Below are 72089 nucleotides of genomic sequence, written 5' to 3'. Positions count from 1 at the left end.
AGATTTGAGGGATTTTTTTTTTAAAGACATAAAATGTTCGCGAACAGCGCGCCTGTTCGAGCTATTCGCAAGCAATAGAGCATGGATGTAGAGCAAGGGCAATACACCTACCCGTAGCAATGGCAACCAAGATGGAACTGATCTTAGAACGCACCATCTGTGCAAGTTGTGCATAAATAAACAGAATAGGGCCTCCTAAGGACATTATAGCTCTCCGTACTGCTCATAAATGAGATAAAACATGTTCTTAGAACACACCAGGTGTCCGGGATGTTGGTAAATGAGCAAAATGGGAGTGTCTTAAGGACACTATACCTGTCCGTATCGTCCGCATCCAAGATGGAAACGTCCGTAGAAAAGGGGCGGTGGCCGGCATGTTCGTAGTCAAAGAAAATGGAGGTGTCCTAAGAACACTGGAACTGTCTGTACAGTCATGAGATAATGCTTGCACATGTGCAGTACACTCATAAGTACAGTGAACATTGCGCCTGTCCCTAACTGTCCGTCTAACTTGTGTTGCACTTTTAATTAGTTGCAGGACCCGAAGACTGTCCGTAGGACATTTGCGCCCATGCGCACGTTTGTAACTCTGTATTTGCTGTCCAGCGGGCACTCATTTCTCTCGTGGATGTGTTCAGGACGTCATCATGTGACCGCACCCACGCTGAGCGTGTGGATTCATTTGCACAGTTTGTGTGCTTCTGCAACATTACAAAAGAAGTTATATACAGAAAGGGAAATTATTTCACAGTATAAAATCATCATTTCACATTCGCCATACAATAGCTGTACCTGTGCACGTATTGTTCAGTTTTGGAACGCTTTTGAGTAATGAAGATGGTTGTGAGCCACACCCCTCCACAACTATAAATGGCCACATCCCCGAGTGCATCTTCATTGTGCCTCTGGCTATAGCACATTGAGTTGTGTGGCCTTTACTGCTGTAGTGACCAATAGGAAAGTAATCGTTATGGCATCCATGGGTACTTTTGCTTCATTAGCCTCAGCACCAACCCCAAACCCTCCACCGCCACCACCTCCCCATGGGCCTGCAGAGGGATATACGGGTGAGGATGTAGAGATCGAGGAGGAAGAGGAAGAAGAGAATGAGGTGGAGGAACTCCGCACTACAAGAGTGGTGTGGCGGTTGTTTTCCGTTTATGGGAATGTACCAAAACCATGCACGAACTTGGTGAGGTGTAACCAGTGCCAGTTGGTACTGAGTCGCAGGAGACCTGGTGCGTACAGCTTTGGTACGACAACCATGAAGCGACATCTAACTTCGTTCCACAGTGCGGACATTCGCAAGGTGGTGCCATGTGAAGAACTTAGTAGGTTGAGTTCCGCCACAGCATCCTCTGTGTCCAATCCTCTCTCCACAAGAGACACTCCTGTGGGGGAGCACATCCCTCTAGCTGCCTCACAAGCCATTTGCGATGCTGTTGACCCTTACCTTTCGAAGGTGACAATATTGTGTGTGTATTGCGATGCAGTACTCTCCAGGGGGGAGAGTTTTCGAAGTGCTTTTAAGGCTACCGTCACGGAGCACCAGAAGAAATGCCTTCTACACAAGTAAAGCTCACCCTATATCTTTCTCCACCTGCCCCTTCTTATCCATGTGGTTGGTGTCCATTCCTTACCCTCCTTTGCACTCCTCTCCTAGTGTGTCATGTGCTCAAAAGCAGTGAAGTGGAAAACTACAAATATTTTTAAAAAAGGGCTCTTTTCAGAGCCACATTTCTTAGTTAAACAATAGAACTATCAAGTGACCGTTGTAGGTCTCTGCGCATTTTTGAAAAAGTCAGCAGACAGTCGTAGGAGACACAAAAATGGAGGCTGCAAGCGGAGCAAAACCAATGGACTGTACGCTGGGAGTAAGTGGTGGCTCTGAAAAGAGCCTTTTGGTGGAGTTTTGTGTGCGGCAAAAATTGTACATTTGAAAAAACGGATTGTCAAATAGGTTACAGTGAATCCAGAAAAGGTTGCAATGCGGATTGTACATTGCGAAGAAAAATCTGATTGTCAGCATATGTGAGATGGACTCCATCTCTGCGAAAAATGAAAGTGTTTCATTTTTTCATTGTGGAATGAGGACTTGCCAACATCTCTTAGAAAGGCACAAGCAGTCTTATTTACATTGCGCCTCTCTTTCTCCATTTGTGGACCAAATGCAGAGGAACGTAGCAATATTTGTCTTTGTGCAATACGGGAAAAAAGTATTTGGCAATTTGGAAACATGTCCATGACCTTCGCAAGTCCTTCCTTCATTGCAAATTGCAAAGAAATTCCTGAGACATGGCCGAAACTGTTTCCTCCACAATGAATGATATTTATATCAGGATGAAGCTCTTTCTGTAAAATAGCACAGAGAGGTACCAAGTCGAGCCACCTCATTCCACGCACGCCATGCCAGTGCACTTCCACATGAGTAAATCCAAGATCTGCCGATAGACCGCAACTTTCTGCATGCACCTTCTACCAATGTATCCAGGAGTCTCCCAAAATCCAGATAATCTGTTTGCGCGCACACAGAGCCATAGCTGTCAGGTCTGCTGTCAGGGAGAAGACGGTGTCATTAACAGGGTAATTCATAGAATTTCGCACAAAAGTGGCGCAAGCGGCTGGCGCACAGTGTGCACGTGTGAATGTCTGCGCCAGCCGCGTGCGCTAAAATCGATTTCCGCGCACGGCGTATTCATGGATTTTAGCCTCCAAAACCAGCCGTGGTGCAGAGTGGTGCAGGGACCCTGCAGCAGTGCCAGTTACGCCCCCAAGAACGCCCTCGCGCAAGGAAACGCCATCAAAATTCCCAATTCAACGCAAAGGGCTGCGATAACCCTGGACCAGTTTACAGGGCTGCCAAACAGCAAACGCCAAGCGGGGAATGTGTATTACTGGGGTGCGCGTGAAGTTTCACACGCGAAAGGGCCTGTGCTTGTGGGGTCCGTGTATTGAGTGGGGTACGTGTATTACTGGGGTTCGCGGGAAGTTTCACACGCGATTTCAGCAGGGTACGTGTATTACGGGGTTCGTGGGAACTTTCACACGTGAAAGGGCCTGTGCGAGTGGAGTACATGTATTATGGGGGTGCGTGGGACGTGTCACATGCGATTGGCCTGGGTACGTGTATTTCAGGGGTGCGCGGGAAGTTTCACACGCGATTGGGCTGGGTACGTGTATTTCAGGGGTGCGCGGGAAGTTTCACACACGATTGGCCTGGGTAAGTGTATTTCAGGGGTGCGCGGTAAGTTTCACACGCGATTGGCCTGGGTACGTGTATTTCAGGGGTGCGCGGTAAGTTTCACACGCGATTGGCCTGGGTACGTGTATTTCAGGGGTGCGTGGGAAGTTTCACACGCGATTGGCCTGGGTACGTGCGTTTCAGGGGTGCGTGGGAAGTTTCACATGCGATTGGGCTGGGTACATGTATTTCAGGGGTGCGCGGGAAGTTTCACCCGCGATTGGGCTGGGTACATGCATTTCAGGGGTGCGCGGGAAGTTTCACATGCGATTGGGCTGGGTACGTGCATTTCAGGGGTGCGCGGGAAGTTTCACACGCGATTGGCCTGGGTACGTGTATTTCAGGGGTGCGCGGGAAGTTTTACACGCAATTGGGCGGGGTACGTATATTTCAGGGGTGCGCGGGAAGTTTCACACGCGATTGGGCTGGGTATGTGTATTTCAGGGGTGCGCGGGAAGTTTCACATGCGATTGGCCTGGGTAAGTGTATTTCAGGGGTGCGCGGTAAGTTTCACATGCGATTGGCCTGGGTACGTGTATTTCAGGGGTGCGCGGTAAGTTTCACACACGATTGGCCGGGGTACGTGTATTTCAGGGGTGCGTGGGAAGTTTCACACGCGATTGGGCTGGGTATGTGTATTTCAGGGGTGCGCGGGAAGTTTCACCCGCGATTGGGCTGGGTATGTGTATTTCAGGGGTGCGCGGGAAGTTTCACACAGGCGATTGGCTGGGTACGTGTATTTCAGGGGTGCGCGGGAATTTTCACACGTGATTGGCCTAGGTACGAGTATTTCAGGGGTGCGCGGGAAGTTTCACATGCGATTGGCCTGGGTACGTGTATTTCAGGGCTGCGCGGTAATTTTCACATGCGATTGGCCTGGGTACGTGTATTTCAGGGGTGCGCGGTAAGTTTCACACACGATTGGCCGGGGTACGTGTATTTCAGGGGTGCGTGGGAAGTTTCACACGCGATTGGGCTGGGTACGTGTATTACTGGGGTTCGCGGGAAGTTTCACACGCGATTTCAGCAGGGTACGTGTATTACGGGGTTCGCGGGAACTTTCACACGTGAAAGGGCCTGTGCGAGTGGGGTACATGTATTATGGGGGTGCGTGGGACGTGTCACATGCGATTGGCCTGGGTACGTGTATTTCAGGGGTGCGCGGGAAGTTTCACACGCGATTGGGCTGGGTACGTGTATTTCAGGGGTGCGCGGGAAGTTTCACACACGGTTGGCCTGGGTACGTGTATTTCAGGGGTGCGCGGTAAGTTTCACACGCGATTGGCCTGGGTACGTGTATTTCAGGGGTGCGCGGTAAGTTTCACACGCGATTGGCCTGGGTACGTGTATTTCAGGGGTGCGTGGGAAGTTTCACACGCGATTGGCCTGGGTACGTGCGTTTCAGGGGTGCGCGGGAAGTTTCACATGCGATTGGGCTGGGTACATGCATTTCAGGGGTGCGCGGGAAGTTTCACCCGCGATTGGGCTGGGTACATGCATTTCAGGGGTGCGCGGGAAGTTTCACACGCGATTGGGCTGGGTACGTGCATTTCAGGGGTGCGCGGGAAGTTTCACACGCGATTGGCCTGGGTACGTGTATTTCAGGGGTGCGCGGGAAGTTTCACACGCAATTGGGCGGGGTACGTATATTTCAGGGGTGCGCGGGAAGTTTCACACGCGATTGGGCTGGGTATGTGTATTTCAGGGGTGCGCGGGAAGTTTCACACAGGCGATTGGCTGGGTGCGTGTATTTCAGGGGTGCGCGGGAATTTTCACACGCGATTGGCCTAAGTACGAGTATTTCAGGGGTGCGCGGGAAGTTTCACATGCGATTGGCCTGGGTACGTGTATTTCAGGGGTGCGCGGTAAGTTTCACATGCGATTGGCCTGGGTACGTGTATTTCAGGGGTGCGTGGGAAGTTTCACACGCGATTGGGCTGGGTATGTGTATTTCAGGGGTGCGCGGGAAGTTTCACCCGCGATTGGGCTGGGTATGTGTATTTCAGGGGTGCGCGGGAAGTTTCACACAGGCGATTGGCTGGGTACGTGTATTTCAGGGGTGCGCGGGAATTTTCACACGTGATTGGCCTAGGTACGAGTATTTCAGGGGTGCGCCGGAAGTTTCACATGCGATTGGCCTGGGTACGTGTATTTCAGGTCTGCGCGGTAAGTTTCACATGCGATTGGCCTGGGTACGTGTATTTCAGGGGTGCGCGGTAAGTTTCACACATGATTGGCCGGGGTACGTGTATTTCAGGGGTGCGTGGGAAGTTTCACACGCGATTGGGCTGGGTATGTGTATTTCAGGGGTGCGCGGGAAGTTTCACACGCGATTGGGCTGGGTACGTGTATTTCAGGGGTGCGCGGGAAGTTTCACACGCGATTTGCCTGGGTACGAGTATTTCAGGGGTGCGCAGGAAGTTTCACATGCGATTGGCCTGGGTACGTGTATTTCAGGGGTGCGCGGTAAGTTTCACACGCGATTGGCCGGGGTACGTGTATTTCAGGGGTGCGCGGTAAGTTTCACACACGATTGGCCGGGGTACGTGTATTTCAGGGGTGCGCGGTAAGTTTCACACACAATTGGCCGGGGTACGTGTATTTCAGGGGTGCGTGGGAAGTTTCACACGCGATTGGGCTGGGTATGTGTATTTCAGGGGTGCGCGGGAAGTTTCACACGCGATTGGGCTGGGTACGTGTATTTCAGGGGTGCGCGGGAAGTTTCACACGCGATTGACCTGGGTACGAGTATTTCAGGGGTGCGCAGGAAGTTTCACATGCGATTGGCCTGGGTATGTGTATTTCAGGGGTGCGCGGTAAGTTTCACACGCGATTGGCCGGGGTATGTGTATTTCAGGGGTGCGTGGGAAGTTTCACACGCGATTGGCCTGGGTACGTGTATTTCGGGGGTGCGCGGGAAGTTTCAAACGCGATTGGCCTGAGTACGAGTATTTCAGGGGTGCGCGGGAAGTTTCACATGCGATTGGCCTGGGTACGTGTATTTCAGGGGTGCGCGGTAAGTTTCACACGCGATTGGCCGGGGTACGTGTATTTCAGGGGTGCGTGGGAAGTTTCACACGCGATTGGCCTGGGTACGTGTATTTCGGGGGTGCGCGGGAAGTTTCACACGCGATTGGAGCAGGGTACGTGTTTCACTGGGCTGTACATGAAGTTTCACATGCGATTTTGCTGTCAGAGCGGGGAACGCATATTTCGGGGGTGCGCGGGGAGTCCTACATGTGAATTGGCAGTGTGGGTCCTCCCAGGTGTCCCCTCTACCCTTTCCACGGCCCCTGCAGTCAGCCTACACCACAGGAGACTCCCCTGCACTGCCCCCCTACACCCCCATCATTGACAGGCACCTGCCAGCAGGCCCGACACATGTCCCCCAGCACCCCCACCCCCAGCAGTGACAGGCACCTGTCAGCAGGCCCCCACTCATGTCCCCCAGCCCCCCAAACCTCCAGCATTGACAGGCACCTGCCAGCAGGCCCGACACATGTCCCCCAGGATCCCCACCCCCCAGCAGTGAGGGGCACCTGCCAGCAGGCCCCCACTCATGTCCCCCTGCACCCCCACCCCCCAGCAGTGAGGAACACCTGCCAGCAGGCCCCCATTCATGTCCCCCAGCCCCCTCACCCCCCATCATTGACAGGCACCTGCCAGCAGGCCCCGACACATGTCCCCCAGCACCGCCACCACCCAGCAGTGAGGGGCACCTGCCAGCAGGCCCTCACTCATGTCCCCCAGCCCCCCACCCCCATCATTGACAGGCACCTCCAGCAGACCCCGACATATGTCCCCCAGACCCCCCACCCCCGCATCATTGACAGGCACCTGCCAGCAGGCCCCGACACATGTCCCCCAGCACCCCCACCCCCCAGCAGTGAGGGGCACCTGCCAGCAGGACCCAACTCATGTCCCCCAGCCCCCCCAGCCCCCCCATCCCCCCAGCATTGACAGGCACCTTCCAGCAGGCCTGACACATGTCCCTCAGCCCCCCCACCTCCCCATCATTGACAGGCACCTGCCAGCAGGCCCCGACACATGTCCCCCACCCCCCATCATTGACAGGCACCTGCCAGCAGGCCCCAACACATGTCCCCCAGCACCCCCACCCCCCAGCAGTGAGGGGCACCTGCCAGCAGGCCCCCACTCATGTCCCCCTGCACCCCCACCCCCCAGCAGTGAGGGGCACCTGCCAGCAGGCCCCGACACATGTCCCCCAGCACCCCCACCCCCCAGCAGTGAGGGGCACCTGCCAGCAGGCCCCCACTCATGTCCCCCAGCCCCTCCACCCCCCCAGCATTGACAGGCACCTGCCAGCAGGCCCCGCCACATGTCTCCCAGCACCCCCACCCCCCAGCAGTGAGGGGCACCTGCCAGCAGGCCCCGACACATGTCCCCCAGCACCCCCACCCCACAGCAGTGAGGAGCACCTGCCAGCAGGCCCCCACTCATGTCTCCCAGCACCCCCACCCCCCAGCAGTGAGGGGCACCTGCCAGCAGGCCCCCACTCATGTCCCCCAACTCCCCCATCCCCCAGCTGTGAGGGGCACCTGCCAGCAGACCCCCACTCATGTGCCCCAGCCCCCCACCCCCCAGCATTGACAGGCACCTGCCAGCAGGCCCTGACACATGTCCCCCAGCACCCCCACCCCCCAGCAGTGAGGGGCACCGGCCAGCAGGCCCCCACTCATGTCCCCCTGCACCCCCAGCAGTTAGGGGCACCTGCCAGCAGGCCCCGACACATGTCCCCCAGCACCCCCACCCCCCAGCAGTGAGGAGCACCTGCCAGCAGGCCCCCACTCATGTCCCCCAGCCCCTCCAACCCCAGCATTGACAGGCACCTGCCAGCAGGCCCTGACACATGTCCCCCAGCACCCCCACCCCCCAGCAGTGAGGGGCACCTCCCAGCAGGCCCCGACAAATGTCCCCCAGCACCCCCACTCCCCAGCAGTGAGGGGCACCTGCCAGCAGGCCCTGACACATGTCCCCCAGCACCCCCACCCCCCAGCAGTGAGGGGCACCTGCCAGCAGGCCCCGACACATGTCCCCCAGCCAACACGTTATCACAATCCAGATCCCTGGCTCTTATGGCCACCTAAATCCCACCCCACGCCACCCCAGTCCAAACACCAAACCAAGCTTTACATCCACTCCAAATTGAAATCCCCATTACATTATAGATCACAAATAAGGAGTATGCGCATGAGTACAAGTCTGTCAGACCCTCACAATGGCAACACATGACTGAGAAAACCCACATTGTGACATGCGTGAAACAAATGAGAGAAGACCACACATTGAAGTAAGAAACAAAAATGTATTCAAGTCAAAATGAAGGGAATGAAATCAAAACACACAATAATGCCAATAATAATCAAAATGCAGCATGTCCCAAAAAATGATAAATAAATAAAATGAGAATCCAAATTAATCCAAATGAAAATGTGTCCAAAGTCACCGTCCAACAAAGCAAATCCAAAGGGAAAGAAAAGCGTAATATCCATTGCTCCATGGTGAAAAAAAAAGATGAAGGAGAAAAATCCACTGTAAAACTATGTACAAATAGCAAATCCAGGGTCCATGAGCCCAACGACATAAATGTCTACCTAATTACTAACTATACATAAAAATGTGGGGCATAGTCCATGCGCCCCAAATTAAAGAAAAAAGAAATGAAACTTAACACTAATGAACTATATACAATGGCGGCGGGCAAGTCCAATGGCTCACTTGTTGATGTCATGGGCTAGGGCATCATCGAACTCCTGTTCAATGTCTTGGAGGTGGGCCTGTTCACTGGCCCGAGGTCTCGCAGGGATAACGCCATGTCCACCTTCAACTCCCTGCGAATTCCCTCGAGGCACTCAGCCCGCCTCAGCGCCCTTGGACATGTATGCTAATGTTCATAGCATGCGCCATGCCTGTTACTTCATGTGTTTTGCCTCCACTGACCCATGTGTTGTGGAGGGACATGATGGAAGTGATGTTTGACAGTGCCATTCATCTGCTATTGCTTCCTGTCCAGGGGACCATTGTACAGTACCCTGATGCTTGTGTTCTATGTCTCCCTCTACACAGCGGCAAGTGATGAATAGGGCGGAGACAGCGCTGTGGAGCAAAGTGGCGGGGATGCCCCCACCAGCCGGCGACGCAAGGCCCAGTCACCCTCCCAGAAATTACCATCGTCCTGGAGTGAGGGGACTGGTGCTGCGTCTGCCACTACGGCTGCAGCGGAAGGGGTGGGTGAGCCCCCACAGGGGCTTGCAACGGCGGAAGACGGTGTGGAGCCATCCAGGTTGGTGGTTCCCACAAAGGAGGAGGAGGCCGCTACTGAGCCGCACATGGGGCGTGGTGGGGGTGGTACCACTGGTGCAAGTGGTGCAGTCCAGGGGCAGGGGCAGGAGGTAGCACAGAACCCAGTGATACAAGTACCCCGCTCGCCCAAGGCCTATCCCGTGTGAAACTCATGCGAATTGCAGAAATACACGTTCCCCACTCGCACAGGGCCAATCACATGTGAAACTTCATGCGAACCCCAGAAATACACGTACCTAGATTCAATCGCGTGTGAGACTTCACGCAAACCCCAGTTATACAAGTACCCCGCTGCCCAAGGCCTATCGAATGTGAAACTTCCCGCGCACCTCCGAAATACACGCACATGCTATTTTTCACACAGCAGGTGTCCGTGTTTGTCGCGTACCCCTTTGCACGTCATTTGTCTTAGAGGGACACAGTATGGGACATTCATCATAGCTGTATGTACATGCTTTTTGTTAGCGCACATTTTTTTCATGCGCAAGGATGCTACCGCCTGCCTTCGTGTGGCGGACATGTTTAGGCCTGTGCGCGTCTTTGCCTGTGCGCTGGTTTGCCCTATTCGATTCCATGAATACGTGTTGTAGGCGAGCGTTTGGGCATTCCGCGCACTTGCCTTCTTTACTTCCCCCGTGACGCCCACATTTTCATGCATTGTTCCCCATTCCGCGTGTCACGCCCCGTGTTACGCCTACTTTTGTTGTGTGTGCCACGCTATGTGCGCTTTCGTTGTGCGCTTAGCACACGCTGTTTGAAGGCGTGTGTGCCAGCGTGCGCCGAACAGGATTTGAGCGCACATCCATGGATTTCCACGCGCACAGACTTCGATGAATTGCTGTGCGCGGGTTTCGCTGTGATCTTTGCACTGGCACTGTGATTCACACGCTTGCGCTGACAATTTCAGCGCACATTAATTCCATGAATCGGCCAGTAAATCTTTCCGTTCAGAACACACCCACTGAACTTTACTGGCCAATCCCTAGCTCCGCTCATTCTCATTTGCATGCGTTTCCACCCCAGAATGTACCATGTTAACATGCGCCGCCTGCAAACCACTGCCATGTCTGCGGACACGTACAGGATCAGAGCGTGACGTCTATACATTTAAGTATTATTCCCCTTTTCCCCTTTACGGTGGGCTCTGAAAAGAGCTTTTTTTTTTTTTTTGGGCAGATGCCTTACAGACACCTGTTATTTTGTGTTTTAAAAAAAAATGTCTTGCTTTACTCCTACAACCATTATAGAACCTTCTCTAAAGCAAGCCTTACATTCCAAAAGAACATGGCATTTCCAAAGGAAGATAACGCAACACCATCTGCTTCAGAATAATCAGCATTACTGGCAACAATGTTATCGTGGCTGCAGAAAAACATACCAGCTCGTAACATGAATGCACGCATGCCGCGATTGATGATACACCTCCCAATATTTTGATCAGGAAAGAAAACAGAACTGTTGTCCCATTTTCCTCTAAGGAGTAAACCAGAAATAATGACTTTCGTAGTTGGAAAGAGTTAGGTACCGCATGTAGACAATGCTTGTCCGCGGGTAGGGCGTTGTTCATGACAGCTTGAACCAACTGTTCCAAATCTTTCAACAAAGTACGAGAAGTCATGTAGCCCAAATGGCAAGCACCGTAGTGCAAAAGTGCTACATTCGGAGTGGTCATTGTACGCATGTGTCGGCAAACTTCCACAATTGCCTCAACATTGCGATCACTCTCAGGCTCCACACCACCTCCACTCCTCTCACATCGAAATGGTGTGCCACATGCCTACTCTCAGCATAGTGCTGTAAACCATGGACAAAAATATCTCCAAGCACCAAAACCCTGACCCTCTGCACCTCTGCCATCTTCAGTATACGCACCGTCTTTCGACACAAAAGAGCAATGTGAACATCTGATTGGCTGATGCCTACAGTCCCCTTTCCATGGTGGATTTGCTGTAGAAACCCGTATGTGACACGCCCTACCCGCAGACAAGCATTGTCTACATGCGGAACGTAACTCTTACCCAGTCCTTCTACCCTTTCCACATCAGTCGCAAATCCATTCCCTCATTGGACAGAACTAAGCAGTCACACAGTAATCCACCAATCACAATCAACATCGCTAAATCTTACTCCGTCATCAACATTTCGCACTTCAAATGTACTATCGATGACTCTGAAGGGAAGTCGCATATCACTGCAAAGCACCTACTTCAAAAACTACTGTGCAAGTGTATGCATATTTTAAGCAGAGAACATGTGCAACCCTTATGATTTCATTTAAACAAATTAATGCCAACAAATCTGCATAGGCAATACATGCCAAAGCTCCCCCTTTATGTGCAAGATATCCGATTTTTCATTGACAAACCGCAGTACTTTTTACTGTCTCCCGCATAACCTGTACATACGTCACAACTATCCCTATTGAGCGGGAAATTCTATTGCCCATTAGAAAATGTCTGAATTTTGTAACGTGTACTGCCTACATTAATGCTACTTGCAATGTGATCGTATGAGAAAAATAAACGCTCCTGATTGCTGTGGTGACATCTCCCGCTGAGGGTCTCCCAATTTTTCGGAATCGTACGTCTATATATGAAAGTAGAGGAATTTTTCCCAACTACTATAATGACCTATCGCTTACAAACCTCTCTGCTATAGATAATACAGCTTTAAAAAAAAAGGAATTTTCATAACCTAAAAATTGTACTCATTTCCGAAGCACTTGCAACTAAAATACTGCAAATAACATACAGAGGTAGCACATAGTAAAGTCAAATGCACACATGCAATGTGTTGAAATATGAAAGGAGAATTCTCCGATACAAGATGCAAAAGTAACGTGTATAATAACATCACTGCTTTAAGCACACAAAGTTAAAACAAAATGTTTCTTTTACAATCACAGTGAAAACTACTCTCCTGAAAATCAACAGCATCTATACTGCAAACGACATATCCGAAGAAACCTGGTCATTCTGCAAAAAAAAGTAAGTACAGTACTACCTTTTTATATAACTATTAGTCAAAGGGACTGTGTGGGTTATTTATTTAATTTGTACACCAAAGCACACATTGATTTCTGAAACATTCTACCCACAAATCCCCATTTATTAAATTAAGAATAACAAGCGGAATGGCTCACAAATCCCTGTGTGTTTGGGACGCAAATAACATACAAAATGCTTAGAATGTTAGTACTAGAAAACAAATAGCTGTTTTAATTTTATGCCATTACGTTTAATGTTAGTGCTTCTACTCACCACTAGGCCACTTTGTACTCTCATCTGAAGCACATTGTAGTAGTATACAAACAAAGAAATAGCCTTCCCAAATCATTGTAAGAGTCCAATGCACATTGACACATGACCACAAAGAGTTTCCCCATCAAACGCATGCACGCATGCACACAGCACACATACATTGTACAACAGACCAAACCATGCATTATTTTTTTCAACAGACCCCAAAGAATGCCTACCAAAAATCAAGTCCGTAGAAAGGAACCCAGAAGTAAAGCAAATAAAAATAAAAGTGTCCAACCTAGGCATCCATCTGTAGCAGAGTTTGGCGAGAACGTTGGAACAAAACAGCTAATACAGAAGTTTTGGAGGAAGCTTCAACTAGTGAAACTTTACCTCCTCCATCAAAATGTGGCATGAAACACAAAAACTTCACAAAAAATCGGCTACCACTACTGCTAACAATTCTCCTATTAATCCTGATATAGTAACAAGAACCCAGAGTAAAAAAAGTATTTTAGCAAAAATATTTAGCCACAGAGTCCTTCAGAATCTAATAAGAACAGGACCAAAATCATCCTCAACCCTTAAAACCTACCATAGAAAATTAATCCTACAAGCTCTCGTGGACAGTGCAATCCTTCTCAAAAGGAAGCTGTTCATATTAGTGTTAAATAGGATGAAATCACTAACAAAACTAAGTACCAAACTACAAAAGAAACTTAGCAAAAAACGGAATGTGACCAAAAATAACTTCTTACATATTTGTGGAGGTGAATGGAGTCACACGACAACCACAGAACCATATTTTAATGAAGAAGCATACAAACAAAATCAAACAAACACAATTGTCATCCATAGCAGTGGACGAGGGTATGAAAAAATCAATAATACCACCATGGAACAAGAAACAGTGCTTCGAAAAGTATCCCCTGAAAACTCAGAAGTACCTCTCGATTTGACTGAACCAGACCGTCCAGTATACAAATGGCCGTGCACATCAATGTGTGCCTTTCCTAACAAATCTTTCAAATCTTTACGTCAGTTCCTCAATCAGTATGTAAAAGGTAAAGACAAAATGAAAATGAAAGTGCTGAAAAATACTGCAAGGACATTCATTAGCCTGCATTTCTGGACCTATTTGCTAAAGCACCTTCCATGATATCAAAAGGATATCAATACATCATTCAAATGTAAGAAATTTAGTGTATAAAATATACTATGCTAAAAGTTCAGCTTCAGAATTAGCCAATTTAAATAACACTCTTCTGCATGGTACACCCCTACAAGAAGAAATTGACTGTATCCAGCAAAATATTTTGGAAGTGAAAGCCACTTACAAAATGCAATAGTTTCAGAACAGACTACCAACAATGCTGCACATAGCAACATTCTATTACACACATACAAAAAAGAAATACTAACATTTAAAAGTGCATCGGCTGAAGTACCAAACCATGTGTGTGTGTGTTGCCGCAGAACGTTTTACAAAAGGAACACAAAAAATGTAGACATAGCATACAAAATAGAAGACAATGAAGATTCCAAATGGTTTCAATTAGCTCTCTACCTTTTAGCAGAAAACAGATATGAAATAAGATAACCTCTAATATGTTGCAGTTACTGCACAACAAAACTAGACAACAACCAAACTCCTTCACGTGCTATCCCAAATCATTTGGAATTGTTCCCATTACCAAAAAAACCCTGCAACAACTCAATTTGTATGAGAGCATCATAATTCAAAAAGTTCACCGATTTCAAGCAATTATACGCCTTCACCCAAAAACAGCAAAATTACCTCCCTCTGAATTGGTGAAAGGCATTCGTGGCAAAGTAGTTTATTTGCCATTAGATCTAACCGAAAATGTACACACTCTAGGAGTGCAACAATCAATAGAGCATTCTTTAATTGTCTTGGTAAATGGTGTACCAACAAAGGATAAAAACATTTGGCAAAAACTGGTGGACCTACATAAAGTTAGACAAGCCTTGCAATATCTGAAAGACAATAACGAGTACTACAAGGAAATACATATTGAAGAAAACTTAAGGGAAGCAACTGAAATAATTCAAGAGCCATCAGAAACTGGACAATTCGAACTTCTGGATCCTGCTGCAGTATGCACTCTTTTGGTCCAGTACACAATCCATCCATTGCATTCCAATGAAAGCATATATGATGCATTAGAAACTAACCAAATGCAACAAACCAAAGGTTCACCAATGAGTATATGGGAAAAAAGTATAGAAGCACATGCTTTTCCACTGCTATTTCCTACTGGCAAAGGTGGAAGATACAATGAAAGACCCACTCAGATTACGGCATCAGAATACCGCTCATTACGAATGTATTCACACGTTCCCAGATTTAGACAAAATATGGAGTACATATTCCACCTACTCTTTGAAAGTGAAATAGCAACGCTATGTTACAGTGTTGCACAATTATGAAATCTGGAACCCACTTTCAAAATATGTCAGCTACGCTATTAATACAAAAAGTACAGGAAAAAGATGAGGTTTTACAATCAAGTATAACAAATTTGTTTGCAAACGTGTGTGGTACAAAAGAGTACTGGTTCCGACGGCACGGAGACGTACGTTGTATGATCAGAAACCTTGGACCACCAACTTGGTTTGTGACACTAAGTTGTGCAGAATATGCATGGGAAGATTTACATGAGTTTCTACGCATAGCAAACAACAACAAAACCAAAATAGATATGTTAACACCTGGAGAACTTTGCTCTCTAGATCCAGTTAATGTGTCAAGATATTTCCATCATCGTTTCATTGCTATGTTACACTTTATTTGCAATAAAACTGTTCCTCCCCTCGGAGAAGTGCAACACTTCTTTTGGAGAAAAGAATATCAAGCGAGAGGAGCACCACATATTCACATGCTTTTATGGATCAAAGGTGCACCTAAATTTGGTCACGACAGTGATGCCACTGTTTTGCGGTTCATCCAAAAATATGTCACTTGTGAAATCCTGTCACAAAGGACACATAGTGACCTGCATGGGCAGATTTTACAATTTCAAAGACACAAATGTGGGAAATATTGTCGTTGCAAATGCAAAAACAAAGGTAAATACTACACCAAATGCTGCTTTGGTTTCCCTAGACCAGTTACAGAAACAGGTGAAGTGAATAACTTCATGTCTTCAGTTCAACATAGTGTTAAAGGTAAATAACCTAAGAACACGTATTACATAAAAAGAACAGAAGAATCAAAATATATCAATGATTACAATGCAATCATTGCCTTCTTATGGAATTCAAACATAGATGTGCAGTACATTGCAGACAATTCTACTGCTGTTGCATGATATGCTACAGCCTACTTAATAAAAGCAGAAAAACAGAGCTACAAGACATCTGGGATGACCTAGCATCTGACAAAACACTATCACAGAAATTGTACAGCCTAGCCATAAAAATGCTCTCTCATAGAGAATGTGGTGCCTATGAAGCAGCAGATCGTTTAACTGGTACTGCTTTGTATGGAAAATCAGGCAACATAGTATGGCTAAGTCTTGGTCCTGCTAAAGCTAGAAAAAGGGTTCTGAAATCATATAAGGACATAGAAACAATTGCCAGAAATGATCCCAACAGCCAAGACATTTTAAAAAACAATTTATTGGACACATACTATCCGAACAGGAGTAGCACTTTGGAAAGCCTGTGTCTATACCACATAGCTCAAAACTTTGCATACAAAAATATTGTAAAACCCGATGAAAGCAAAGGTAGATATGGAGTAACCGATTGTCAAGGTAGCTTAGTGAAACTTACCAAACGAAGATTAATTAATCATGGTAAATTGTCATTAAAAACTCCTCAACAAAAAGAACTATATTACATGTCTCTGCTACAACTTTTTAAACCGTGGAGAAAAGAGGAAGAGATACTAGATAACTATGACTGCTATGAAGATGCTTTCAAAGCAAATGAAAGCGATATCACCGATGTGAACTTTACGCAGTACACAACAATGTTACACAAAGAGCAGCAACACGAAGAAGAACTTCAGGCCCAACTAGATAAGGACTCTTCCGACAGTAGTCAACCTTCTGTAACAGGAAGCCACTAATAGCAAATGAGGCAGAATTAGCCATGACAGAAGTGGAAAACACGATGTGTCACTATCAAGAAGATATCGAAGACCTAACTGTACAACAAGCAAAACTTAACAAAGATCAGCACACCATTTTTGAAGATGTAACAAAACAAATTGTACATGGTGTGCAACACGAAAATAAAGAATGTACCTGCCAAAATAACAAACCTATACTGCTGTACGTCAGTGGTGAAGCTGGGTCAGGAAAAACATTCTTAATCAAAATCATCAGCAAGTTCCGTCAACAAATGACAAACAACAAACTGTCAGCTGTTGTAAATGCCCCCACAGGTTTAGCTGCCTACAACATAGGTGGTGTCACTTTACACTAATTACTACTCCTTCCAGTAGAGCACCAAAACAAATTAGACTATTACAAACTTTCTGCAGAAGCTGCAATGGAACTACGCAGAGTATTAAAACAAATGAAAATGCTACTAATAGATGAAGTGAGTATGGTCTCCAACCTAATGTTGGCCTTGATTCACCTCAGATTGCAAGAAGGGCTTAAAACAAACTGTGAAAATCTCTTTGCAGGAAAACACATTATCGTTTTCAGAGATCCTCTACAATTGACACCGGTGAAAGGTGAGCCTATTTTTAAAACCTTAGGACACAAACATTGCCGTAAAACTGTGGGCAGCATAGGAAATGTCAACCTTTGGCAACATTTCCAATACAGAGAATGAACAGAAAACATGCAGCAATCTGCAGATCTGACTTATGCCAACATCTTAAAAAATATTAGAGTTGGTGTACTATCGCAAGAAGCACAAGCCATATTGAAAAAACGGCACATTCATGCACTTTATGGTGATAATGCATGTGCTACTGATGGAATGGAACAATTAGCGCACAAAAATTTCAATTGTATGGGCTTAATGCCAACTCTTGCAAGCTGTTTCAAATTCAATGAAACAATGTTAATTAAAGAAATGCAATCAATTATAGAAATTAGCACCACAGACAAACTAGACGTACATGGTATGACACTACCCATGTGTGAGCAAGCTACAACAAGACTAAAAAGCTTAGAAAAATCAATCTCCAACACAGGTGGGTTGGGAAAAATATTAAAATTATCCTTAAATTGTAGAGTAATGCTTAAACGTAACCTTGATGTGGAGCAAGGGCTAGTTAATGGGGCACTGGGTACAGTTGTTGGCTTTCAATCATGCCCACATGACAACAACATTCAGTTTGTCAATATTCGTTTGACAAACTTTCAGAAGTGAAAAGGATAGGGTGCTCAACTGCTCGATTCCTTCCTTTCAAAGACATGTATGTACATAGAGAACAATTTTCTCTAACTCTTGCATATGCAGTCACCATTCATAAATCCCAAGGTCTTACCCTAGACAAAGCATTGAGAGATATAGGAAACACAGTCTTTAAAGAAGGTATGAGCTACGTAGCACTATCACGCTTACGTACACTTGACAGTCTATTTCTAATGAACTTGATGCAAGTAAAGTGAACGTTGATATTCCTTGCATTTTAGAATACAATAGACTGCTTTCAATGTACACCCCACATCTGAAACAATATCCTGTTCCAGAAAAAGTAAAACATGGTATAAGAAAACTAAATCAAACAGAAATGCAACAGAATCTGACAGTCAATCCTTCAAAGAAAACAAAAGAAGCTAAAGCTTCATCAATTACCACAAGCAAAGAAGAACCTATTATGGAAAGTAAACCAGGTACTTCTTCAAACAAGGAACAGAAAGGCCGAAAAGTGCACTCATATACAGAACTAGCTGGTCCATTCAAATTTTCAAATGAAACTGGTGTAAGTTGCTATGCAAATGTAGCAATCCATATACTATTTTAATTGCCACCAATTGTTAACAATATTTCTTACACAGTACAGACCAATTGTGTTTGTAGATGTTAGTCCTGCATAGAAACGCAACAAACAACCCTGACAACACGTACAGTGTTCACGGAATAAGACAAGAATTGGACTACTGTGCTGGAATGGTGAGATTCACTATAAACACACAAGAAGATTCACAAGAATGTCTAATGTACTTACTACAAGTACTGGAAAACAAAAGCATACTTATGAATGAAATCTTCAAGATTTCATACATGTGGAAACATACATGCACTCTCTGTAGCAATGTGATACAGGAACAAATCCCAAATGAGCGATTTGTGTACGTATCCTTACCTTATTGTGAATCCATTCCATTTTAGCAACTTGTACAGAATGCAAACCAATGCAGATTATGAACTAGGTGCAATTCAGACAATCGCTCCACCTTACTGATACAAACACATATTAACTACATAATACTTATGCTTTTACATTATAATGCAGATGGTACCAAAAACAACTGCAAGCTGAGTGGATTCACACATGGTCAAGTGTCACTTGGAAAGAAAACCTTTACAACAATAGGTATAATCTACCATGCAGGAGCTACAACCAATGCAGGTCACTACACTGCAAACATTCAAAACAAATGTGGATGGTTGGAATGTAATGATGGCACCATTACTGAAAAGCAGAGATTGCCAGCTAATCTTACAAATGCGTATTTAATCTTCTTAATGCCAAAATGTAATGACTAATGTGTGCCTCAACATTACCAAAAAATTAAGTGAAAGACTACAAACAGTTAGAATACGCCAACAGGTACCTAACTGCACAAGAGTGTATTACAACGACACAGATAAATGAATATCACAGATCCGTAACCACAAAAGTACAGTTAGAATACACCAACAGGTGTCTAACTGTTGTTAAAAATCGACAGCAAAGCAACAAAGATAACATTAATCAGAAAGAAGAAGGAAACAGTCAAAGAGAAGAAAGAAATAAAAACAACTGCTAGCTGAGTGCATTCACACACGATCAAGTGTCACTTGGAAAGAAAACCTTTACAACAATAGGTATAATCTACCATGCAGGAGCTACAACCAATGCAGGTCACTACACTGCATACATTAAAAAGAAATGTGGATGGTTAGAATGTAATGATAGCACCATTACTGTAAAGCAGAGATTGCCAGCTAATCTTACAAATGCGTATTTAATCTTCTTAAAGACAAAATTTAATAACTAATGTGCACTTCAACATTACCAAACAATGAAGTGAAAGACTACAAACAGTTAGAATACGCCAACAGGTATCTAACTGCACAAGAGTGTATTATAACGACACAGATAAATGAATATCACAGATCCATAACCACAAATGCACAGTTAGAATACACCAACAAGTATCTAACTGTTGTTAAAAATTGGCAGGAAGGCAACAAAGATAACATTAATCAGAAAGAAGAAGGAAACAGTCAAAGAAAAGAAAGAAATACTGTGTAGCATAGCAAATAAATTTTTTTTTTAATTTTATCCGACAAGGATTTTTTTTCCCCCCAGTTCCAAGGATTTGAAAAACAAACCCAGAAACTGAGAAAAATGCACAGTGCACTGGTTTGTAAGTCTTCTTAAAATGCAAACACTAACATACTTTTTTCTTTTATCACAGAAATTGAAAAAGTATCATTCCGCCAAGTGCTAAAGTCATGTAAGAACAGCAGCCCTGCCAGGGCCCCCCCATCTGCCCACGCTGCTCCCACATTAGGACTGACCCATCCAGCCAAGCACCGGACTGCGCCGACATTTTTTCCTGAAACAAAATGTCGGGCGTGACGCGGCTTCAAGATGAGGCTCGGCTTCCTCCAGTTGCCTAGCAACTAGTGTTATTTAAACACTAACTTCCGCCGGCAGGCGGAATAGCCGGCGGCCACTGCAAGGCCAGTATAAGGCCCTGTTTTGCCCCTGTTTGGCGCATGTGAGCGCTACACCCAACCTACATTCCCCCACCGACCTGCTCCAAACTGCTGTGCTGGAGCCCCCACACCCGGAAGCATCTCCAGCTACACCAGGGAGGAGTAGGAGTTCTCTCCACCCACTACAGAAGCAGCAGGCGATAGGATCGAGGCCCACGTGCTGTGCCAGATGCAAGGTAGGCCAGATGCCTCTCCCAGCTGCACTCTAGATTTCGGCAACATGATTGTTTTCTCTGCCACAGTTAATTGCACCCTAGCATTCTAACCTGGCACACTACTACCGGCCTTGTACATGACACTTTAGCTCTGCAGGTTTAGGTACGACCCGGAACTCAGTTGCTGCCCTGCGGCTTTATTGGCTTAAGTGTCCTACCCGAACCCAGGCGTTGCCTAATTCAGCCCATGTTCTATTCTGGACTCAGACGCTGCCACACTGCATGATGTGCTGCACCTAGGGTCGCCAATAGACCACATTTGATTTGTGCTGTGCCTTCTGATTTGTGTTGTGCCTTCTGATTTGTGTTGTGCCTTATGGTAGCCAATAGACCACATTTGATTTGTGTTGTGCCTCTTGATTTGTGCTGTGCCTTATGGTAGCCAATAGACCACATTTGATTTGTGTTGTGCCTCCTGATTTGTGCTGTGCCTTATGGTCGCCAATAGGTGAAACACTGCCCTAGTTACTCTATGTATTCCAATGTGTTTTTGGCTGCGCTGTGATTCTCGCATTTAGGTGAAACACTGCCCTAGCTACTCTATGTATTCCAATGTGTTTTTGGCTGTGCTGTGATTCTCGCATTTAGGTGAAACACTGCCCTAGTTAGCTCATCTGTACTTGCCTAGTTTGCCACTACTTGTACCCGCCTAGTTTGCTTGCCTACCTAGGTCCTAGCCTATTTGTACTTGCCTAGTTTGCCACTACTTGTACCTGCCTAGCTTGCCTGCCTATCTAGGTCCTAGCCTATTTGTACTTGCCAGTTTGCCACTACTTACCTGCCTAGCTTGCCTGCCTACCTAGGTCCTGGCCTATTTGTACTTGCCTAGATTATCCAACTACCAGTATACAGTCTTTTACTAGATTGCTTAGACTTCCCCGCTACCGAATTGCCATAACTTATATAGTTACACGTCTTTGCACGCGGCATCAGTCTACACCTATAGCCCGAACTTGGATTTGCCTATCATTAACACCTCCTTGCCCACGACCATAATGAAAATCACACCACAACTATAGAGGCTATATCGATCTAGCAAACAAACGTTTGCAATACTTCAAATCTGCCCCTCTCCACCCTGTCCCCATAACAACTAACCAGTCACCTTCACAAAGAGTCACCCCTACTAAAAATAAACAACTTCCCGTGACTTTACCAACTAGCACCCTATCACTAACTGGGTCACTCATCAATGCTAGATCCATGGTAGCCCACGCTACAGAGATCTCTGACACTTTAACCAATGAGAACTTAGACCTACTGGTCATAACCGAAACATGGCTCCATGAGGAGGCTGGCCCTGCCATCATGCTAGCAATACCTGATGGCTACCAACTACTAAGAGTCGACAGACCTAACACCAAAGGAGGTGGCCTAGCTATCATCCACAAATCCACCTTACCTATCAGATTAGCTACTACCTTGCTATTTCCATCATGTGAACTACTTACTGCTAAACTTCACCTTTCTTGTAACCACACCCTCACCATGTATGTCATCTACAGACCACCTGGACCACTAGGAACATTTGAGGACAACCTAACTAGTATCTTAACTAATAATACTAAAGACCACGCTCAAATTCTACTACTGGGAGATTTTAACCTGGGCTTTAATGACTGTAATGACAAACACGCCCTATCTGTTGCCTCACTTTTGAATGACTATGCCCTAACACAAAAAGTCTCCTCCCCTACTCATGCCAAAGGTAGGACCTTAGACTGGGTTGCTTATCGGAATTGCAACATTAGCATTACCAATATAATGCCACAATCTTGGACTGACCACTACTTAATTGTATTCAATGCCTCACTTGACCTTATCCGACCCAAACCTATACTTATTGCCCCGCCACTCCCCAGCAGAAGTAAAAAAGATATCACAGCAGAACAACTCTTACCCCACCTCCTCCCCACTCTCGACAATCTAGATAACATCACATACCCCACATCGCTTGTGGAAGCCTACAACAGCACGATGATTAAGGCACTTGACTTGATTGCCCCTACCAAAATACGCAAAAGCAAACAACTTTTCCCCCTAAACAACTGGTTCACACCACACTTGAAAGACCTCAGAATTCAAAAAAGAAAGCTGCAGTCAATTTGGCAACACTCACCCACTGAGGAGAACAAAATTAAATTAGCCACGCTCGCCAAACAGTATAAAAAGGAAATCATAAGCACTAAAAGAAATACCTTTAATGATAGAATATCTAAGGCTAAATCATATACCAAGGAGCTATTCTCCATCCTCCGTGAAATGGAATCACCCATAACCCCGACTGATAACATTCCTAAAAATAAGCTCTGGTGCACTAATATACAAAATGCCCTGGCGGGTAAAATTAGCTTGTTCCAAACGGAGCCTACACCTCAGCCACAGCTTCCTCCAAACCAGCCTAACACCCCTCACCCATTTAGCTTCAGACAAATATCTATAATAGAGACAGAAAAAATCATACTATCTCTAAAGCCATCCAACTGCAAAGGAGATAATTGCCCTGCCCAAATTATAAAAGATGCAGCTAGAGACCTAGCCCCCTTCATCTCTAAACTCATCAATGCATCCTTTGAGTCTAACCTAGTGCCCAATAACCTAAAACAATCTTGGGTGCTTCCCTTGCTAAAAAAACAAACACTTGACCCCGCAATACCGACAAATTACAGACCCATCACCACCGTCCCATTTCTGCTTAAAATTATTGACAGAGTAGCGTACCTGCAAATTCAGGACTACTTAGAAACTAACAATTTACTAGGCTCACGTCAATCTGGCTTCCGTCCCCTTCATGGTACTGAAACGGCCTTGATTGACCTTAAGACCCAAATTGACGAGTTGAAGGACAATGGCAAATCAGCTATGCTACTCCTCCTTGACCTATCAGCGGCCTTCGACTTGGTAGATCACGCAGTCTTATGCAATCACCTCAGTTCCGCCGCTCATTTTTCAAGTCATGCCATAACCTGGGTACAATCCTTCCTTGCAAACCGGACAATGAGAGTCTTCTCCCACTTAGCAGCCGTTGATCCCACACAAGTTTCATGTGGTGTCCCTCAAGGATCATGTGTATCTCCGACGATGTATAACATCTTTACTAAGCCTTTGTTTGACAAGTTGGACAGACTGGGTATCATCTACACTAATTACGCAGATGACACTCAGAGCCGTATCCCCCTTTCGGGCAACTTCTTGTAAGACACGGCCTTAGTAAATAAGATATATCTCCTCATTCAGGCATGGATGGCATCTCACGGCCTCTGCCTGAATGACGACAAAACTGAGTTACTGATCCTCAGCTCAGAGTTGGCCATCAAAAAACTTGACCCGAACTATGCCTCATTCAACATCGACAATAATGTCATCAAAGTGATGCTTGCAGTCAAAACCCTCGGGGTCTATCTCGACTCAGCGCTCACATTCAAGAAACAAACTAACTCACTAGCATCTTCCACTGCATATACTTGTAAATTGATCCGAGCATGTAGACCATTTCTAACTGAGACTAGCTGCATTACACTAGCTAATGCACACATCATATCCAAGTTGGATTACTGTAATGCTCTATATGCAGGATCTAACAAGTATATCCTTGATAAACTCCAAACTCTCCAAAATAACGCTATTAGAGTAGCTTTAAATATTCCTAATAGAGCTCATATCTCCACCTCGAGGAAAAATATCCACTGGCTAAAAATCAAAGACAGGATTGCACTCAAAACCCTCTCCCTCACCTCTAAATGTCTTAACAACATAGCTCCCCCCTACCTGGTAAACAGAGTCAACAAGAGAATCTCAAACCGTCCCACTAGAACGACTAATGCCTATACTTTAGTGGTGCCTAGATACAAAAAGAGTACAGCTGGCGGCTCCAGTTTTCCGGTCATAGCTGCGCAAACTTAGAACAGACTCCCTCTGGATCTCAGAATGGACCAACCCTACCCTAGCTTCAGGCGGAAAGTCCTCACCTGGATAGGTTCCAATGACACTTAGCTTGACCTTCCCATTGCCACCTGCTCTAGAGACCCCTGATGACTGTAACTAGATTAATTGGTTTCTGGTTAACTAGCTCTAACTGTATTTTTGCATTTTCTTGTACATGCACCTTTGTTACTAATGTGAACTGTATAACTGTATTTTTCTGTAACCAAGTTCTCAAGTATTCCTGTATTGTCTGCGCCCAGCTACCCTCTGGGCTTGGTTTTGCGCTATACCAAATAAACAAACAAACATGGATTCTGAACAAAGTAAACAGTAACTATAATTACAGTCATCTCATACATATGCAAATCTACACATCTAATCTATGGCACTAATATGCTGCAGTGTCTGTAGGCTGGCCCTAGCATCTTCGTTGTATAACCTACCACCTACACCCTACAGCCAAGCAACCAAGATGATAGGTCCTACCCGCAACCATCGCTGCATATCAAAACCATGGTGCTTGTAATTTGACTACTTATAATTTTACTATTGAGTGCATAGTTTGCATCCATGCACTCAAGATGCTATGAGGTGCACACAATTACCGCACCACACCACACCCATGTTCACTTATAACCTCACTACTTGTAACGCTCACCTGATTCCCACGGAGGCGCTGATCCCGGCTGGGCTGCTATCGTTTCTTCAATAGAGAAGCGTAGAGCTCGGACGACTCTCAGGACTGGGCTTCCTCTTATCGAATGTCTGACTTGCAGGGTAAGTTTTCTGCAAGTGGAAGAAAAAGGGTTAATCACCGTTTGATGGGATTTCTTCTCCCACCAATCGCCAGTTTCTCCCACAGCCTAGCTTTCTACTTGTCTCGGCGAGCTCTCACCTTAGGCGTATAAATGCTGAGCTCTCCATCCTGCATCTGGTGCAGGGGTGCGTGGATTCCAGTTATGTCACTGGATGAGTTCAGTGTTGAGGCTCAAGTCTTTTGCGGCCTTAGTTGTGGCACTGGTGCTGGGATGCCGAAGAGCGATGCCGCCGTTACTGCACGAGCGGATGCCTGTAAGTATACTGTAGTCTTTAGGCTTTAAAAGATGGGCACCTCAATAATGTCCCTTTTCCTTTGTTTCAGGCCTCGGGATGTTGTGGGCGTAGTTTTCCGTTACCGCTGCACGCGCCGATGCACGTAAGTATAATGTTCGTTGGCCGCTTTTAATGGCACCTCTAATAATGTCCTTTTTCTAGTTTTCAGGTGCCGGGATGCTGCGGGCTTTATATCCGTTGCCACTGCACGTGCCGATGCACGTAAGTATAATGATCGTTGGCCGCTTTTAATGGCACCTCTAATAATGTCCTTTTTCTAGTTTTCAGGTGCCGGGATGCTGCGGTTGATGCGGCCGCTTCTGCGCGTGCAAAAACTGGTAAGTTAAGATGAATGCGACTGCCTTCACCCGAACCTCTTTTTAATTATGTCCTTTGCCTTTCAGGTGCAGAGAAGCTGCCGAAGAGATGGCCGCGGTTAGCTCCATTGCAATCACGGATGGATCAGGTAAGCGGGCGCGGCTGCGAGCGAGTTGCACTTTTCTAACCTTATGTTTATTCTTTGCAGGTTTTGCCGGTGACTGGATTCCGGGATCTGGTAAGTATTGTTCTGTGTCTTTCTTCATCCACAGGTTGCTGCGCGGAAGCTGAAGATGACTCTGGACCTGGAATGCAGGAGCCGACTCGGTGAGCGTCCTGCTGCTGCTGCAGAATAACGCGAAGCATGTGTTTTCCATCGGGCGTGGTTTAAATAGCAGAGAAGTGCTTCCAGTGTGTGTTCTTCCACCGGTTCCACCCAGGTAAGAAAAGAGTTCCTGAATGGAGAGAATAGTTCCTCCCAACCCTGATGGCTGGGGACTTCAACCAGACTGGATTGTTCTGGGTAAATATGCAGCATGGTCTGCCTCAGGTAAGTCCACCCAAGCATTATTACACTGTTTATCAATATGAGCCCGGCGCCTATGGCGCCGGGACTGAAACCCTTCATGAGCCTGGCGCCAAAGGCACCAGGACACGGTCCAAAGGGCCCCTGTAGGGGTCTGCTGGGTCCGGAGTAGTGGAAGACGGGTCTGCTTCCGAGGGCGCTGGGCCAGTCCTGGCCCCTCGGGAGTAGCGCCCATGACACTGCTTATGACTTGAGTCTTGGGTGCATGGCCTCAAGATTCTGGGTCCTGGAAAGAACCACCACAGCATATCACACCCATTTTGGCTTCTAACTTCACTACGTATATAGTTGGGTTTGGGAAACGCTAGGCCCTCCCCACAACCACCTGAATAATGTTTCATAGTACGAGGGTACCTATACCTGTGATATGCTGCAGTAGTTGTGACCACAGGCTACAAACTTGGGTGTGAGGCCATAGATTTTTCAATGTATGGGTATGCAGTATATAAAATCCATAGTGGCATACAACTGCAGTGCTTACAACTTTGTTCTCCGGTGCATGGCCTTCAGCCATGCACCAAAAACTGTACGTCCTGGCCACAACTACCACACCATATGACACCCATTGGGGCATGTAATTACACTACATACAAATGTGCTGTTGGCTGCACGGCCTTCGGTCATGCACCCATGACTGCTGCCCCTCCCCATAGCCAGCTGAGTGATGTACTACCACACCATATCACACCCATTGGGGCGTGTAACTACACTGCGTACAAAAGTGTTGTTGGGTTTCGGCCATGCATCCATGACTGTGCCCGCTCCGCACAGCCACCTGAGTAATGTACCACCACACCATATCACACCCATTGTAGCTTGTAAATAGAGTATGAGCTGTTGGGTGCATGGCCGTCGGTCATGCACTTATGACTGCTGCCCCTCCCCACAGCCAGTAGAGTGATGTAGTACCACACCATATCACACCCATTGGGGCGTGTAACTACACTACGTACAAATGTGCTGTTGGGTGCATGGCCTGCGGCCATGCACCCATAACTGCACACCCTCCACACAGCCACGTAAGTGATGGGCGATACTACTGGTGTATCTATAGTTGTGGTATGCTACAGTGGATGAGACCTTAGTATAGAGTCTTATTTGTTTGTCCATAGATATTGCTAGTATAGAAGCTAGTGCAGTAGCTTCTAACTTTAGTGCTTACAAATTTGTTGTTGTGTACATGGCCTTCGGCCATGCACCCAACTCTCTACACACTCTCCACAACCACCTCATCCATAAGCCATACTACAGGTGTATCCATTGCTGCAACATGCAGCGGTGGTTGTGGCCATGGCCTAGAGTATTGGAAGTATGGCCTACGGCCATGCACCCAAGACTCTAGGCCCCGGCCACAACCAGCGGAGCATATTACATCCATGGTCGTGTATACATCATTAACACACCCATACAATGAAACATTGTAAGTGGACCATGTACTCAATTCATACTCAGGACTCTAGGCCCTGGTGACACCTACCAGATACATAATTGAATGTATGGATGTTATGTATGAAAGTGATGTCCTGCAGTGCTTGTGGGCAGGGTCTACACTCTTCAGTATGTGGCCTACAGCCTTCAGCCATGCACCCAATAGGGTCCGTCCTGCCCACAATCACTGCACTATATAAAATCCATGTTGGCTTATTAAGCTATAGCTTATAACTTTGTTGTTGGGTGCATGGCCTTTGGCCTCATTGATGTGACGGCAATACAGGTGTATCTATTGGTTTGGTATGTTTAAGTGCTTCTGGCCAGAGGCTGGACTTCTAGCTGTATGTGCATAGATAATGGAAGTTATGGCTGTGCAGTGGCTTAGACCTCCAGTGCTTATAACTGTGTTCTTTGCTGCATGGCCTTTGGCCATGCACCCAAGACTGTACACACTCCCCACAACAAGCTAATCCATAATCAATACTACAGGTGTAGGCATGTAGGCATGGGTGTGAGTTGCTGCGGTGGTTGTGGCCAGGGCCTAGAGTCTTGGAAGTATGGCCGTCGGCCTACGCCCATGCATGATATGATATGATATGGCATTTGTAGCGCGATTATACACAAGTGTTTCAAGGTGTGACGAGGCAGGGAGGGGGGAACAAGTGGAAGACATACAGCGATCCTACTAGGCCAGGTGTCATTCAGATTGCACAAGTGCAAGGGTGGAGGGAAAGGGAAGAGTGCAAGGGGAAAGGGAGGGGGGAAAGTGCAGTACAGGATAAGTAGAACAACAAATAATTACTAGGGCCAGCTAGTGACAAGTGCAATATAAGTGAGACAAGTGCTGGGAAGGGGGGCTGTAGGGATACAGAGACAGTCCCGCAGTGCAGGGGTTGCCAGGGAGGTTGAGCAAGTGGAGAGTGGCTGGGAAAGGGCTGAGATCAGTGAGAGTGGCCCAGTTGCTGATTCAGTGCAGTTTCAGTCAAGAATCTAGCAGGGGAGAGGGGGAGAGAAAGCAGAAGCAAAGAGGAAGGTTTTGAGGTGCTTCCGGAACCGGAGATGGTTCTCCTCAAGTTTCAGGGAGGCAGGAAGGCTGTTCCAGAGGAGAGAGATCTACCCCCAACTCGTTGCTTGGAGAAGCGGCTGACTCTGAGGGAATTGGAGACGGATGAGCGAAGAGCTCGAGAAGGAAGATATTTGGGAAGAGAGAGTTGAAGGTATTAGACCCCAGGAGAGTAGAGGCAGGCAGATTAAGATAGAGGCTGTTACAGTAGTCCAGCTTCGAAAGAACCAGGGCTCGGGAGACAGTGAGCTTCTGGGGGAAGGAGAGGAAAGGAAGAATACCTCTGAGGAGGTGCAGCTGGTAGTGTGACTTCTTAGAGATGTCAGATATGTGAGGAGAGAAGGAGAGTGTGGAGTCGAAGATGACCCTGAGGTTTTTTGCCTTGCATGTAGGAGCAGGAAGAGGGCCAAGAGAGGCCGGGCAGAGAGCTGCAGGGAAGGAGGGAGTGGGTGTGCCGATGAGTAGAATCTCAGTCTTACTGGCATTAAGCCAGAGGTCATTGGCGGCACACTGTTCCTGGATAGCAGACAGACAGTCAGAGGTGAGGGAAGGAGAGGAGGCCGAGGGTAGCCTGAAAATTAGCTGGGTATCATCCGCATAGCACTGAAAGTTGGGGCAGAGAGTGGTGATGCGGTGAGCAAGGAGTGCCAGATACTGATTGAACAGCCAGGGGGAGAGGTTAGATCCCTGGAGGACACCACAGGTAGAGAAAAAGATGTCAGAGAGGAAGGACCCCAGTTGGACCTGGGAGGGTCGATTGGAGAGGAAAGAGGTCAGCCACGCCAGACCCTGACCAGTCATACCCAGGTTATCACGGAGATGGTTGAGCAGGATGGCATGGTTGACAGTATCAAAGGCAGAAGAGAGATTTAGCAAAATGAGAACACACAGAGTGTTGGAGTCAAGGTTCGAGAACAGCTCCTCACGGATGTTCAGGAGACCAGTTTCCGTGCTTCTGGCAGCTCTGAAGCCAGACTGATGGTCATGAAGACTACCAACAGATTCAGCATGGTGATTAAGCTGTGAGATGGCCAGTTTCTCCAGGAGATTGCCCAGGAAGGGAGTGATGGAGATTGGGCGATAGTTAGCCGGGTAGGAGGGGTCGGAAGAGGGTTTCTTAAGAAGAGGGTGCACAAAGGAGTGCTTAAGTGGGGACGGAAAGACTCCAAGTGTGAAGGAGTGGTTGCAAAATCAGCCAGGGCAGGAGCCAGGGAGTCGATGTGCTCCTTGATAGTTTTGGAGGAACAGGGGCGAAACTGTTTTGACGTGACTTTCATAGATGGGACTTGTCTGGAAACCTCATCAGCGGAGAAAAGGGGAAAGGCAGAGAAGGAGGGAGGAGGGGTGGCTGCAGAAGGGCCAGAGGAAGAGCAGGGAATAGAGGGAGGGAGGTGATGGGAGGTGAGTGAGGACAGGATGTCCTGAGATTTAGAGATGAAGTGAGAGGCCAGTGCCGTGCAGAGGGCCTGGGAGGGGACAGGAGAGGTAGAGACTGCAGCAGGGCTGGCCAGCTCCTAGCAGATTTTAAAGAGTTCGGCCGAATTGTTAGATGCCGCAGAGATGCAGGCTTGGATAAGGGCTCTCTTCTTGGTGAGAACGGAGAGCCGGTATTGCCTTTGAAGCAGGCGGCAGGCCAGTTTGTCAGAGGATGAACATGAAGCACGCCATTTCCTCTCTGCCACCCGGCACTTGCGTTTTAGGGTGACGAGATCCGAGTCATACCAGGAGTTACATTTGGCTTTGGGCTTCAGGCGGATTCTCATGAAAAGGGCAGGGATATCCAGAGTATCAGATGTAGCAGAGTGGAGCGTGGAGAGGGCTGTGTCAGGGTGGGATTCAGGTGAAGAGGGAGGGGAGGCGAGAAGGTGGCAGCGAAAGCCTCAACTGACAACCGCTTCATGGGTCAGATGACCAAGAAGGAGGGTGGCAGTGATGAGGGTGGCTTTGCCTGAGGGGTAGGGAAGGTGAGGTGGGAGGATAGGAGAAAGTGATCACTCCAGGAGAGAGGAGTGGAGAGAGGGACAGAGAGGGGAAGGTCAGAAGAGATCAGAGCATCAAGAATGTGCCCTGCAGAATGAGTCGGCCCAGACGGGAGAATAGAGAGTGAGAGAGAGTCGCAGAGGTCGCAAAAGAGTCCAGAGGGGGGACAGGAGGCATCAAGGTGGATGTTGAAGTCTCTAAGAAAGAGTAGTTGAGTGGTTGAGGACAGGAGTGAGGAGGAGAGGTCTGCCCACTCGGAAAGGAAGGAGGAAATTTGACCAGGTGGCCGATAGATAGTAACCACGGTAAGGGAATGGCTAGGAGAGAGAGAGAGTTAGCAGACAAGGCATTCAAAAGAGGAGTAGGTCTGCATAGGAGTGACAGTGGCAGGAATCCACTCAGGGAAGATAAGGCCACACCCCCCCAGCACGGTTGGTCCTGGACATGGAGAGGATCTTGTAACCGTCAGGAAGGAGTGTGTCAAAGCTGGTGACAGAGCTGGCCGTGAACCATGTCTCGGTGAGACCGAGGACGTCAAGGTCCAGTTCCTCAAGAAGGCGACAGATATCAGAGGAATGTTTGATGGCAGAGCGAGAGTTAACAGTGGCAACGTGGAGAAGGTTGCCAACCTTGAAGGACTTCCGGGGAGGGGTACAGATCAGATATACGCCCTGCGGAGGTGAAGAAGGAGCACGAGAGGGGGCAGGGAGGGAGGGTGGAGGCAAGGTAGCCGAGGACAGAGGAAGGGGGACAGCAGGAGAGGAAAGGAAGTTGATGAGGCGTGGGAAGCGTCTATCAAAGAGGTGAAGGTTGGCCTGAGGGCTTTGGACCAAAACGGTTCCGTTAGCGTAGACATTAATGGTGGCCTTAGAGGAGTGGAAGGGGGCCAAGAGGACATCCCAATGGGTGCCACCATTAATGGGAGAAGAGAAGAAAGGAGAGAGCACAGAGATCATATGAAGTGTCCATAGGTCAGGCGAAGCCACAAAAAAGAGGATGTCAGTGAGAGTTTCCTTGGAGGAGGCACTGGTGTAGGTGACAGTGATAGTGAGGCCTGGGTTGGAGACCAGGATGTCCTTTTTTAACTTTTTCCTACCAGATTTAGTGAGGAGAGCAGGATAGTCAATGGAGAAGCAGTTAGAGAAGATAGGTGAGATAGTGAGCACCATGGAAGAGGAGGGAGTGGGGGGGAGACAGACGAGAGCAAGCGGACAGGAAGTGAGCGGCAAGCCCAAGTTTACCACATTTCAGAACAACAGTAAAACAGTAAATGCGTATGTACGTATTAGGTACCCAGTGGAGAGGCCACCTAAGTTTGAGAATCCTGCGAGGGGAGAAAAAGCCCTAGTTTACCACATTTCAGGAAACAACAGTAACACAGTATATGCGTCTTAGGTACCCAGTGGAGAGGCCACCTAAGTTTGAGAATCCTGCGAGGGGATAAAAAAGCCCTAGTTTACCACAATTCAGGAAACAACAGTAACACAGTAAATGCGTCTTAGGTACCCAGTGGAGAGGCCACCTAGGTTTGAGAATCCTGCGAGGAGAGAAAAAGCCCTAGTTTACCACAATTCAGGAAACAACAGTAACACAGTAAATGCGTTTTAGGTACCCAGTGGAGAGGCCACCTAAGTTTGAGAATCCTGCGAGGGGAGAAAAGCCCTAGTAACCACAAGTTGCAGAACACAGTGAAGTGTAGACACCATGTGGATGAAGTGAACAGGTGTAGGTTGGATGTGCCGGGAGAGCAGGTGGAGAAAGCAAGGTGAAAACTGGCGCCTAGCGTCCCCTGCGGACACCTGCAGACACAGAGGGAACCGCAACCAAGGAGCCGCCCTTTGCCTAAGGGGCCCTTAGCCGAAGGGGGCTGCCACGCAGGGGGGCTGCTCAGGAGGGAACAGTTATAAGTCAGAAGGAGATGAGGAAGGGGAGGAGGGTGTGGGCGGGCAGGGAGGTGGGAAGGGAGAGGAAGACCAGGAAATGGCTGGAAGGGGGAGGGGGAGCAGGCACAAAAACACGCTTGGAGCGCGAACAGTTACAAGATAATTAAAGTGATGCACAAAACTGACAGGAGGCCCGGAGGGCCTGGCAGGGCTTGCCTTTGCCTGCAGTCCCACAGGGCTACCGGCAACTGCTCTCACCGACTCTGCTGAACAAAGGCGTGAGCGGGGGGAGCAGCCGTCGAGTAGTCCAGGAAGGGACTAGCCGGCAACCAATCAGAGGGGGGGTGGGCGGGCAGGGAGGCGGGAAGGGAGACGAGGGCCATGAAGTGTCTGGAAGGGGGAGGGGGAACAGGCACTACAACGCGCTCGGAGCGCAAACAGTTACAAGATAATTAAGTGATGCACAAAACTCACAGGAGGCCCGGAGGGCCTGGCAGGGCTTGCCTTTGCCTGCAGTCCCACAGGGCTACCGGCAACTGCTCTCACCGACTCCGCTGAACAAAGAAGCGAGCGGGGGGAGCAGCCTTCGAGTAGTCCAGGAAGGGACTAGCCGGCAACCAATCAGAGGGGGGGTGGGCAGGCAGGGAGGCAGGAAGGGAGACGAGGACCAGGAAGTGGCTGGAAGGGGGAGGGGGAGCAGGCACAACAACGCGCTCGGAGCGCGAACAGTTACAAGATAATTAAGTGATGCACAAAACTCACAGGAGGCCCGGAGGGCCTGGCAGGGCTTGCCTTGGCCTGCAGTCCCACAGGGCTACCAGCGACTGCTCTCACCCGCTCCGCTGAACAAAGAAGCGAGCGGGGGGAGCAGCCGTCGAGTAGTCCAGGAAGGGACTAGCCGGCAACCAATCAGAGGGGGGTGTGGGCGGGCAGGGAGTCGGGAAGGGAGAGGAGGACCAGGAAGTGGCTGGAAGACTCTAGGCCCTGGCCACACCCACCGCATGTCACACCCATGGCGGCATTCGAATGAATGGCGTACACATAGGAAAAAGTAATGTAAATACAGCATGTACTCAATTTCAATGTTTGCTAACAGCACGCGTGTCCTTAGAACAGTTTCAAGTTCCCTGTACACAGCACAGACTGAAATACTACCCTTATTAGAGCCCTCATTCTCTGTACGTACAAACATCGCGAACAAGGCGTCCATAGAAAGCACATCAGGAACACCTACTGCCAGAACATAAGCAGTTGTTCACCCATCTCTTACTGTCTAAAACTCCCCATGTACTTTGCGAAAGAATGGCATATGCATAGGAAAAAGTAATGTAAATACGGCATGTACTCAATTTCAATGTTCGCTAACAGCACGCGTGTCCTTAGAACAGTTTCAAGTTCCCTGTACACAGCACGGACTGAAATACTACCCGTATTAGACCCCTCATTCTCTGTACGTACAAACATCCTGAAAAAGGCATCCATAGAAAGTACATCAGGAACACCTACCGCCAGATCATAAGCAGTTTTTCACCCATCTCTTACTGTCTAAAATTCCCCAAGCACTTTGACACAGCAAAATAGGTTTCGAAATAGCTTGTTGCCGCTGGTACCCGCTCTGCGGTCGGCGGATCCAAGATGTCGGGTGCATCCAAACAATCTGATGCTGAACACGTCTCGCTGCAGCCAATCGGCAGAGATGTTGCGTTTCCACTGTCATGATGCCAGCCACTTAGCCAATCGGTGTCTTGTCCATGGAGCGAACAGGGAAGTGTGACCGCGGAGCGGACATAGATATCACTAATTTTTTAATACCTACTTCTTGATCATTTTACAAAAAAGTACTACACAGAAACCAAATTTACAAAGCACGCTTTTTCAGGACCAAGCCGCTCCTCCTGCCACAAATTTTGTGAAAATCCATCCAGCGGTGTGGCCTGTAGCCGTGCGCAAAGTTTTTCCTCCATTCAGTCTATGGGAAAAACAGAAGTTTTGGGACCCCCCCTTATTACTTTGCCCCCACTGGACGAATCCTCACCAAACTTTGCAAAAAAAATTCACAGTGGCCCATACACTTTTTTTCCAAAGTTTGGTGAGGTTTTGTCCAGGGGGAGCGAAGTTATAAGCCGCTCAGAAAGTGCTCTTCCTATGGAAACAGCAACTTAACCATAACTCCACGGCCACTATCGTGGCCGTGTAATATATATAACATTTAGGACGGCCGTTGGAAGAAAATGGATGGTGGCTAATGATGAAGAATAAACCCAGCTACCTCAAAAAAAAGGCCCACTGTCGTAAATTGAATACTTGATAAAAAAGCTGTTTTCATGTACGGAATATGTAGGCCTGCAGTCAAGGAGGCTATTTCGAGAGATGGGCGCAAGGCACAGCGAGAGGCGAATGAATAAACCTTGAGCATGAGACATATTTCTACAAAGATTAGGAAGGTAAGGACATTTTCTAATGCCAAGTATCAAACAACCACAAAGGCAAAAGCTTATGTCAGATGGAGTGAGCAAGTCTCTAAAGGCCAGAGAGGGTAATGACATCCAGGTTAATTCAATCAAATAACAGAAATTGAGAAGCAGAAAGGGACAAAATCGTGGTCTCCTGACACGTGATGAAGAACTCAAAACAAAGGCTATTCATTTGAGTTCAAGTTAAGATAGTGGTGTCCTGAAACTCTCTCGAAAGTCCCAGAACAGTGAGCAGACTACAAGGTCAACTACAAATGATAGACCTTGGCTATGGAACTGGTTGATTATATACAATGGACTAATTGGGAATACAAAGAACAAATTGATGCAGCTTGAACACCTAGGTTTCACTTTGTTCACATCCTGCTAAACAAGCCACAAGTCCAAGATTGGGTAGGGTTGCGAATCAATGAAAAAGGCCTGTCATGCACTTTCATAGAGAATGTTGCAATTATTGGCCTGCTGCCATATTCTCTGCTATAATCAGTATGTGACATGCGTAGAAGTAGGTCAGGTGTATCCTACAGACAAGGGGCAGCCAAAGAGATAGCAACACCTCCCGGCATAAGGTTTTTGTGAAATGCCACATTGGAAAATGTTGCAAATGACACCCATGAAGGTTATATAAAATCTGTGCAAGTGAACTTTGGTGTGAAACATGGAGCATTTACTTTGATAGCTGTATTTCTTCCTGCTTTCTTTCATTGAGATGAAAGCAATATTTTACCACCTTTCTTTGGTCTGTCCGATTATTTGGTCTGTGATAATTATTGGTAATCCCATCTAGCACAAGGAAGACACTTCAAGGTGCTAGAGCACACTTGAAACAAACTATCCCCACGTGAAAGGGGAACCTGTATTGGTCTGAATGTGTTCTCCCATCCCTGGTACCCTGGACAGTTACCAGAATGAGTGTGACTTTTCAAGGCAATGGGAATGAACATGGAGGTGCAAAGTGTTCCCTAATGTTGCAATCTCTGATCACCTAAGCCTGGGAGAATTCAGTCAGTTAGTAGCGTGTAGGCAACGGTTGTATCTTGATTCCATTCTTGTTCCACGGGAACAGTTCTCTTCATCTACCTTGGTTGAATGGGAATTGTCCTGTTTGGCTGGGTCACGTGTGTGGAGGCCACAAAATGAAGCTGGCTTGCTTGTAATTATGAGTATTTTAGCCTGACTTTCTGAAGGTGGCTCATTGTCCTGGTAACTGGAACTTTTCTGTCTACACTTGTCCTTGGCTGCTTACCTCTGGCTACACTGATCACATCAGCTTTTCCATTTACACGAAACCTGTCTCTCTTCTGCCATCCATTACAGAGACATATAGCTTCTATATCAATCCCTATGGCTTTTCCATGTTAATATCAGTCAAACATGTGCAAGCTTAAAATATTAACTCTTTGCATTTTGCTGTTTCAGCTTTGGCAAAGGATATTGTAGAGGAGCAGCTGCATGTCTCTGCAGAAAACCCTCCACTCCTACCTCCAATATGTTGGAGACCTGAGTTTGTTAAATGTGTGACATCTGCAGTTGTGCCAATACCACAGCATGTGTTTGAGAGAAGATACCCATTAATACAGCCCTATCCAATGTATCCCCGAAGAGATGACAACCTAAGGGAGCAATTCCCTGAAGGAAAATGAAAAAGAGCAAAGAAAGAAGCTAGTGATGTCACAAGAGACATATACAACGTCCCGCAATATTGGATGAAGAAGATAAATGGATCCTACAGAAACTAATGATGACGTAAAGAATCAAGTGAACTTTTAAATATGAAAAGATTAAACTTGCCCGTAGTGCTGTAGAAAATCAACCGTTCAGTAATTGTACAGATGCTGAAATGCAAGTAGACTAAGTTATCATCGAAGCTGGCTATACTTAGTGAATACAATGCAGGCAAAGCTGCCATTGTATAGAAGCTTTACATCGGTATCATGAATTTAGTAAGCCAGAATGCATGAAGAGAGAAGGTAAAACTGTGTCACAGCAAACATAAGCTGAATCCTGGAGCTGCATGCAAGGTTGCCTGGCCTGGATTCAAGACTGAAGCAGCCAATGTCAGCTATCTATTTTGGAAAGGAGACAATGTGCAAAGAATGAATCATCCCTTGTTAAGGTGCAAAGGAAGAACACCAAGAGTGTCAAGTTCTATTATTTTAAAGCATTTAAAACCTGCCAAATGGACCAAATCATGGTATCTTGTCATGTGAGCCAAGGATGAAAATAAAGTTCAGACTTGGAGTCCCAGAACACGATAGTGAGAGCTCTCACTCCCATGTATTCCAAAGAAAAGGATACTCTTGCAAGGCCAAGTTCAAAGACAATCTTCATGGCAGAAGGCATGGGCGATGAGAGATGGTGGGCTAATTGCATGGGGGGTATAGACCTGCCCCATCTCCTTGCACCTGGGTCTGGGCTTACGTGCTGCTAAGTGAAATGAATGTTCCAGACATGGCACCAGCATGTCAATTAATTTTAGTGGTCCACATAATGAAAGACCATATAGTTTTAAAACCAATGAGAAACTGTGTATCTAATGTTTCTGAAGATTACATGTTTTAGAGGTAGGCATATATTGTCCACCTGAGAGTCGGCAGCCAATCACAATCCCAGATCCTATAGACAACATACTTAAATGTTCCCCTTAAGCCAATCCTGACCCTTGGTAGGTTTTTCATTATTTGCCAAGTAGTATAACATCACCTCTGAGGTATTTTGTTACATAAAAGATATGATTTGGGTGAAGATCACTGAGAGAACCTGAGTGTACTTCCATTGATATTTGTTGTAAACTCCGTTTTAGAAAATTGTCAATAAAACAGTACTTTGCCATCTTCAGGAGTTGGTTCGGTTATTTGGACTCAGAGTTATTCTTTCTGACAAAATCCATTACATGCATGTTCCTAAAGAGCCATATATTGACGTGGTAGTGGTGCTGATGGTTCAAAGATCCAAACTAGTTAAGCTCCAGATTTTCGGATGATCAGGCATCCTCCACCATTAGCTGGAAGAACGAAGAGTTTCGGGTGGAGAGCGGCCGAATAGAAATAAAGTTGCAAGAAGAACCAAGGCAGTGGGCAGGTCCCCCTTTGAAGAAATCTCTGCCCGGTTTCCACAGGCGCTCTTCGGACATGAAAGTGGTCAGATTGGATGACGAGTCGATACCCAAGGCCTCAAGTTGATTAATGAATGGTGAATAGACTAAGGGGAATGGCAAATAAAGGGACAGGATTGTGATCATTTTGAGTAACAGGGAAATATTGTGAAAATAAAGACATACCGCCAAGGAATCCTAATTCAAGAGAATTAGAAGGAGAGATTTGAAACTCCAGTGGGAGTAGGATAAAATATAAAATTTGCAGTTAGGACTGCGTAAGGTATTATCTCAAACCCTATACAGGGTAGAAAGTGAAGGTGAGGGAAGAGATGATCACAGTGTTTGATAAAGTGTATTGTGGGTCTAGTCTAAATGTTGTTTGTTGAGTAAAATACAAAGGAGCAATAGAAATTGTGAAGAGATGAAAAAGTAGCAGTGAGTAAAGATAAATTGTAGTAAAACGATTGGTGCCAATCAAAAGAATAAATAGGCCATTGAAACAAGAGGATTGAGCAGCGATTTATGGTGCTTGCTCATATTTGTTGTTTTAAAATGTTGAAAACAGTGTTTAAAGTCAAGGTAAATGGTTTATTGAATGATCTGGTAAGTGTAGACAGTCAATTGAGACTTGTCATTATGGGGGACACTCTTCTCATGCACCTTTGCAAGACACTGCCAACACATATGCCCATGCTCAAACAGAATGGGTAAAGGGCACAGCAGATAACATGTTCATGCCATGGCAACAAGGGGGATCGTTGTCAAGAGCTGTATTGCAACACATGACTGCATACTTGCAAGGTGCGTACAGAGGAAAGAAATTAGCTAAAAGATTAGCAAGATTGATGTATCAAGAAGAAAGGGAAGACCCACCACCTGAGGAGTGGATGCTTAATTAGGATAAGGAGGACGGCATTGCGCTATCAGCTCCCCTTACCTTGCCTGAAGCATAGAATGTTGCTACAGTAGAGATAGGATTGCATCCTTTAAAGGAATTAAGAGCAGCGACGGGGTACAGTAATGTGACATATGAACCCCCTGCTTACAGTAGTGATGATAGTCCGGAAGAGAAAAGAAAGGACTTTTTTTAAATTCATACAAGACAAAGAAGGAAGGGGTGAACGGTCACATCTATTGACAGAAAAAGATAGGGAGATTAAGAGATGGAAAGGAGAAAAAGATAAGGCTGACAAGGCAGTGCTGGTACAAAACGAATGGATGGGTGGACAGATCTTATTCAAGATAGATGGTAAAAGTATCAAGGAAGTTAGTCAAAGAGAAGAGAAAAGATTGAAAGAGGATGAGCAGAGCAGGAAAAGTATGGAGAGATGAGAGCAGATATATCAGGCGGAGCAAGAGAAACTTGAAGAATGGGCATAAGAACAGAGAATGTACGACAATAGATAAAGAGCAATAGAAGAAAGGGACAGAAAGTAAAGAAAAAGAGGAGGAAGAATCAAAAAAACTAAGGGAAAAAAGATAACAGAGATGAAGAGAAGAAGAGGAAAAAAGGGAAGGAGTAAGGAGAGGTGACAAATGAAGGTAAGAGGAAGAAAGAATTAGAAGGGATGCAAGAAAGCGAAGAGAAATAGATGAAGAAATAGAATGAAAATGGAAACATCAAGGGTTTGATTCCAGTCTCAGTCGTAAAGAACAAATGAGGCAGAGCCCAGAAATATGATGGGACATTTTTCCTATAAAGGAAGTAATGCCAGCAGTATCTAGAGTAGCACTTGAAGAAGAAAGATTTGATGACAAAAGCATTGGAGAAAGGATGTATAAGGTTTATCAACAATTAAGATGAGATAGCGAGTATGGAGCTCGAGGGAACAATGATCGATACCTAGTACCTAAATCACAAAATGAGGAGCAAAACCTGTTCTGTGATGAACGTCAGGCATTGCCTTTGAGCAGACTGAACTTAGAAAAGGGTGAGGGGGATGATTGTAACACTAGTCGGGCCTAGACATGTCAGATGAGGGAAAAAAAAGTCTGGTCTTGGGGCAGAAGGAGGGAGTATGTGCGCCCCTGAAGGAAGGAAGCCCTCAAATGGATAAGGAAGTGAGAAATTCGGATCTGGAACAACCTAAAGATAGAACGCCAGATCCCATAGCATATCCTGAGCATCCCCGAGGACAATCACATAGTGAGAACGGAGAGTCCCCACCCTATCTAGGCAGGTTAAGGGTATTACAGACAAGGAGACAGACAGGGACCCATTATCCCTACCATAGATAGACTAATAATGGGATCTGATTATGGGATGGGGTTCACGCGGTTCCCCTTGCTGGAGAAGGGTGGAGCAAGACCGCAATACATTCCATGGCCACAGATGGACAAGGCTAACTTAAAATGCAAGCTCCCTAGTTTGACTTTGGGGGCTGGAAAATGGATATACAAATTAGAGAAGATGACAGGAGGAAATATGCCAGCCACAGGGAACATGAAAGGTCTCCTGGCAGCTATTCTTGGGGAGAGGGCTGATGACATATGCAGAAGAGCGGGATATTTAAGTGTGACTGCACAAAAACACAGTGTATGATGGAGAGCCATTTAATAATTGTAAAGCAGACATTTGGAGGGCTCTCAGGGTACAATATCCTGACACCTCGGATATGGGTACAATTATTAAATGCAAAATGAAAGAAGATGAAGACCCTATTGCTGAAATTCAGGATATTCAGGAGAAATGGCAGTATGAAACTTGCGAGCCATGGGAAAGACAGTGGAATTATTTTACCACATTTTATGTCAGGAGTTGCCTGAGCCAGTACAGAGGCAGATGAAAAAACAAGTGGGGATGGAAACAAAGCTATGGGCTGAGAACCAGTTGACAATAGTACACCATTGTTGGTTATTACAAGAAAAGAACAAGAAGAAAGATGAGAATAGAAAAATTGAGGAAGCCAAGTTAGGTAGAAAAAGTGTCAACATTTGCCAGAGAAGGGGTGGTATTGACAAGTGGAAAAGGAATGGGCATTCAGGAAACAATGGGTACATCACAGGTAAATAATTTGCACCCAATGGTCTGAGCTGATTATGGGTTTACGCCACGAGGCAGAGGGATGGGTTATAGTGGAAGAGTAGGCGGATTGAATAACCAAGGTGGGTTTAGAAATGCACAGATTGAGAACCAGAGTGCTCAGAGAGGATATAACCTAGGAGGGATTAATAGAAGGGTTCCCCCAGAATATTGGAATTGTGGAATGACAGGACATATTGCGCACATTTGTGGAAGTCAAGGAAATGGCCAATTTTCCTTAAGGGGACAGTTTATCCTGCACCATACAGTACAAAGACCAGAGAGGGCTTTGCCCAAAATCACACATCCTATCAGGCGCAAGCACCCCAAGTACAGTAGATTCAACAGCAGGGACAAGCACAAATGAATCCACCACAAGGGCAGTCACAACAAGCCCCTATGCAGACACAGCAGTATGCAAAAACAGGACAAATATTGACATCTAGAATAGGAGGTGCCACTTTGGTAGGAGTAAATCCTTTCACAGAGACAGGAATGAGCTTGTATCCACAATAGGACAGCTCACAGGGTTACTTGATGTGTTCAGTACTATCATTGACAGCAGACCCCCAAGAGGAACCAAGTGTTGAAGTGACGATAGGAGGCAAATCCTTTTCTTGTCTTGTAGACACTGGAGCAACTTGTTTGTGTATACGACAGAGAAAATATCCAAAGTCAGGTATTGCCATGAATGCTCAAGGGTTCTCTGGCACTACAAGTCGAGTTCCATTTACTGATAAATTACCAGTCTCTTTAGGAGAATGTGACATGCCTGTTCCTCTGTTATATTCATGACAGACACTGGTTAACATTTTAGGAAGAGATTTAATGACAAAACCTAACATGACGCTTTCATTTACTGGTCAAGTAATAGTGTGCTCCACTCCACGAATAGACTATTTAAATGTGCAAGAGTTCATACTGGCATTTGCAGGACAAGTGGCTCTGCGAGGCATTCCGGGAGATCCAGAGATCTTTCAATATGAGGTAAGCATTGTATTGACATGGGTACCTGGCCTGGTAGGAAAGATGGTGAAGATACCTGATGAGTTTTTATTTAGACCACAAATACCTATGGATGAAGAGGATGGAGAGATTATTCCTATAGAGCAGCTATAGCATGAAACGAGTTGGAAATGCTCAAAGGGAGAGGCAATGAAGGTAGACCATGGAGAACAGTAATAGCCCTTGAGGAGGGGTACAGATTGACTGACATAACTGATGATGATATGTTCAGGGAAGTCCAAAGCAATGATGAAGTGGTGTTCTTCATGACCATTACATACTGGATAAGGATAGAGAAAAGGGAGGTCCCACAAAGAATGACGATAATGCGGCAGTGACCAGCATTTTTTCAGGTGGATCTTGAAAAGGTGCCGAGCGCCCTATGGACCACAGCCCCTTATGACATAGGTTTATTGAAGGGGATAGTGGAGGATAAAATTAAGCTTAAGCCAGAAGCAATTTTACCCCAAGCAAAACAGTACCCAATGTCTCGAGAAGCTGATGAAGGTATATTTTAGACTATTTCAGCACTGATGAATCAGGGGATTCTGGTGCCATCAGAGTCATCATGTATTACTGTGGTCTATCCGATAAAACAAAAATCTAAAAGAGGGTTGTGGAGATGTATCCAGGATTTGAGACCTCTTAACCAGATTGAGATGCTGAGTTTCCTTTAGTTCATAATATGGTGACAATATTGTGTAGCATCCCAGTAGAAGCTTGATACTTCAACGTGATCTATTTGAAAAATGTGTTTTTCCCGATCCAGTTGCATAAGGAGTCAAACATACTTGTATGCCTCAAGGGTACTGTGAATCCCCATCAATCTTTAACAGAGTCCTACAGATGGAGCTAGGCAATATCGATCTCGAAAGTGTGGTGAAAGAGTACATAGTTGACCTATTTATTTGCAGTAAAACGGAGGATGAGTTCAATCACAACTCTATCTGATTATGGACTGTTTGAGCAGATACGAGATACAAGGTGGGCAATGAGAAGTTACAGTATTGCCAAGATGAAGTATTGTACATAGGTCACTTGATTTTGCATGAAGGAAAGAAAGTGACACATGAGAGAGCTGAGGCAATCATGAAAACATAAAAACTGAACACAGTAAAACAGATGCAACAGTTTCTGGGTTTGTGCAATTACGTTAGAGCCTGGGTGTTTGATTATAGTATGTACACAAGGTCACTTCTGCAAGCATTAAAGAAAGCCCAAGTTGGTAAAACACAATTAGAATGGACCGAAGAAATGGAGGAAGGATTTGAGGAATTGAAAAAAACAATTTCTACAGCTCCAGTTTTAGGAATTCCAAACTATGGTGAAGAAGTTGATTTATTTCAACACACAGATGGGTCAGTAATGACAGCGGGGCTTACACGGAGAACCACATTAGTTTACAAACTTTTGGTATATTACAATGGGATTTTAGACCCAGTTATTAGAGAATACTTTCCTTGCTAACAATCTTTGTCAGCCACTGTGTTTGCAATAGAGAAGTCCACAAGTATTGTTATGGTCTGCTCTATGACCCTTTACGTGGAACATGCTCTATTTGCCATTCTAGAGAAACCCAAGGGCACATTGACATCCCAAAGATCTTCATCTTATGAGGTAATGATTTGTAACCCAACGATTAAAATTTTAAGATGTAAAATAGTGAACCCAACCACGTTCATAGATGAACCCATAGAAGAATGTGATCATGTGCATGACTTTGCCAAATATGGTGAATTTTATAATGATATACCCTGTGTGAAGGAGTATGCTTCAGTGGGAGGGGAGATTATTTTTATTGATGATTCTTCAAAAATGTATCAGACTAGTGGGGAAAGGCATTCAGGCACCACAGTAGTAAGACATAGATTAAATGAGGAATTCAAGGTGGTAGCAAGTGCAAGGCTACTGTCTAATTTTTCAGTGCAAGCAACAGAATTAGAAGCGCTCATTGTCGCACTTGAAAAACATGCAGGACAGGTAGTGATGGTGTAGAATGACCATGCCTATGTGATGTCAACCGTACATGTAGGGTTGGAAGAGGAGGGGCTACCTCCACACAGACTGCTTGCCAGTGCAGCATGTATCCTTATTGGAGAGACTTATTAATGCACTACAACTCGCAGTAGCCATAGTGGTCATAAAATGCGCAGTGCACACTAAACAAACAGATTTGAACACTTTCAGGAATGAAGCCACAGATGTACAAGCCAAAAGGGTTGTATATTCTTCAGAAATTTGGAGTTTCAATATAGAGAATATTCAAGAGTACTCAGTTGCAACTATGTTAGTACAAGAGGGGTTTAATAAGTTGTCGATAACCCAATTAATTGAGGTTCAGGGAAGCGTACCACAGGAAGAGCAAAAGCTGTGGAAACAAAGGGGATGTTCTTTATCCCCCAAGGAAGCTTTATGTGACAGTACAGCACTGGAAAGCCAGTGATGGCAATAACTTTACTGAAAGTCGACTTGAACAACTGAATTACCCCGCACATGTAACTAGAGAATTTCTTGCTGCCAATATTGCAGAAGACCGGTTAATTCCTAATTTGTTGGAACACGTTGCACTATTTATGGTGAATTGCATCATGTGTCAACAGTTTACTATTGGGCATACACTGAAAATGATTAGAAGAGTAATACCTCGACCGAATGGTCCGTTTCAGCATTTACCTGTCAACTATGTTGATATGCAGCAGACGTGTAATGGATATAGCTATCTATTAGTGGTGGTGTGTAACTTTTCTAGGTGGATCAAGGCAGGTCTGTGTACACACCCTGATGCCACTTACACAACAACCTTTTTAGTGAGTAAAGTATTTTCGCAGTGGGGTGTGTGTGAAGTACTAAGTTCTGTTAATGGGCCACATTTTGTCAATGAGCTATTCCAAAAAATAGAGCTTTTGTTATGTATAAAGCATATGTTTTCTTCTGCGTATCACCCACAAGTGAACAGAAAATGTAAGAGACTCAACAGTCTCCTCAAAGAGAGGATTACCAAGATTAAATCTGAAGAGGGAAAATGGGACAATCCCTTCCCCCGATTCTCGCCCAGACCATGGCATATGACATCACGACCCAAGCACCCACCGTGGGAGGAGTTCGACCCGCTCACTGCCGCCCCAGATGTCAAGATCGACTGTGGCCATCCCCTGCACACCCAAGCAAGCTGCGCGTCATCCCAACCTCGGGCAGGGAGCTCGGGTGGAGTTGACACCGACCTTATGGACCAACTTGATAAGACATCACCCACAAATATCTCCATTGTTAGATATGACATGACAACATAGCCAGCAGACAAGATCACACATGCCACCAAGCACAGGGATCAGACACACACCAACCCACACAAAGAACATACTCAGTGCTATGACATAGAGGACCACTCACTCACATATGCATCGTTGTTATTTTTCACATAGGTCAACTATAGCACCGCAGAAACGCGAGACGCCAGAAGAGCTCATGTATATGCTTGCAGATGCTTCCTTGCTACTAAAGCCATGAAGATGTAGCCCTGTATATGGAATAATGTATAAGAACCCATGTCGTCCATCGTGACCCCTGCATTATCGGCTGTATACCGCCAAGCATGAGGTAGGCCAAAGTAGGCCGCAAACCAGAATCACCAGGCCGGAGCAGCACAGACAAAGCTGAAAGATGCTGATCATGCAGAACGAAACCTGACGAGAGCCCCACAGCCAAGGCCACGAAGTTGCAATTTACACGCTGTGCTTCCCGTGCCAAGTTTACACCTGCTACTGCTAGACGCTCTTCAGAGCCGAAAAACAACTCAAATACCCGTAATTCTGCTCCAGCCACGGTCTCTCAACATGTGACCAGGCCGACCTGATGCGATGCCAAGCCCAAGGATCAGACAAACTCTGGGGTCTCACATCTGGGACACAGACTGCAACAACGAAGTTACAAGTTGGACACCGACAGCGATGGGAAAGGGACACCCAACAGCCAGTAGTCAGACCTGTCCATTGTCCAACACTGACACATATTCATACATTGTTGCCAGTACCAGGTACACCACGAGCTGAGAACAGCGATGGTCCCAGGCTTGGGGGCTCACGGGTGAACCAATCAGAATACAAGGGGCTTACCACTGACGCCACTATAGTTTAGCCTATCACTAATTTTCCCCCTTGTAACAATTCTCATGTAGAAACTATTAGGGACAACGCAAGTGCACCACCCGACCCTTTCTCTCCCAATAAGCTCTTCTTTATACGGGTCCATACTGACCCTACCACTCGGAGAGCCAACCCGAGATAGCATTAGGTTTAGGGGCTAGTTTTCCCAGGTGATGCACGTAGTCGCATCATGCGGCTAGAAAAAGGACCTGCGAGCCTACCACGAATGAGACATTTTCTGGGTACCTGTGATCTGAGAACCTGTCCCTGTCTGTTTTGTGCAATAAACAGCAGTATCTCTTTCCTTTTGTGCATGCCTCATACTCCTTTGGGACGCGGACGGCCCTGCCGACCCCTGGGAAATTACCCCAACAAGTTGGAGGCACTGCTGAGATAGGTGAGACAGACCACAGCAAGGCCGCTTGCATCAAGGTGGCCCGGCAACGCGGCCCCCTCTGCCGTTGCCCCCTTTGGAGGACTGCAGGACCATCGCAGAACTGCGAGATGACCAGACAGCACAATCCGGAGATTGGCTGTCAGGAGTCGACTTCAGAAGTATCCCGCACGCAGTTGGCGAGTGTCTAGACGTGGTCCAGACGAGGGGAGGTGGCGAGCTGATTGGGAGGGGATGACCTCAGCCGAGCGGCAACAGCAGGCGAGAGCCCAATGTAAGTATGGCACATGCAACAAGCAGTGTAATGTTTTACTGGTGAACGGAAGGAATTGTAAACACGGTAGCGGGTGGTTTCTGCAGTCTGTTCAGAAAAGATTTTGGTCATTCAACAGCGATCGATGTGTAAAGTGTAGTGGGGATCGGAACTAAGGCTGTCCCCTCTAGTGTTACAGAGTAAGCTGGGTGGGATTTTGAGCACCTACATGTGACTGGCGAATCATGCTGATTGGTCTAGATCGCAGACACCTGTATAAGGGGGTGTGGCATTCCCATGAGTTGGCATTGTAGATTAATGAATAGATGAGGATTCCTATTGATTGAGTGTTTTAGCTTGGTGAATAGATGATGTATTCCCGCAGGAGGTAGCTAGAGTCTCTCTCAGATTGCGGAAGATAGTTGGCTGGTTAAGTTCCCCTGGTGAAGGAGCGTATTACACACGAGGCAACGCAGCGGGTGCAGTCCAATTGTAATAACAAAGTGATTCATGAATACTCCACTCGAGGCGTGGTGGGAAGACAGCTGTGGGGATTGTGGGTAATAACATTGTCAAAACTAGCGCGCATCTTTTTGTTGTAATTGTATGTACCGGTAACCCATTGTAGTGGTTGGTGACATCACCTATAGGGCTTGCATAGGATACCGCGGTCTTCTTATCGAAGCAGAGACATGCGGTAAAGGAGGGGTGAAGGGGGAGAGGTGGCCGCGCACGGAGAACACCGGCACGTTCTCGATCAAAGGGGTTGCACTAAGAGGCGGTGGAACCAGTGGGAGGGTGAAGAGAAGGGCATACACTGTGCAGGCAGTGAGGTCAGAGAGGAAGGAGGATGAGTTGGAAGTACATTGCAGGTGTGCCGAGTAGCGGCAGAACTGGAAGGGCGGGGCGGCTCAGAAGCATGCCACGTGGGGAGCGAAGCCGCAGGGGGCTTCGCGAGCCACGGGTTGAAGGGGGCCCTAGCTCCGAAAGGAGGGGTGTAAAGGGAGATGATAGTGTTGTAAAGACCAAGAGGGCGATGGCGCCCAACACAAAAGTGTTGTAATAATAACACTGTTTTCCATTACAGCGGAAAGTCGGAAGTCCCCAAACTACGGGGCCAGTTAACAGCGATATTGAACAATTGAATATTTCAAAATGTCTTACTTAATGTATTACTGGGCAGGGGCGGGATACAGAGCCAGCACCTTAACTACACCACTCCATCATATCTGCAACACTAACACTGCACAGAGATAAAATAGTAAAGTACAGTGTATAATGGACTCATGGACTCAAGGGACAGATAACATAATTAGGATACCATGGCCGCCCAACGGCAGCTTTGACATGGCCACTCAGCACTCATTGCTAACATATTTACATAACACATATAAGGGGAAGAAGTTAGCGAGCCACCTAGAAGTTTTCGATCTCTGGAGAATGTTTCAGGGATATGTACCAGGTGTGCCAGGGATGTTGAGCGTGCAGGAGGTAAAAATATCCTCCCAGTGCTCAGGAAAGTGAGGAAGAGGCAAAAGGATCATACCCAGTTGCAGAGATAAAAAAGGAAAGTGAGGGAGAGACACCCACAATTAAAGAAGTGAAAAAAGAAACAGAAGGGCTGTACCCAATAAGGGAATTGAGAGAAGCGACACGATCACAGTTAACAGCTGCAGAAGGGTATTCGAACCCCACAGAAATCCCACCGCCATACGCACCAGCAGACAACTACCAAAGGGGTCGGGATGCGGGTAGTGAAGGAGACACTTACAGCCTGATTCATGGAATTAGTTGCATGAAAAATGCAGATTTGCGTGCCTTTGTGCCCGAAAATCCCTGTTTGAAGTATAGGGATTTTCAGGCAGATAGGCGCGCAAATCTGCGTTTTTCACGCAAATAATTCCATGAATCAGGTTAAAAATCAGCACAGGTGAGCTCCGGGAGCATAAAAAAGGCACAAATAGACTTGGCAAGAATAGGGCCAGACGAATGGATAGCAGCGCAGGTGTTAACGAAACTTCAGGGGACGCTAACAGGAGAAGAGGAAGAAGTGGTACACAGGGTAGGAAAGGAGGAAATAGGGAACGCGCAGGGTGAGTACAAGGAAAGAGGGAAGCATGACAAGGGAGGTAGAGGCAGTGTTGGAGGTGAAATGAGCAGAACTGAGGGAGGCACGGAGCGTGTTGATTAGACAGCTCGAGCAGGAGGAGCGGGAAAGAAAGGTGAAGAGGAAAGAAAGTAAGGATCAGCGAGCGGGGCTAAACCAGCAAGAGGTAGAAAGAAGGAAACAGGAATAGGACCGCATAAGGAGGATTGCAGAAAGAGTAGCACGCATGGAGCAACAAGAGATCAGGAGGAAAAAAGATGAACAAGAAGAGAACGACCGGGAGATGATGCTATTGAAGAGGAAGATTATATCAGAGAGCGCATGGAAGTATGAGGAAGGGATAATATTAGAGAATATATTGGCAAGAGAGGGTGGGATATGGAATGACAAGGATAGAGATGCAAGGATACTGGAACAGGTAAGTTACACAATAAAGAACAAACTTTGCAGGGCAAGAACGGGGTTAGAGGGTGAAGGAAATGAACAAAGTAATACAGAGCTAAGAGGAACAAGCCAAGCACATGGGGCTAAGACACATGCTTGCAACAATAAGGAGGTAACAAAGTCACAAGTACAGGGAGACAAGGCGAAGAGAGGTGAGTACACAGACATAGATTTAGAAACTGAAACAGTGGGGGGAAAACGCCCAAGCACAAAATTGACATTCTCAGACGGGTTTTGCAGTGGGGAGGAAGAGGGATCTTGCTGAGGACGGAGTGATGGAAGTGGGGAAGGGCTAAGTAAATTATACATAACACGCACAGACTCCGTGTTGTCATGGGAGTGTAAGACGCTAGAAGCAGGAAAGACGGTACAGGAGGGCAGAAGACAACAAAGAGAAGGGACACAAAGACCACTGACACCACCAGCACAATACACACCATATATTAATAGACTTAAAGACCTCCCAGGATGCAGAATGGAGGGATCAGCCACCCCACAAAACAAGGATCAGACGGGTCAGCGGAGAGGACATAAAGGCATAGGAGATACTCGGCTTACACAACTGCAGGACAAAAGTTAGCAGTGGGCGATGTCAAGGGGTTGTAAATTTCCATATTGGGTGACGCAGCAGATGACATTTGGAAGAGGGCGGGATTCCCAGGCGTGACAATCAGTGACACGTCGCATGATGGGGCACCATTTGCAAACTGTAGACACACACTATGGCAGGCGCTGAGAGTACAATACCCAGACACTTCAGACATAGGGGCAATAACGTCACGCAAAGTGGCGCCTGGAAACGTGGGAAACGTGGGACAAAACACTAGCATTATTTTACCACATACTGATACAGGGACTCCCAGAACCAGTACAAAAGGCAGTTAAAAAAGTGGTAGGAATGGAAGCAAAAGCATGGCCAGAGATACAGCTAACAATAGTACACCATTGTAGGCTACGGCAAGAAAAGATGAAACAGAAAGAGGAAGACAGAAAGGCAGAGGAGGCAAAACTGGTCCAGAAGAAACTGTCAAAATGTGCCATGGAAGGTGCGCTAGTAACAAGCCCCGCTCACTTGACAGCAGTACCAGCTACACAAACACCAGCCACTGCACAGCAACAGCAACAACTAGCAGCAGCACCACAGCAAGCACAGAGTACAACACAACAACTGCCACCACCGCCTCCATACACAGCCCAATACACATATGCTCCTCCGATGGGGGGTGGATGCACACAACTAGGAAACGGCTACACGAACAACTACAGGGGGAGAGGTGGGTTAGCAAGAGGGAGGGGATTTGGACCAGCAGCACCACAGCAAGTGGGAGGGTTCCGAGGGGACAACCAATATGGGGCAGCAGGGGTACTGAGACAACACTGGAGGATACCCGTGGCAAGCCCGAGAGTCGCCAACGTGCTGGACATGTGGGCTCGTAGGACACATATCACACATATCACGCACGTGCAGGGCAAAGCCTGCACAATCAGGATGGGGAGAGCAAGGGCAACAGGGTTACAATGGGGGACAACACTACTATCAACAGCCACAACAGATGACAGAAACACAAGCGCAACAAGAAGTGCCACCACAACAGCATCAGCCCCCCATACAACAAATGCAGTGCCAACCAGCACAGTAACAAGCACAACAGCAAATGGCGATGGTACAACAACAAGTCCAGACAGTACAACAGCTCACACAAATACAGGACAATAAACAACCACCCACAGACACGCCAATACAACAGACACAAGTGGGAAAGGTGACGATACTGGGTCACAACCCGTACACAGGGAACGGACAATCACTATACCCCCAATAGGACAGCCCACAGATGTCCTTGTGTCGCATCCTGTCAGTAACACCTAACCCTGTGGAGGAACCACGCATAAAGGTGGCGATAGGTGACAAAACATTTTATTTCCTAGTTGATACAGGGGACACTAGATCCTGTATTAGGGAAGGAAAGTTCAAATTGTCAGTCAAGGGCATGCACACTCAAGGATTCTCTGGTGTTCGAGGGCTGCTTCCTTTTACTGATAACATCTCCTTATCTGTTGGAGATGACAACCTATCAATACCACTGTTATACTCCAAACAATCACCAGTAAATATACTTGGGAGAGACATCATGAGCAGACTGAACATGACTATATCCTTCATTGACAAGGGAATAGTACGCTCTACACCAGGCATATACATGCTCACCGCATGACACATACTCTAGGCTTACTGTGGCAAAACAGTGGCAAGGGCAGAACCAGTGCACAGGCACCTCTTCCAATATGGAACAGACATGGCAATAGAATGGCTACCAGGAATTGAGGGCAAGGTGTGGTGGAGGCCAGCAACATACCTTTTCAGGCCAGAAACACCCACTAGTGAGGAGGAAGGGGCAATAATATCAGTGGACATCGAGAGTATTGTAGCAACCAGTGACTACATTTCAGTACACGCCCAGGATGGGGAAGGAAAGCATGGAGATCAGTGATAGCATTAGCTGAAAGATGCAGGCTGACGCAAGTGTCAGATGAGGAGCTGTTCTCAGACGAAGCAGGAGATGGAGCGATGGTGTTCCAGATGACTGTCTGAGTTTGATTGAGGGTGAACTACAAGGAGGTAGCACAGAAAATGGCAATGACACTAGAATCACCCATCCCTACCAAAGTACCCTTCTACGAGGAAGACTTAGCAGCTGTACCCACCTCTCTATGGACTACCAGCCCCTATGGCGTGGGTTGCATAAAAAGCATTGGAGGAGTACAAATAAAACTAAATAAAGGGGCAATGCTGCCCAGGGTGAAGCAGTACCCACTATCTAAGGAAGCTGATGAGGGGATATGCGAGACAATAACTGCCCTAGTGGATAGAGGAATATTGGTACCATCAGAATCACTGTGCAACACTGCGGTGTATACTGTGCGCAAGGCAAAGGGAGGGTCTTGGCATTTCATACAAGACTTGAGGCCTCTTAACCACACTGTGGAAGCAGAGTACCCAACAGCAGCTAACCCAGCCACCATACTGTGCGGAATACAAGCAGAGGTGTCACGATTCACAGTGATCAACCTCAAAAATGAAATTTTCTCAATGCCACTGCACCCTGACTCACAAGATATAACAAGTTTCACATACCGCAACACAAAGTGGAAACACACTAGACTACCCCAAGGATACTGTGAGTCACCATCCATCTTTAACAGAGTAATACAAATGGACCTTGGAAACATGAAGGTGGAAAGCACGGTGCTGCAGTATATAGATGATATAGTCATCTGCAGCACCACTGAGGAACAGTGCAGGAGGGACTCTGTGAAGATGCTCACAGTGCTGGCTGAGAAAGGATACAAGGTTGACAAGGGGAAACTGCAGTCCTGTCAAGAACAAGTGCTTTATATTAGGCAGATCATTTCACAAAAGGGAAGGAACATTGCACCACTAAGGGCACAAGCAATAACTAATACACCACAGCCACAGCCAGTAAGGGAACTGCAGCAATGTCTTGGTCTATGCAATTACAGTAGAGCATGGGTGTTTTATTACAGCTCATACGTAGGACCACTGCTAGAGGCCCTCAGGGAGGCACAGAGGAGGGCAAAGAAGTTGGGGTGGACAAAAGAAATGACAGAGGCATTCAATGAGCTCAAACACGCCATTTCAATGGCACCAGTACTAGGTACCCCTAATTATGAAAAGGAAATCTACATCTTCTCACATTGTGATAGTGCAGTAATGAAAGCAGTGCTAACACAAAAGACAAGCATGGGACACAAACCAGTGGCATTTTACAGTGGCCATTTGGATCCTGTAATTATGGGACACTTCCTGCGCAAACAAATCCTAGCTGCAGCAGCATTTTCAGTAGAAAAATCCTTCTCAACCACCATGGGATGCTCCACCACACTGTACATGGAGCACGCCCTCTTTGCAATTTTAAACAAGCCAAAATCCACACTGACTATGCAAAGAGCAACAGGATACGAGATCATCCTGTCTAGACCTGAGCTAAAAATAGTAAGGTGCAGTAATGTAAATCCAGCACGGTTTATAGCAGAGGAAGTGGGAAAAGGAGAGTATGCAGATGACTGTGCACATGCAATTGAGTTCTACTCATGTACCATTAAAGTAGAAGAGAATGCCCTAGAGGGGGGTGAGATAATGTACATCGATGGGTCATCAACTATTGATCAATGTGATGGAATAAGAAGGATAGGAGCAGCAGTGGTGCAATCGAGGGAAGACTGGACTTACGTACCAGTAAAATGTGTCAAATTACCCCAGTAGTATTCAGCGCAAGAGCAGAAATAGTAGTGCTTATTCTGGCCTTGGAAGAAAGCAATGAGAAACAAGTAACTATATAGTCTGACAGTGCATATGTTACGTCAACAGTACATTCAGGATTAATAAAGTGGCAATGAAGAGGATTCAGAAGAGCAGATGGTACTGCTGTACAACATGCTCTCCTACTGGGTGAACTAATAGAAGTAATAAATTACCCAGCAGAGGTAGCCCCGGTAAAATGTCAAGCACACACTAATGGTGACGATCCAATATCAAGAGGTAACGAAACAGCAGACACACATGCAAAATATGCTGCGTGTTTTGGCGAGACATGGAACCTCCCTGAAAAATAAAAAGATAAGGGGGGTAAAACAGATGTTAATGAAGGATGGGTACACACACATCCCAGAGACACAGATTATGGAGCTGCAGGCAGCAGCAGCACCAATGGCAGAAAAGGAACTGTGGGTTAAAAGGGGATGCACCATGTCCCCCACAGATGCCCCATGGTGACAGAACAACTAGCTTCTGGTAACTGTTTTGATTTGTTTGAACCAAGGTGTGCGGACTACCTTTCCACTGGCTTCTCTGCAGCACCTGAGTCTTCGAGAATACCCGCCCACTTTTACATTTTTGAACATCAATTGTGACGTATTATGGCCGAAGGTCAAACCTTCGGTTACTCTGTTGAAGAAACAGCAGAGATTATAAAGGGACCTTCCCTATTTGACCCAAAAGGACAAAACCCAGTCAACAATTCAACTTCAGGGAGTGTTGACCTTTTGAAACTAAAGAAAAAGCAATTCCGTACTGAACTGCATGGTCATTTCCTTCGGGAATACTTACGAACAGACACGATCCCGGCAGGACTAATCGTTAGAAACGAACCCTGCCTTTTCTTGACAGACAAAGAGTACACTACGACGTTCAGTCACATATCCATAAAATGTAGTAGAGATCTTATGGTATTAACCATTACTACTGCACAAAGAACTAGCAAAGAAATACAAAAAAACCTTGAAAAAGAAGAACAAGCCTTTCTCAACAATAAAACCATTAAGGACGCCCAAGAACAACTCATAGCTACGAACAAATTATTAGAAGACTTCAAAAACCTCAATATTTCGAAAAAAATGAAAAAACTAAATAAAGACATACAGGATTTCAATTTGGAAATTATTTTTCCTTACACCACGGATAAAGCTATTGAGGCAGCTAAACTCTCCCAAACACAAAACCAACCAAAAAAGAAATGGGTTTCTTTTTCGAATACGAGCAGCAGTGGCTCAGACGACCAAGGTCGACCGAACAGAATGAAACCCCGTGGGAATCCTCAACAACCTCAATACCCGCAACAGCCTTTTTTAGGAGGTGGCCCAATGATGGCAGGACCCGGATGGGGCCCCCCGTGGTTCCATCAATTCACACCTATGATGCGCAGCAGAGGACGCAGACGTCGAATACGTTAAATGATCACATCATCCCCATCTTCAATTTGGCTGAAATTACTCTTACTGAAGCACAAACATCAGTTCTGAGTAAAGGCTTATCATATGTACCCACCCAAAAAACAGATTGGTACCGCACCGAACTTGACATCAGAAAATTCTTCCGATCCGTACGGCTCAAGGTCTACTTTCAGGATGAGGAAATATCAGAAACAGAGGTAGATTCAGGTTTACATGTCCCTTCCTCTTTCTGCCCCACAGATAATCAAATGCCACCTGAGATTCTGACATTTGAGAAATGTATTATGAGTGATCTTCACAAATTCAAAAACAAAAAACAACACCAACAACACAATATGACGAAAGAAGAGAACAAAGCTCTTTTGCAACTTTCCAAAAATAGAGCCATAGTGATAAAACCTGCGGACAAGGGAGGCGGCATTGTACTTATGACCTCCCTTCAATACAAAAATATGGTACATGTGCTCTTATCTGATAATCAAAGTTATAATAAAATCAAACAGGACCCCAGCAAAAGTATTTTGGCCGAAATTACAGAAATGGCCATATATGCCAGAGATCGTAGTTGGATAACCTCTAAAGAATTTGATTTCTTAACTACCAATCAAGGTCGGATCCCATCCATTTACGCTCTACCCAAAATACATAAAAACTTGAACAATCCACCTGGACGACCCATTGTCTCAGGGTGTGGTTCAGTGTTAGAACCCATCTGTAAATTCATAGATGTTTTTTTGAAACCCTTGAGCATAAAAACTGAAACATATTTGAGAGATACAACTCAAACCATCCAAACTTTTGAGGGAATTGATTTTGATAGTAGTTCTCACCTTTTAGTGACCTTAGACATCTGTTCACTGTACACCAGTATCCCTCAGGAACTGGCTACAGAGTGTATACACAGGTACCTGACCAACTCTGATGTCCAAACTAGAGTGCCAGCAAACTTCATTGTAGAATTACTTACACTTGCTCTATCCAAAAACTATTTCGAATTTGATGGACAGTTTTATTTCCAATGTAAAGGGACAGCAATGGGGGCTAGTTTTGCGCCCAGTTTGGCCATATTATTCATGGCAGATTTTGAAAAAACTAATATTCTATCTGCAAAGAATCCCTATAGAGACCACATCAAAATTTGGAAAAGATACATAGACGATATTCTCTGTATCTGGAAAGGGTCCAAACCAGATCTGAATAATTTCTTGGAATGGCTCCACAAGGTTGACCAAAACATTCAATTCACTATGGAGTGCAATGATTCCGAGATCAGCTTCCTTGACCTTAAAATTCAAGCCAACAATGGTTCCTTGAAATGTAATTTATTCCGCAAGTCCAGCGATAGAAATACCCTTTTGCATTTCAATAGTGACCATCCTAGGCACATCAGGGAAAATTTACCCTTCGGTCAATACCTGCGAATAAGAAGGAATTGTACCGAAATTCAAGATTTCTATGCCCATGCCAATGAACTCGATCATAGATTGACCGAGAGAGGGTATCCACATCATGTAATATCCAGATCAAGGAAAAGAGCTAGATTCTCTAACAGGGACACACTTCTGCTGGATAAAAATGCCAATAGAAATGAGGAACCAAGAACGACCTGTGTTATTACACATGGCGCCCACACACCATTGATTCGAAAGTCCATAACTAAACACTGGACTATGGCAAAACTGTGCCTCCCCAATGAGCCCTTACCACGCATCGCATACAAGCGGGGCAAAAACCTGCGAGACCAGTTGGTGCATTCCAAATTCTCAAACCCTGCCCCGAGACTGGGATTGTGGAACTTGAGAACACCTGTAGGACATTTCCCATGTGGAAATTGTACATCATGCAAGTTTACCAAAAAAATCAAAGAATTTACGATCGAGGATAGACACTGGAATTTAAGAAGCAAGACAAACTGTAAAGCCAAAAATGCCATCTACATTATACAATGCCCATGTGGCTTGAGATATGTCGGACAAACAGAAAGACCAGTCCACATCCGGATCTGCGAACATCGTTCTCGAATAAGGTGTAAACATGAGAGTGCTCCCTTGGTTAAACATTATCTTGCATACAGACACACAGCAGACGACATTTTATGGTGGGTGGTAGACACCATTACATCTTCCACAAACCTTAAAATGAGTCTATTACAGAAAGAGGCCCAATGGATTTATAGAATTAATTCATTCCACCATGGCCTTAATGAAGAATATATTTGCCCTACCTGAATTGATTATTTCCAATTGGACTTCCAATTATGACTTATAGACTCTTGCGCCATGATGCATTCTTTTTATGTCCAGTGCGCCCCATACACCACCATTATTGCCTTATCCGACCGGTTTATTCCTAAACTTAATCCTTCCGGTCATGGTTTTTTGACTTCTGTGCTACGTGGTTGCTTCTATGTTCAGTGCGCCACCGTCTCTTTAACTTTTCATCTCGGCATCCCTTGCCGCACGCAACAGGCTACTCCTGCTGGGTTCCACATCTCCCTATCACTCTGAGCATCGGTTGTAATCACTGAGCCAGCTTACAACAGAGCGAGGAACGTTCCATTACATCGATGGACTGGTCCCACTCTGTAACTAATAGTACGGGCCGGTCCCACCGGACGTAGCATCCCTCCTCACTGTTTCCTTTCTTTTCCTTCTTCCTCTACCATTCCATTCTATGTTAATCTTGCCATTAACCACAAGGTTAACACATGGAAGGCACACACAGTAACTCACTCCCAGCTGTCTAGCGAATTGGTAGCTCCCAAGCACTCGGCATTCTGGGTCAGCAACAAAACCCACGGTTTCCATGACAAACTGGATGCCTCGCACGCAGCGCACAAGCAGACGCGACCAACCCGCTCCTCTCCCTTACCCTCTGCATTGTTCTTTGATGCGGTGAGTATCTACACCCTAGCACATCCAGATGCTCCTGCTCGCATTTAGTAATTACCAGTAACTAACGTTCTTTTAACGTTTTTCCTTTTTGTACTTCCCAGTGTTATACCAACCCGCATTTCTCAAGGCGGCTCCAACCACGAGCACTCTCACAAACAGCGACTTCTGCACTACATGAACGCCATGGGTCCACAGTAAACTGCTGGCTCCATTACTATAACGTTAAGGTATAGACCACTTAGGAATCACCTAGGAATCACTTAGGAATCTATCCGTCTCCCCCCTCCTTTTTTCCTTGCAATTTTGCATGTTTTTCAAATTGTTTGCACCACTCTAAATTTTTCTCAGTAACAACGGTGGATCTTTTTCACCTTCTCCCTTTCAGAGTGCCAAAACATTGCTCCTGAAATCGGGTCCCTACTCGAAGACTCTGACCTTGCAGACGCAGGTTGTAAAGGAATCTGCCACCGCCAAACCCCATAGGCTGAAATCTCTGCACTGCCCTGTGTTCTATACAGGGTGAGTACAGTGCAGCAAGAATCCTTTCACCTTTTGGTTTTAAAAGTATCATCAGTACCATTATCCCACAATGTTCTATAAAAATAGGAATTCCTGTTTACATATTTGGGCCTATAGTATCCATTTATTGGATTGTGTTTTGTCACATATCTGCCTTACTTCTTTTACACTTAAAAACCTTTACTGTGTTACTTGTTTTTGGACTCTTTACAGATCCAATTGCCCTGAGGAAGGCTCTTCAATCAATGCCAACATTAATGGCCACAAGCCGAAACGTGCCCTTAGCACAGCCCATGTATTTTTGATTGTAAAACTGGGGATCTGTGTATGCATTTTCTATCTACAGTTTAAAAACTGACACGTAGGCAGCTTTATTCAAAACATGATCAAATGCTGATCATGAGTACATACAAAGGATAGGTACCTTTGTCCACAAGAAAGTTTGATTCAGTATTTCAAACATTGATTTTAATTGTGCATTTTGTTTGCTTTAATATGAAAGTATTTTTTTCCTTTGTTTCTTTACCCTTTACTGCATTTATATCTTGAATTATCCTGTTTGTAAACATTAACCATTCAAGTGGTCACTCTTTTGTTTTCCCTTTGTTTAAGTTTTTGTCTGAATATTTTATGTGTACATTTTCATGGCACTGTTCAGAACCATTACTCTTTACTTAAATTCAATGTATAATGAAAACATTTTAAACTTCCCTTTTTTTGTTTACATTAATAAACAATATGTATGACTAAATATATACATGTAGTTTGCCCTAATTGTTTATTCTGGAAGTTTGGTATTTTTTTCTGACTTCTCAAGAAGCAGAACATTCATTGTTTGGGAAAATTAATATATTAACCTAGACCATAAATTGTTTGGTCTTATGATAGTGAGAGTTACAACCCCGTGTTTATTTTTTTTTTGTGTTGCCCCGAACTCTCACTGAACACGCAGGGGGCTTCCCCTTTTTTGTAAAATATGGCGACAGAACAATACAGGGAAAGTTGTGATGCCCTTGTCCTTACTGAAAACAGCTCTGGCCCAACTACACCATCCCACACACACAGGGAAAGAAGTAATTGCAGCACGAATAAAAGGATCATGGTTCTGCCCTGAGCTAAACTCACACGTTGCAAATTTCATTAGCAATTGCCTCACATGTCAGCAATACACGGCCGGTCACACACTGCAAGTGATCAAATGTACAATAGCCCGGCCTGAAGTACCCTTTTTGCACCTACACATTGACTATGTTGACATGATCAACGTATGTCAAGGATACAGATACATGATTGTAGTAGTGTGCACATTTTCAAGGTGGATCGAGGCTAGTCCGTGCTCTCATGCAGATGCATACTGAGCAGCTAAGTTCTTAGTAAGGGAGGTATTCCCGAGGTGGGGAGTTTGCGAAGTACTGAGGTCAGACAATGGTCCTCACTTTGCCAATGAACTACTCCAACACGTAACTGCCCTCCTAGGAATAAAGCATAAGTTTGCCTGTGTGTATCTCCCACAAACTAATGGCTCTGTGAATGTCTCAATGGTCCCCTAAAAGAGGATATAGCAACGATCCAGCAAACAACGAAAAAGATCTGGCTGTACTGCCTCCCCCTGGCCCTGTTTGAGTTAATGAATAGTGTGTAAATAAGAATGTATCCCACCCCATAAGGAAGAAATTTGGAACACAAATCTTGGTCATCACTCAGTGGTTACTCTGCAAGTGACATTTGTTGAGCCTCAATAGTCCTAATCAGTTATTTATAAAAGTCTTGGGATAATTGAGTATACTGGAGAGGGGAAAATATTTTTTAAAACATGTTCTCTTTAATTTGCATGAATAAAGTGATTTTTGATAGAATAAGTTCTAATACAATATTAACATTAAAAAAAATATATATATACACATTGTGATAAACAAACTCAGTCGTGATACATCATGACAAAAGGCATTGATCAACATAACAACAAGAAATAGAGATTCTAAATGTGACATGAAAGTAAATTAAAAGAAATTATTAGGAAAACTTGAATTCAGTTCCCTAGTGATGCACCCAATTGGGGGTGTTCTAAGGTAATCCCTGTGCTTCTCCCCAGAAATGATTCTGTTTTTGGTGGAAAGGCAGGAATTAGTAAGGGTTAATGAATGTCCTGAGGCTCAAATGAAGCCTGTATCTGGGTCTTTGAGGTTAAAGAATTCTTTGCTTATGTGCTGCTTGGTCATCAAACAAGCTCCTCACGTTTCGGCGGTCATAAGACACTTTTTAGTCTGCCTTCATCAGGGCATCTTGTTTGAAGACCCTGTGTGAATGTGCAAAAGAAAACAACCATTATAATTCCCCATCTCAATATTAGTCAGGATGTGTCTGACATTCAATAATTAAAATCTAGCCTCAAGGCTATCGGCTGTGGCTTTACCCGCCGATACGGTAATCCCAAGTCTTGGATCCTGTCCAGTTATGAGCACCGAGCAATCCCTAGACTCAAGTGTTGTAACTTCTTTGCTTCTTAATTGCAGTAACTCCAGTCCCCTTGCAGGTAGGACCCTTCCGAGGGGTACCTCGTATTGTGTTTATCTGACTTCCTATTGGTACAAAACAAAAAAGAGGAAACCTCAATTTAGTGGGGTTAGGTTGTAAGGTGCCCGTGTACAAATGCCATATCATAAGGCACTATGTTCAAATTTGGAGGGACTCCAATTTTTACCTCGGTAGTGGTCCGGGATTCTTATTTCACGGAGAACTGCAGAAGATGCTTGTAGGTGTGCCAGGAATGGAGAGGTTGTTGTGTGCCTCTATGTTGGCAGCCCCTCTCAGTTTCAACTGAAAAACACAAAGTGGAACCACAATGATCCAGCAAACAACCAAAAAGATCTGGCTGGACTGCCTCCCCCTGGCCCTGTTTGAGTTAAGGAATAGACCAGGTTCGGACCACCAGCTCACACCCCATGAGGTGGAGACTGGACACCAGATGCACCTCCCACTCACACCACCATCAAGGGCAATGAGTGATTGTAATAATACAAGTACTGTTTTTGGTGAAGAAATGCACAAGTATGTCTCTTCCTTGGTTACTAATGCCGCTTTCATCTCTCAACAGATCCAATCGACACAGGGCCGGTCGAAGAACAACCAACTGGGAGAAGCAACCAACGATGAACAGGAACTGACTGCACAGTGGACAATGAAAGAAGGAGATGAAGTTCTCCTAAAGAACTATCGGAGAAAGTGGAATGTCCCTAGATTCACAGGGCCCCATGTAGTGCAGAAAGTAGCCCCTAGAGCTGTGAAAATCCAGGACAAGGACGTGTGGACACACATCACAACATCAAGCCCTACAACGCACAGACCTACCATCATCTCAGCGAAGGGGCCAACGCTTCAGCAACAACAACTGACAAGAACGATTCAGCACAAGCGCCAGATACCCCAAAAGACACAGCTTATCAGCCATCCATAGCCCACCCCATGATCATGAGATCCCAGACAAAGTATGCCACCACAACAGAACAGTAAATTAAGAACATCAAAACAAGTAAGGTTAACTAAAATTAACACTCCCAGCCACCAGTTAAAGAAGAACATTGTCAACGGAATCTGCAATACACACCACTCTGTGTAAACACGTGCATGCTCTCTTCTCTTTTTGTCTCGCACACGCAGGTATTGCGCATTGTTATTGTATACCGTCTCTGGGATAACTTGGGCATCACCAATCAGGCTCTGGCCTGGCTGACCTCCTTCCTCTCTGATCGACCCTCCCAGGTGTAAGTTGGGTCCTTCCTATCATCTGTCTTTCTCTCCACCTGTGGTGTTCCCCAGGGGTCTAACCTATCTCCCTGGCTTTTCAACCAATACCTGGCAACTCTCGCCTGCTGTATTGCCATTTTCTTCTCTAACTTCCAGTGCTACGCAGACGACACTCAACTCATTTTCAGGTTGCCCTCGGCCACCTCATCCACCTCTCTCATCAAATGATTGCCTAACTGCCATCCAAGAATGGTGTGCCGCCAACAATCTTTGTCTTAATGCCAGCAAGACAGAGATCCTCCTCATTGGCACACCATCACCTTCCTTTCCCCTTACTCTTTGGCCAGCCTCCCTTGGCCCCACCTGCGAGGCCAAGAACCTTGGTGTCACCTTGGTGTCTCCTTCTCCGCCCACATCGCTGATGTATCAAAAAGTCAAACATCCTACTGAACCTCCTCAGAGGTATTCTTACTTTCCTCTCATTCCCCCAGAAGTTCACTGTCTCCCAAGCTCTGGTTCTCTCTAAGTTGGACTATTGCAACAGCCTCTTTCTTAATCTACCTGCCTGTGCTCTCCGCCCTTTACAACTTATCCAGAACAGGACTGCAGGACTTGTCCTTGGCCTCAAGCCCTGGGATCGTATCTCTCCAGCTCTGAAATCTCTCCATTGGCTCCCAGTGGATGCAAGGATTACATTCGAAACCCTATGCATTGTCCACAAGGCTTTCTGCGGCCTGGGTCCAACATACCTTCAGCTATCCCTCTGCAAATACCTCCCATCTCGAGCACTCCACTCCTCTACCTCTAACTCGCTCAGGATCAGTCGTTTCTCAAAGAAATGAGCTGGGGGGTAGATCTCTGTCTTTGGCTGGGGCCTCCCTCTGGGACAGCCTCCCTGCCATTCTAAAACTTGAGGAGAACCATCTCCGGTTCCGGAAGCACCTCAAATCCTTCCTCTTTGCTTCTGCCTTCTCCTTCCCCCTCCCCTGTTGATTCTACACTCCCTCGGCACCATGCACCTGGCCACCCTCTGTCCTCCGGGCCCAGGTACCTGCTCATCTTACCACCCTCACACACTGCCTCCGGGCCACCCCCGGCACTGGGGTCTGTATCTGTACCCATACAGCCCTCCCCTTTTCTTCCTGCACTTTCAGACCTACATGGCCTGCTGCCATAAACGCAACGCTTGCCACTTGCTGGTTGCATTCCCATTGTTTGTTGCCTTTTTATTTATTATTTTATTATTATTTTTGTTTTTTCCTTCTCGCTCCGCACTCTCCTTTTGTTCCCCCTTCCATGCACTTCTCCCCCTTCTCCCTCTACCCTGCAGTTGCACGTTCTCAATGTCACTGGGCCTAGTAAGATCGTTGATTTTGTTCTCCCCTGTTCCCCTTCCCTTGCCTTGTCGCGCTCTGAAACACTTGTGTATGAGCGCGATAGAAATAAAATATCAATATCAATATATGTAAGTAAATGACAAGGAACATACACCACTGCCCAGGGGCAAATGCTGCCCACAGACGATATCCCAGAATCCATGTCTCACCAATTTGTATATATTATAAAAAGGCCAACATACTTAAGACAATGGAGAATACGCATCTATTATTACGCATTTCTCATGCTAAAAGTATGCTTGTTTCCCCACCTCCACGCAGCATTACACACTGTAAGAGATAGGACGGTAAGGAAAGCATGGGAAGAGCTTTTCGCCTGGGCATTGAACAACCACATAATATGCAGGGCTTGAATAAAAAGTACTAACAGTAATAACACACCTTTTGGAGAGATTTTCAGGCGGGCACCTATAACATCTAAAGTAAAGTAGCTGCAGGACTGCAGCAAAGGTAAGAGGAAAACGCCAGTGATAATAGCAACTGTAATAAAGATGTTAGGGATATTTTTTCACCACTGGTCTGATTACTGCCGCTGTCTGGCAGGCCTACTATGCTTTTTATGTGATGGCATCTCCCACTACTAACACTTACCCTACCATGGCTGCAAGGAGCAAGGTGTCAGGTGGTACAAGTAGCACAGGATCCAACGTAAGGAGGGATAAACGTAGTGTTTCTATTGATGTACATGGGGCGGACACATATCTCACAGACACAACAAAGGACAACTGGTATGTGTGCTCGTTGATCCCATACGCCATGAGCACCTCAAAAACATTTGTAGCAACTGAAGTACCTGCAGCAACTGCAGAATGCCTGTTATATTTAGCATTGTTTCAAACACGAGGACGATTTCAAGGGAAAAGAGCAACACTAAGATGGAAATCAAGGTCCACATACCCCTACGAAGACAACTTCATCAAAACACTACCAATGTTTGACAATTCCTGGCAGCTGACTGAAGGACTCCAATACATAACAGATGGACCTGACAAAGGAGAAACAAAAGAGGTTATACTGAGCTACCTACCGTGCCAGTGGAGCCCAAGAGATATTGGAGGTGAACTAGGGTGCTAGGAGAGGCCACCAATACTAATATATGGCAAAGTATACACGAAGAATGGATGGGTGGATGGAGTTGTAGGAAGTACACCCTTGACGTTGGCAAAATCATCAGTGGTGACAGTGCAAGAAGAGAACAGCAAATGCTACAAGGAATGGACAAAGAGTGCAGCATTGATAACATGGCTAGATAAAGAAGAAGAACCCATAACAATAATCCCCCTTACAGCACCCACACTGTGCTACCAACATGATGGAGAAATTGATTTTGGGAAAAATGAAGGATGCAAGAGAACGGTCAAGCTCCCTGAGGGGAGTGCGAGAACGGCAGTATTGATGGACCACCATTGGGCCTGCGGAGCCAAAGCATACAACAGCTTGCCACAGCTATGGAATGGAGTGTGCAATATGGTTCACATCAATGTACCATCACTAGTAGTACCACAAAAGCACGTAAACAGGGAGAACTTCCCCGAGATGGACGAAGGGAACATAAGGAAGAAAAGATTACTGAAGATGATAGAAAGCAGGGCAGCAGATCGGGGGAGGGATCTGGGGGGGGAGGGGGCGATATTGCACACTTATCCAGAGTAAAAGACAAGGAAAACGACTGACAGGAAATTACCTGTGGGAAAAGTCAGAAACAGCCCTGAATGACATTCCACCAGCACACAGGCTATTTAGCAGAGCGGCAATGTTCTTTTCCTCCATCATACATCCAGGTTTGCAGGTGCATGCACATGCAAAATGGCTACAAATAACAAGATGGGAGCTAATGATGATGATGAACTTCACAGTTAACGGATTCAACACGATAAAAGAAGAATTAAGAGTGATCAGAATGGTGGCCCTACAGAACAGATATGTGCTGGACCTTTTGACAGCAATAGAAGGAGGTGTTTGTGCAAAAATTCGAAGTTCATGTTGCATGCTCATTCCTGCAAACGACGAGGACAACAGTACGTTATCTGCAGCAGTAGCACAGCTGGCCAAGATGCACACCAAGATGGAAGAGGAAGCAAAGGGAGTGAAGAAGGAAGGTAGCTGGTTTTCGTACATCTGGCCGTGGATGCCATCATGGCTCTCGGATGGCCTCAAAGTTGTGGCAGGATGCGTGATTGAATGGGAATGGATTCTCTGATGGGGATAAAGCTATGGAAGGCAAGATCAAAGCGCACTGCTGAGGAAATGATTGGCATGCTCGTCCTAATGCCAGCTGAAGGCGACAAACATGCAGACGTCATCATCAAGGAACGTGAATGACTACGCCAACAGATATTAGAAGCTGACTTGTACCCACCATCAATTAAAGTTGAGAATCCAAGAAATCCGAAAAGCTATGTTGTCAAAAGGGTTTATTGCAAGCCCGGTGGTAGATGTGTATATAGGTACTGTTCATTTGAAGACCATGTGGATTGGTACGGACAATTGGCAGGAATAACAAAGGTGAGGCGAGTACGAGGAAATAAGAGAGTCGGTCATATTGTGGTTTACAAGTCGATCAGAGGGGGGACTGAAGAGGGAAAATGGGATGATCCCTTCCCCTGATTCTCATCCAGACCATGGCCTATGATGTCACGACCCAAGCACACAACGCGGCAGGAGTTCGACCCGCCCACTGCCGCCCCGAAAGTCAAGATCCACCGTGGCCATGCCCCGTACCTCCAAGCAAGTTGTGCGTCATCCCAACCTCGGGCTGGGACCTCTGGTGGAGCTGACACCGACCTTATGGACCAACGATTAGACATCACCCACAAATATCGCCATCTTTAGAGATGCCATGACGACATAGCCAGTGGACAAGAACACACATGCCACCAAGCACAGGGATCAGACACGCACCAACCCACACGAAAAACATACTCAGTGCTATGATGTAGAGGACCACTCACACTCACATATGCAAAATTGTTATTTTTCAAATAGGCCAACTACAGCACCGCAGAAATGCAAGAGGTCAGAGGAGCTTGTGTATATGCTTGAAGACGTTTCCTTGCTACTAAAGCCATGAAGATGTAGCCCTGTATATGGACTAATGTATAACAACCCATGTTGCCCATCGCGACCCCCGCAATATGGGTTGGATACCACCACCCATGAGCTTGGCCAAAGTAGGCCGCAAACCAGAGTCCCCAGGCCGGAGCAGCTCAGACGAAGCTTCAAGATGCTGATCATGCAGAACCAACCCTGACGAGAGCCCTACAGCCAAGGCCACGAAGTTGCAATTTACACGCCGCGCTTCTTGCGTCAAGGTTACACCTGCTACTGCTAAACGCTCCTCAGAGCCGATATACAACTACCCATAATTCTGCTCCAGCCACGGTCTCCCAACACGTGACCAGGACGACCTGATGTGATGCCAAGCCCAAGGACCAGAAAAGCTCTGGGGTCTCACGTCTGGGACACAGACTGCAACAACAAAGTGACAAGTTGGACACCGACAGCGATGGGAAAGGGACATCCAACAGCGTGTGCCTCATACTCCTTTGGGACGCGGAAGGAGTTGGGGCCTCCCCAACCCCACAGGCCCACGCAAGGCCCTGCCGACCAATGGCAAATTACCTCAACAAGTGGAGCTGCATGCCGAGGTTGTTTAGCCTGGAGTCAAGACTGAAGCAGCGAAGGTCAGCTATCTATTCTGGAAAGGAGTGAATGAGCGAAGAATGAATCATCCCTTATTAAGGTGCAAAGGAAGAACACCAAGGGTGTCAAGTTGTGTTCATTTAAAGCATTTCAAATCTGAAAAATGGACCAAATCATGATCTCTTGTCACATGAGCCAAGGATAAAAATAGAGTTCAAGCTTGGAGTCCCAGGACACGATATTGAGAGCTCTCACTCCCATGTATTCTAAAGACAATGTTTAATTAAGTTCAAAGACAATCTTCATGGCAGAAGTCATGGGCAATGAGAGAAGCTGGGCTAATTGGGTTGGGGGTAGAGCCATGCCCCATATCCTTGCACCTGGGTCTGGGCCTACATGCAGAAATGGAACACGCATGGCAACCAATTGTAGTGGTCCACATAACAAAGAACCTTATAGTTTGAAAACCAATGAGAAACCGTTTATCTAATGTTTCTGAAGATGACCTGTTTTAGATGTAGGCATATGTTGTCCACCAGACAGTAAGCAGCCAATCACGATCCGAGTTCCTATAGCAGATATACTTAGTTGTTTCCCATAAGCCAATCCCGTCCAGTAGGTTTTTCATTATTTGCCACATAGTATGACATCCCCTCTGACATATTTTGTGATATAAAAGATATGATTTGTGTGAAGATTGCTGAGAGAACCTGAGCGTACGTCCATTGATGCTCGTTGTAAACTCCCTGTTTTAGATATTTGTTAATAACACAGTACTTTTCCATCTTCCTGAATTGGTTTGATTATTTGGACAGTTATTCTGTGTGATCCCATCCATTACATGCACGTTCCTAAAGGGCCCTGAACTCAATATGAATATAAAGAGATACATATGTGTGTTTGTCCTCTACCTACGTAAGTCATAAGCATGTGTTTCGAGCCTGTATGCAATAAACTAGAGCATGTTCTTGTAACTTCATGAATGAATGAATATGTACTTTGTGTACAATGCGACTAGATCATTATGTCAGTGATGATGTCATTGATTTCTGGCTTTGCAGTCAGTCGACTTGCTCGATCAATGTCATTTACATATCGTCCAAGTCATTGATTGGGTATGCTCTGAATGGTTGTCTGAGTGAATAACACTTATCACACCTGCAATATATTGAGGTTTGTGGTGATGCGCCTAGAAGTGAGCCACATCTGTTGTTTCTCTGCCTTCATGCTGAGGGTCACATGGGGATATGAGTGTAAGATCCCCCCCATCTATAGTATGCTTAAGGATACAATAATCAGGTGTAGCATGAAGGTGATGGGACAAGTGGGATGGCATTGACAGACAACGGTCAGAGATGCATTTAGTTGCACAATAAACATTTGGAGTATTTACAAATGTTGCATGAAAGACAATGTTCCGTATTTACCTCCAAGCCGGTGATAGCGACCCAATGTGAGCTTGAATGAAGCTTTCCCCCAAAAATGTGGACCTGACTTGGAAAGTGGTGTGGTTCTGTCAATGGGGGGAGTAGTTATAGGGGCGCCCCAAAACATTTTAGGTAATTTTAGTGATGACTTTAACCCACTGTAACACTGATCATTGCCTATCGATGCTGATTTAGTGCTAAAGGAGAAGGAGTTCAACGCCCCCTCCCCCCCCAGATCCCTCCCCCGATCTGCTGCCCTGCAACCCTCAGAGCACCACGACGAGGAGGACAATGCAGGCTCAGGCATGATTCCTAATCCTTCCAAGGCGCCCCTTTCCAAGCCTCTCATTATCGCCTCTCGCACAGGGTTATGTGAGCCAGTGAAGCGTATGATGGCATCGCATCCCAGTTACCGCCTCGCCTCCTGTTACCCAGGACGCATTTAGGAAGAAATAAAGGGATGATTCCTGCCAGCAATGAAAGCTTTAGAAGTGCAATATGAAGAGGCCTATGGGCTTCATTAGGCGGGCGAGGCGCACCTGTACTCCCGATGTGGCTGCGCATCTCGATGCTCTCTCCCGAGCAAACAAAGGCAAGTCATGTGATCAGACCAATTCTAGAGCAGTTGAGAGGAGTACAATAAAGATGCATGCCCAATTATGAAAACTCGCAAAATGGCGCCCACTGTCTTGCTCGCACTGGATCTACCGCTGCATCTATTGGTCTTCCTCTTGGTACAAATGACTGTCCATTGCCATCTAAATTCCTATTCATCTTCGATCTGTCTGCCACCATCTTTTGATCTCTATATGTCTTTAACTCACTTCCATAATTAGTATATTTCGGTATGTTCCCTGCTCCTTTCCTGTTCCCTTTTCTTTCACTCCCGCTCTATCACTTTTTCCACTCCCAGTTTCTCTTTTTCATCTATAATTCTGAGCAGCATGTCTCTCAGAAGCTCGTTTTTCTCTCTATCCAAGGTCTCATCATTATTGTTTTCCCATCCATCATTCTCTTTACCTCCCTCTAGCTATCGGTCATTCATTTAACTGCTGATTTCTATCAGTCTGTGTCTCCATTACTTGGTTTCTTTCAGTCTCTCCATTTAGTTTCCGTTCTGATATTCTCTAGTGTGCAGTGTCATAACCTTTGCAACAATTGCATAACATGCAATGCTAATCAAGCTCTTCTGAATTATATATGTACATATACACACACATTTACACAACTGCAGGTCATGCCACTTAACCATTATTGCATTGTATTGAAATAAAAATGCGCTAGTGCATGATTATTTCGACAGGGCGATTGGGAAGATGTATAGACAGCCACACGAGCAGTACTCCTAAGTGGCAGTTCCCACGACAGTTCCATGTGCTTCAGATGTGGTTTCTGTAGATCCACGTACCCTGCACCTCTAACAACAGCACAACTCGGAGGAAAAACACATATATCTTGAAAGTGATACAGAGGTTTTTTGAAGCCAATTGATTAGACGATACGGAAACAGATGTAAGATATTATGCGTTATGAGTCGGTTGACCCATATCATTATAATATGTACATGAAGGTATTCTTTAATGAATTGTTAATATCACTGTATTTATATTGTTTTATAGAATCAATTTGAAAATTGAACACCTGATGAAGAGAATTAATTTCTCAGAACGCGATGGGCCTGATGAATAAATATTCTAACATATGTTCTACTAAATGCCCAAACACACATTTTGTAACTTTATTTGTATGATAGATTGCTGCAATCTCTAATTCACAAGATCTGATGAAAATGCAAAATGTATACAAAAGTTTTGATTGATAGTTTGTCTCTGATTTAGGGCCTCTGACAGTGTGCAGGGGACGGGAGGTCCCTATTTGGGAACTTCGTCCATGTTTCTATTGCAGTTTTTCAACCCATTTGTCAGGGTTGACTCTTCCTCCTACGCACCTTTATCAAGACAAAGTTATGAATATCTACTTATACATACCTTCCTAGTTAAGGTTAAATCTATATCATTACCAAACAGTGATGTGCAGACTGTGATACTTTGGTAAATCTCCTGAAAGGACTGCCAACATCCCAGAGTTTGAATGTTGCAATGCTATTTGATTGGCTGGGTTCCTAGATAAAAGCCTGATCATGGAAGCTGAAGTCGTAGTTCACCACTGGAACCAAAACCGAAGAGATATATGAAGAAAACGTGGCTGGGGCAATTTCCAGCGACCAGACGAGCTTGCTGTGTAACCGGAGCCAGCTGTTACCCTTTCTTCCAATCGACCTGGGCACTCTGAAAATGACAACCTTGACCCAAAGCCTGGTGAGACCCACTAGAATCAGGAAGACCTGCATTTTGAGCCATCCCTTGTTGCAGTGGCTGCAATACCTCAATACCCTGGGAACTTGAGCCGATGTGCAGTTCATGGTCTTCCAAAATCTGAATCTTGCTAAAATTTTGAGGAAATCCAGCTGGACCTCCAGCGACATGAATCGAGTGCAAAAGGTCCATTCAACTGAGTGCTGGACCTTGCAAACAATGAGAATCCAACCAGAGATA

The sequence above is a fragment of the Ambystoma mexicanum genome, chromosome 3p (genome assembly GCF_040938575.1).
Source record: "Ambystoma mexicanum isolate Mex_15411 chromosome 3p, UKY_AmexF1_1, whole genome shotgun sequence".
NCBI classification, from domain to species: domain Eukaryota; kingdom Metazoa; phylum Chordata; class Amphibia; order Caudata; family Ambystomatidae; genus Ambystoma; species Ambystoma mexicanum.
Note: the sequence above shows the minus strand (reverse complement) of the source record.